The 67,890-nt window shown below is 45.3% G+C and overlaps 5 protein-coding genes and 1 pseudogene across 6 annotated transcripts; 2 read left to right on the top strand and 4 right to left on the bottom strand.

Moving 5' to 3' along the window:
• Window positions 1-5,935: 5,935 nt before the first annotated feature.
• On the bottom strand, window positions 5,936-6,286 carry LOC113199986 (cytochrome c oxidase subunit 6B1 pseudogene; annotated as a pseudogene).
• Window positions 6,287-15,642: 9,356 nt separating this feature from the next.
• On the top strand, window positions 15,643-18,995 carry Lamtor4 (late endosomal/lysosomal adaptor, MAPK and MTOR activator 4). Of its 2 annotated transcripts, none has more exons than XM_026413175.2 (4): window positions 15,643-15,843; window positions 16,311-16,391; window positions 18,222-18,339; window positions 18,653-18,995. In XM_026413175.2, exons 1-4 carry the CDS (start codon window positions 15,841-15,843, stop codon window positions 18,763-18,765), a joined length of 315 nt encoding a protein of 104 aa, XP_026268960.1. In that variant the 5' UTR covers window positions 15,643-15,840; the 3' UTR covers window positions 18,766-18,995. The 2 variants fall into 2 exon arrangements, with proteins under 2 accessions (XP_026268960.1, XP_026268961.1); XM_026413176.2 differs by having other exon boundaries at window positions 15,651-15,843; window positions 18,668-18,995.
• A 270-nt stretch (window positions 18,996-19,265) lies between these two features.
• On the bottom strand, window positions 19,266-23,950 carry Trappc14 (trafficking protein particle complex subunit 14). Its single transcript, XM_026413171.2, has 11 exons — window positions 23,367-23,950; window positions 23,069-23,164; window positions 22,838-22,967; window positions 22,581-22,667; window positions 22,166-22,286; window positions 21,915-22,062; window positions 21,707-21,789; window positions 21,456-21,619; window positions 20,433-20,587; window positions 20,055-20,248; window positions 19,266-19,955 (listed from the first exon to the last, which is right to left on the bottom strand). Exons 1-11 carry the CDS (start codon window positions 23,775-23,777, stop codon window positions 19,802-19,804), a joined length of 1,743 nt encoding a protein of 580 aa, XP_026268956.1. The 5' UTR covers window positions 23,778-23,950; the 3' UTR covers window positions 19,266-19,801.
• Window positions 23,951-24,202: 252 nt separating this feature from the next.
• Window positions 24,203-30,246, bottom strand: Gal3st4 (galactose-3-O-sulfotransferase 4). Its single transcript, XM_026413177.2, has 4 exons — window positions 30,172-30,246; window positions 28,702-29,014; window positions 28,213-28,516; window positions 24,203-25,565 (listed from the first exon to the last, which is right to left on the bottom strand). The coding sequence occupies exons 2-4, from the start codon at window positions 28,824-28,826 to the stop codon at window positions 24,525-24,527; spliced, it is 1,470 nt and encodes a 489-aa protein (XP_026268962.1). The 5' UTR covers window positions 28,827-29,014; window positions 30,172-30,246; the 3' UTR covers window positions 24,203-24,524.
• Window positions 30,247-31,549: 1,303 nt separating this feature from the next.
• Window positions 31,550-36,928, bottom strand: Gpc2 (glypican 2). Its single transcript, XM_026413212.2, has 10 exons — window positions 36,763-36,928; window positions 35,941-36,099; window positions 35,297-35,619; window positions 34,328-34,408; window positions 33,584-33,746; window positions 33,205-33,335; window positions 32,912-33,064; window positions 32,689-32,828; window positions 32,427-32,602; window positions 31,550-31,809 (listed from the first exon to the last, which is right to left on the bottom strand). The coding sequence occupies exons 1-10, from the start codon at window positions 36,926-36,928 to the stop codon at window positions 31,550-31,552; spliced, it is 1,752 nt and encodes a 583-aa protein (XP_026268997.1).
• Window positions 36,929-40,429: 3,501 nt separating this feature from the next.
• On the top strand, window positions 40,430-66,228 carry Stag3 (STAG3 cohesin complex component). The gene is made up of 31 exons (XM_077802895.1): window positions 40,430-40,531; window positions 44,145-44,241; window positions 45,399-45,475; window positions 45,736-45,940; window positions 46,694-46,845; window positions 50,246-50,319; window positions 51,414-51,537; window positions 52,018-52,116; window positions 52,327-52,406; window positions 53,080-53,187; window positions 53,435-53,549; window positions 53,690-53,795; window positions 53,965-54,068; window positions 54,331-54,423; window positions 54,533-54,622; window positions 54,827-55,027; window positions 55,147-55,217; window positions 55,316-55,403; window positions 55,851-55,931; window positions 56,008-56,100; window positions 56,227-56,395; window positions 56,505-56,641; window positions 57,484-57,585; window positions 58,089-58,237; window positions 58,454-58,582; window positions 58,676-58,833; window positions 63,728-63,908; window positions 64,148-64,249; window positions 64,529-64,610; window positions 65,984-66,055; window positions 66,220-66,228. Exons 1-31 carry the CDS (start codon window positions 40,445-40,447, stop codon window positions 66,226-66,228), a joined length of 3,435 nt encoding a protein of 1,144 aa, XP_077659021.1. The 5' UTR covers window positions 40,430-40,444.
• Window positions 66,229-67,890: the final 1,662 nt, after the last annotated feature.

Below are 67,890 nucleotides of genomic sequence, written 5' to 3'. Positions count from 1 at the left end.
AATGGGTTTTGGGGGTACATTATCTCATGTTTTAAAAACAAACAATTCCTATGTCACATTCACTGCTACACAGCACTAGAAAAGAGAATTATTTCCCAATTCATTTTATGAAACTAGCAAAAAGCTGGCCACCAACTCCTAGCCAAGTTAAACAACACAGAAAAAAACAAAATGTCAGTCTCATTTAAAAATCTTGATATAGGAGCTGGGTTGTGGCTTAGTGGCAGAGTGCCTGCCTAGCAGGTGTGAGGCACTGTGTTCAATTCTCAGCACCACATATAAATAAATAAACAAAATAAAGGTCCATTGACAACTAAAAATATATTTTTAAAAAATCTTAATGTAATAATAATAAATAAAATATAAGCAAATATGCCTAGCATGTGTGAGGCACTGAGTTCAATTCTCAACACCACATAAAAATAAATTTAAAAATAAGGGCACTGTGTCCATCTACAACTAAAAAAAATTTTTAATAAAAAAATATATAAGCAAAAATTCAATTTAAAGGATCACAATTATCCTGTAGTCAATTTGAATTTTTTGGAGGAGACCATAATTAGTGAAATATTAGGAAATCTATTAATCTAGCTTATTGGATAAATAGGAGTAAGGGTTATTCAAGTAGATGCAAAAGCAATATTTTGTGAAATGAAAACTTTTTTAAAAAATTAAAGCTCATACTTTATTCATATTTCCATAAATTTGTCTAATTTTTTCTTTTGCAGAATACATGTTTTATTCTATTTTATTGATTCTTGTTAAAATATGCTTGTTAAAAGTGAAATGAAAACTTTTAAAATATTTTTTAGTTGTTAATAGACCTTTATTTTTATTTATTTGTATGTGGTGCTGAGAACTGAATCCAGTGACTCACGCATGCTAGGCAAGCATGCTACCACTGAGCCACAACCCTAGAGCAAAATGAAAAAGGAACCTTCCTCCTGTTTTCCATAATGGAAATGCTAATTTACATTCCTACCAATAGTACACAGAGTTCCCCTTTCTTTACACCCTCATCAATGCTTAGCTTTTGTCTTTTCTGTAACCTCCCAAGCAGGTCTCAGGTGATATCTCATTGTGATTTTGATATGCATTTTCTTGATGATTAGTGATGTTAATTTGAGAGATGGTCGTTTCTGAGATCTTCTGGTGCCATCCCCAAAGTCTGACTTAGAGATCTGTTTTAAAATATGTTTGTTAAAATGCTTCTATGAGTTTGACTATTTTAGATTCCATATATAAGGGAAACCATACAGTCCTTGTCTAAAGGATTTCACTTAGCATAAAGCCTTCCCAGTCCACCCAGATTGGAAATGGCAGCATTTCCTACTTTAAAAGTAAATAAATATGGGCTGGGGTTGTGGCTCAGTTTTAGAGCACTTGCCTTGCATGTGTGAGGCACTGGGTTCAATCCTCAGCACCACATAAAGATAAATAAATAAAATAAAGGTATTGTGTGCATCTACAACTGAAAATATTAAATAAACAAATAAATGTTATTGGATATCCCCTGACTTTATGAAATACATGTAAGTAGTAAAATGGTTAATTTTACATTGACATAACCATCATCTCACCTCGTTACCCTTTTTGCTATTCTTTTGTTTTGGTGTGGTGCAGTGAAAATACTCACTTCACAGAATATTGCAAATCCATTGCCATTTAATTAACTGCAATCCTCAGGTTGAACATTGATCTCTAGACATGAACATCTTACATACAGGCTACTTTGTATTCTCTGACTTCTAACTTCCCATTTCCTTCCCTCATCCTGCCTCACTGATAAGCATTGTTACATTCTCCATAAACGTAAATTTGACTTTTACTTTTTAGATTCTACATATGAATGAGATCACACAGCATTTTACTTTCAGTGTCTGGCTTGTTTCATTAGTTTCACTAGCATAATGCCCTCCAGATTCATCCATGTTGTGGCAAATGGCAAGATCTCCCTTTTAAAGACCAAATAATAATCTACAAATATAATACATTTTTAATCCACTCATCTGTCAATGGATATTTATGTTGATTCTATGCCTTGACTATTATGAGTAATATTGCCATGAACATGGCAATGTAACAGTGGTTCATTTATAGACCTTGCTGCTCTGCCACTGTGACTTATTTTTAAAAGGACATGTTTCTTTTCTCCCTAATTTCCCCCTCCCTAATCCCAGGGGAAACAGGATTACCTTTCTTCTCTATCCTAGGTAGAATTATCTGTCCTTGAGCACACATCCACCACAGGAATGAAGTAATTCAGACTTTGGGGATGGCACCAGAAGATCTCAGAAATGACTGTCTCCCAAATTAACACGTGAATTGCAGCTCCAACAGAGAACATGTGGAATGTGGCCTTTGAATCACCTCTTTAAAAATCCCCTGTTCACTCTAATAGGGAGAATCACAGCCTCTGGGACAGGAGTCGCCTGTCATTCTCCTTTTCTAGCAAATCAATACAGCTTCTTTTTCCCTTTTGTCAAAACTGTGTCCTTATTATTAGATTGGCATCAGGACTAGGAATGAGCTTTTAGTAACAGCAAGGCGGATATTGCTTCAATATATTGATTTTGTTTCCTTCTGTTATGTACCCAGTAGTGGGATTGCTGGATCACAGGGGAGTTCTATTTTTAGTTTTTCAAGGAACCTTCCTCCTGTTTTCCATAATGGCAGTGCTAATTTACATTCCTACCAACAGTACACAAGGGTTCCCCTTTCTTCACACCCTCATCAACCTTAGCTCTTGTCTTTTCTGTAACAGCAGGTTACAGGTGATATCTCATTGTGGTTTTGATATGCATTTTCTTGATGATTAGTAATGTTGAGTTCCTGTGCCTGTTAACCATCTGTATATCCACTTTGGAAAAATAATGTCTATTCAGATCTTTTGCCCACTCATTAATTGGATTACTTGGGTTTTGTGAGCTATTGAGTTGTATGAGAGCCTGATATATTTGGGACCTTAATTCTTTAACTGATACATGGTTTCCAAATATTTTCTGCAATTCTACATATCACCCTTTCATTTTGTTGCTTGTCTCCTTTGCAGTGCAGAACTTTTTTCATTTTAGGTAGTTCCACTTGTTTATTTTTTACTTTGTTGCTTTTGTTTTTGGTGTTTTATCTAAAAATCATTGCCAAGACCAAAGTTGAGATTTCCCCCTGCCTTTTCTTCTAGTAGTATTAGTTTCAGGTCTTCCATATAAAATCATTCTTGTCTCCTTGTTTATTCTCACATCCTACATTCAATCCTTAATCAAGCAATTCTGATGGTTTTACCTTCAAAATATACTCATAATCCAATTCCTTGTCATTACCTGCACTGTTACTCCCCTGGTCTAAGCCACCTCAATATCTCTCTCTCTCTCTCTCTCTCTCTCTCTCTCTCTCTCTCTCTCTCTCTCTCCAGTACTGGGGATAGATCCCAGGGGCATTTTACTCCTGAGCTACCTCCTCAGTTCTTTTTCTTTTTGAGACAGGGTCTCACTAATTTGCCAGACTGGCCTCAAACATGCAATCCTCCTGCCTCAGTCTCCTGAGTCACTTAGATGACATGTGTGCACACTATCTCCAGCTGTCACCACAGTCTCTTACCTAATTCTTCATCTTGCTGCCACTTCTGCATACTCTTTCCTCAACAGTACAGCCAGAATGGTACTTTTAAAAGTGAGATCATAAAAATAAAAGTGAAAAATAGAAGTGAGAGTGGCTGGGGTATAGCTCAGTGGTCGAGCACCTTCCTTGCACGTGTGAGGCACTGGGTTCGATCCTCAGCACCACATTAAACAAATAAATAAAGATCTTTTTTAAAAATTATTTCCTTTAAAAAAAATAGAAGTGAGAGTGTGCCATTCCTCTGTCCAAACTTTCCAGTGACTCACTGTTTCATTCAACATGCATTCTCCATGGAAGCAATGTCACCTTCCAGGGGGATGAAAATTGTTGCTGGGGAGAAGGAGGCTGTGAAAAAAAAAATCTCAAATATGACAATGGTCTGTGGTCCCCCAAAAGGCCACAGCATATAAACAAATATTTATCTGTGGTATTAAATTTTTATGGGAAAGACTGCAATTAGGAAAATAAAGTTGTCTACAAAGGATTCTAAGGGGCATAATAATGAAAAAAAGTGGAAACTTTTTAAAGCTCAGAATAAAAACCAAATTTCTACACAAGTCTACAGAACCTGGTCGCATTAGCCACCCTGAGCTCATCTCCTGATCCAACCCCCATCCTTCAGCTTCATTACACTGGCCTCTTTGCAGTCCCTCAAGTCCATCAGGCACACTGTGCATGTGAGCACACACACACACGCATGTGCATGCACACACGTGTGCACAAACACTTGGTCTTTGTCTTTACTGTTCTTTCTGTCTTGAATATTCACTCCCAGATTTTGTCTCGGCTGAACCCCTCATTTTCTTCCATTCTTTTTCTTGACTCATCTCCAGGGACCTCCCAGGGGTCACTTTATATACCACACCGTAGCACAACCTCCCTGTCTCCACAATTTGGAACCTATTCATCCAGATCCACTTTGTGTGTGTATGTGTATGTGTGTGTGTGTGTGTGTATGTGTATGCATGCACCAGGGACTGAACCCAGGGCTTTGTGCATCTAAGCATGCTCTCTACCACCAAGTTGTACCCCCAGATCCACCCACATCTACTTCTACTTTTTCCCCCATAGCACTTATGATCTTCAAGCATACAATTTTTTTCATGTCTAATGCTTCTTCTCTGTCTTCATCCATTAGAATATATGATCCACAAGGGTAGAGATTTTTGTTCTAACAGTCTTTTAAGACAGTTCCTGACTCAGAGTTGCTCTCAGTAATGATTGAACAAATTCTTTCCAGCCCCAGGGAAATAACTTGGGTCCTACAAGGAACTAAAAATTCAGTTGAGTTTGAATCTGTAACTGGAAATATTAGAGTAAGTTCTGGTATTCAACAGCACAGAGGGGTGACTGTAGTTCACAATCACTTACTATAATTTCTTTTCTTTTCTTTTTTGTTTTCTTCTATCCAGTATATAACCTACTTCAGTGCCAACAACTTAAGACCACAGAAGCCATACAGTGGTTCAGGGCCTGTTAGGGAGCACTTTTCATTCATACAATCAAAATATCCAACAAGAACAACTCAGAGGTAGAGAAGTTTAATTGGAGTTCACAGTTTCAGAGATCTCATTGCTCTGGCCCAAGGTGAGGCAGCACCTCATGGGGGAAGGGCCCAGTGAAGAAAAGCTGCTTAGCTCATTGTGGGGTCAGGAAGCAGTCAGAGACAGAGACAGAGAGACAGAGACAGAGAAGGGGAAAGGGCCACAGGGAAGATGCACCCTTTTGGGGCAGGCCCTCAGTAACCCACCTCCTCCATCCATCCCCACCTGCCTATAGTTTCCATAGTCAGTCCAATCAAGCTAAGATGGTCTTATTAGGTTACAGCTCTCATAATCTAATCATTTCACCTCTGAACATTCCTGTACTAACAGGAAATCATAACATTCTGCCCCTGGTCCCCAAAAGCTCATGTCTATCTCACAATGCAAAATGCATTTAGTTTATCTCCAAGATTCCCATAATTTTAACAGTTATGGCATGGCCCAAGTCCAAAGTCTCCTTTGAGCCAAAGGCAAACTCTTGGCTGTAAGCCCTTGTAAAAATCAAAAACAAAAAGGGGGCTGGGGTTGTGGCTCAGCAGTAGAGCACTCACCTACCACATGCAAGGACCTGGGTTCAATCCTCAGCACCACATTAAAATAAAGGTATTGTGTCCAACTAAACTAAAAAATAAATATCTTTTATTTTATTTTATTTTTTAATTTTCCAGTGAATTTTTATTAGTTAAGTCATGATTCAGGGTCCCAGGGTAGGAAGAACCAAGCACCCAGGTCCCCCTTTACCACCCTGGGAGAAGGACAGAAGACAGGAGAGGCAGGGTAGAACCAGTTCAGATCTTCCCGGGAAATGTTCCTTCTGCCCGGCGGTCATCCCAAGTTGAGACTCAGGATATGGGGCAGAGGGACTTGTACACATGCCGTTACCACTCACATACAGAAACATCGCCCTCTTTTGTGGTCATTGCCTTCTGGAAGCGGTGGAAGTCCACGTAGTTCTGCCAGCAGTTCTTGGTCTGGTTCCGGTTGGGGAAGCGGCTGTCAAAAGGGGCAGTCTTATAGTTCTTGATTTTGGTCTTGATGTCTTCAGCCATGATGCTGACTCCTAAAGACGTCCCTGCAGCAGCTCGCAGCTCAATGTGACCCTTAGCAAAAACGCCAATGTCAGACAGGAAATATCTTTTAAAAAAATCAAAAACAAGGTGTGTGTGTGTGTGTGTGTGTGTGTGTGTTTGTATATTTTTTTTCCAACATATAGTGGCATAGAGTAAATATTCCCATTCCAAAGGGGAGGAATAGGGACACAGAAAGAAGATGGAGCCAAAATAAGACCAAAACCCAGCAGGAAAACAGGCCTGGTAACTCCATGTACAGCATCTAGGACACATGGACACTTGATGAACTCTCCAAAGGGCTTGGGCATTGCCCCATTGGCCTTGCTAGTCGCAGTGCACCTGGGCTCTCTCTCAGCCTGGCTCTCTCCACAGCCTGAAGTTTTTCTCAGCAGAGACTCCATATTACTAGCATCTCTTAATTCCTGGAATCACCATTCCAGTTTTGGCTTCATCTTCACAACTTCACATATCACCCCTTCAGGGGGATCTTTCAGGGACTTTGATCCTCTACACTTTGCTTGGTCTCCCATGCCTTACTTTAAAGTCTTGGTGGAAGTCTCCATGACCCCTTAACTCTGGAATTCTGCATTTCTGAATAACCAGTATCATATGAGTGACACCAAGGATTGCTGGAAGTTCCCACAATACCTGGGGCCCTGGAATTTCAGCTGAGTTTCTGAGCATGGTGCAACAACTTCCTACACCCCCTGTGTGAGCAGGGAGCTCTTGTGATCTCTTCTTAAAGAAATTTTCCCTTATGTATTCTGTAGTGAATGTGCTTGTGCAAATCCCTGAGACACCTTCAAAGCATTGTTCTTATTGTCTTTGTGAAAAGTACTTAGCATCTCTTTAGGGGCTATAATCTCTGTGACAAGCACAATTTCCATGACCCCAGCTTTACATGCACTTTTCTGGCCAAATTGCAAGTTTTTAAAATTATTTATATATATATATATATATATATATATATAAATGGATGTTGATGGGCCTTTATTTTATTTATTTATATGTGGTGCTGAGGATCAAACTCAGGGCCTCATACATGCTAGGCAAGTGCTATACCACTGAGTCACAACCCCAGCCCACTTTTAAAATCTTTTAGCTCTGCTTTCTGCTCCCATTTCTCAAAGAAATGGGACTAAAGGCTGTCTGCAATATCCATAACATTAACTGAATACTCTGCTGCCTTGAAATTTCCTCCCCCAGAATAATTAGTCCATAACTTTTAAATGCAGCCTCACAGAAAGTCTTAGGATATGAGAAAAATGTAGAGAAATTCTTTGCCAGATATAACATGAGTGGCCTCTAGTCCAATTCCCAGTATAGTCATTATTTCCTCTGAAACCTCATAAGCACAGTCATATTCTCATTGGAATTTTGGTCTTCTAAGCTCCCACCAGAACCACCAATTAAGTTCCACTTACAATATTCTAAAGCTTTTCCATCTTGCATCTCTAAACTTTTCAAAATTCTTCCCGCAAACCAGTTGTCAAAACTTCTGAACTACATGGTCAGGTTAGTCATAGTAATAACCCCACTTCTCAGTACCAATTTTTATATTAGTTAGGGTTCTCTAGAGGAACAAATCCAGCAGAGTAGATTGGCTTACAGGATCAGAAACTGGATAGTCCCATAATGGCTGTCTGCAGACTAGAGAACTTGAGGAGCAAGTAGCTGCTCAGTTCAAGAACTTGGAGCCTCAGAAAAAGGATCAGTGATGCAATCCCAGTCCCTGACTGGAAGCCTGGGAACTCTCTGGAGAGTCAATGATCCAAGTCCATTTTGAAAGAGTGAAGGAGCCAGAGTTTGATGTACTCAAGCAAAGGCAGCAGCAATCAAAGCACCACCCAAGAGAGGAAAAAAAATGGCACCTGCATCCACATTGGCTTCCTCCTTTCTCCACTCTCCTTCCATCCAGGACCCCAGCCCATTGGGTTGCACCACCTATATTCAGGGTGGGTCTATCCCTCTCAGTTTGCTGTGCCACATGTCAATAATCTCTGGAAACATCCTCATAGACACATACAAAAAGTCTCTTAAGGGCTGGGACTGTAGCTCAGTGGCAGAGCACCTGCCTTGCATCCTCAGCACCACATAAAAATAAACAAAATATTGTGTCCATCTACAACTAAAAAAGATATTTTTTAAAAAGTCTTAATAAATTCAAATTGATGATCCATATTAACTGTTACAGAAAGGGACTGAAGGGTTATAGAAAGTACAAGACTTGCCCCAGGAAAAACAGAGGGGCAGTGTGGCTCAGGAGGAGGGAGAAAATTAGCCAAATATTAAGTACATCCTTTTCCAGTAATAATGAACCCTGAGGGACAAAGCAAACATGTGCCCCTTCCCAACTCTAATGGGTCCTGAAGGAAGGAGGCAAATACTGAAATGCTGGGCCCTGGACTTTTCCCCTTTCCCAGATGAGTCCTGGAAGAAAAAAAGCAAATAGTGAAGCTGTAGGTGGCAAAGAGTCCCAGAGGAAGGAGGATAAGCAGTGAACACAGAGTTGTGAGCTTTTTGCAGTGACAAAGAGTTTTAACCTTTTTACAACTACCTTCCTCAGTTAAAATTTTCACCTGCACAACTAGGTCGCTGACTGTCCAAACTGCACACCCACAGTCTCCAATGATTAATTCACCCTCATTGTAAACTATAAAACCTAGACTCTGTAACCGTTGGGCCATTCCCTCTACCCAGAAAATAAGCCCTCCCGTGCCTGATGGATTGACTTCGCTGCAGGATAAAGGAAAGTTTGCTGATCCGAGGTCTGCTTCCCATCATTTGTGGGCCATACGCTTATAAGGACTCTCAATACCCCCCACGGATCAACTTTATAAAACCTATAACTATTGAATGACTATCAAAATCATTTTGCTTTATAATGTCACTCTGTTAAAAGAATCCATTTTTTAAATGTGACTTTTCTCATTATGCCACAGTTTAGGAACCATGATTCTGCTCTCTTTATTTTCTCATATCTTGCTAAATTGGAGAAGAAGAAGTGAACCTGGTTTTTGAGGGAACCTGCATACATCAGATAGACTTTGTTTCCTCTTGGGTACTGAGACCCACAGACGTAGATTCTACAATATTACACAGGCTCTAGGGGCTCACAGGGCCTAACAAGGTCCAGATTTCCAAATGTCCCTTCCCCCTTTGGTTCACTAATGCTTTTTCCACGATGCACACCTCACAAAGCACATTTCTTCCTTTTTGTTCAATTGTCTCATAATGCTCCTGGATGGGAGAGATAAGATGAAAGAAAGAGAACCATTGGAAGGTGTTGTTGTCCTGGAGTGCAGACCCAGGCATTAATGCCACTACAGAAACCAACACATTCAAAGGGCTCCCACCCTCTTTGGGGTTTGTGGCTATGACAAATAAGTTTATGGGTCAACTTGTCTAGGATCTAGTACCCAGTTGTTTGGTCAAATATTAGTCTAGCAGTTGCTATAACGTTATTTTTTTTTAAAGATGTGAATACCCCTTAAGACAACAGACTTTGAATAAAACAGAATAACCTTCTGCTATGGTTTGATTATGGACAGTGTTGCCCAAATTTCTGTATGCTAAAGGTGTGTTCCCCATGGTGGCAGTATTAGGAGGTGCTGTGGACCTTTAAGAAATTGGACATAGTGGAAAGTCTAAACCATTGAGAGTGTATTCTCTAAGGGACTGTATGGCCCTAGTCTCTCAGGGGGTTTGCTACCTGGCTCATGATGTGAGTGGTTTGCTCTGCCTTGTTCTCCCTGCCATTGCCTTCCTGTGCTCTGAGCAGAGGCCCAAATCAATGGGGCCTCTGGACAGGAACTTTCAGAACCATGATCTAAATAGATATTTTCCCTTTATAAGTTAATTGCCTCAGATATTTCACCATAGTAGCAGAAAGCTGAAAAATATACCATTATAATATGAATGGGCCTCATCCAATCAGTTGAAGGTCAAAAAGGTAAAGACACAGGTTTCCTGAAGAAACAGACATTATTCTCAGGATTATAACATATAAACCCTGACTAAGTTTCCAGCCTGAAGCCCTACAGAATTCAGATTCAAGACTACATTATCAACTTTTACTTAAATTTCCAGTCTGACCGCCTATCCTACAGATTTTGGACTTGCCGACTACACAATTGCATGAGCTAATTCCTTGTAATAAATCAATAAATCATGAAAATAAAAAGGAGACAAGTAGAGTAAGGGAAGCAGAGGGAGGGAGGGGAAGGAGGAAGAAAAGACCCAGGGCAAATGAAATGAACCAACTTATGTGCATGTAGGAATATGTCACAAAGAATCCCACTATTATGTATGATTATGATGCACTTATAAAAAATTTAAGACAAAAAGGCAAAATGACAAAATAAAACTAAAAATTAAATGAATGCTTCAATAGTCTAAAAGGATGGATAGATAAATGGATGAGTAGACATATTGGTCCTATTTCTCTGGAGAACACTAGTTAACTTATACAGCAGTTAACTTATGTGGCTTGTTTCTGTTGGGTTTGTGTATTTGGTCTTTGATGGCTCCTTTAGCATTCTTCTTTTCACTCTAGATTATTTTTGTTTGATTGTGGCTATTGCTTTGAAACTAGTCCTCCTTGCCTCTCACACATCATTTCTTTCTCTCATTTTCCTAGTACCAATTACTACCTCATCAACATCCATCAACAGATTTCTTTTTTTTTTAGAGAGAGAGAGAGAAAGAGAGAGAGAGAGAGAGAATTTTTAATATTTATTTTTTAGTTTTCGGCAGACACAACATCTTTGTTTGTGTGTGGTGCTGAGGATCGAACCCGAGCCACATGCATGCCAGGCGAGTGCGCTACCACTTGAGCCACATCCCCAGCCCCATCAACAGATTTCTTAACTCCGATCCTACTTCTCTGGTTCTCTGAACTCTGTCATGTCCATTCAGTCGGCACTTATTGGAGACTATGGTGTTCATAGTAATGTACTTTGGGAATAAAATGTTGATGGTATCACAGGCCCCCACCCACACGCTGCTCAGCTTCTAAGTGAGATAGGCAAGCAAAGACCAGTTCGGAGGTGTAGTGAATGCCACACTAGAGATGTAAGCCCCTTCGATCGAGTTTGGTGGAGCAAAAACTGTGTGTGTATGGAGAATGAAGAAGGGGCAAATAATGAATGTGCAGTTTCCAGCACATTCTCACATTGGCTGAGAGAAGGTATTAGAACCTTTGGAAATTGCTTGGTCAGGAAGAAGGAGGACAGCTTTACTGCTTAAGCGAATACAAACATGTTGTTTCACATTCTAAGATTTATTTTCTCCTTTTCAAAAGAAGAAAGCATGGTGGAAGGGTAAAAGGAGAGATTTTAAAAACCAGGAGGACAAAGAAGTCTCCTAAAATTAGAAGAATACTCCTGGGAGTGACTGAGAGTTCAAAATAGAAAAAAAAGTACACATCCAATTTGTAGGTTAACAACAGGCTATTTTCCATTGTATGCTAGATAGTGGAATTCCAAAGGCAAGCCAGGTCCATCAGGGAACTCACAGTCTAAAATAAAATAAGCATTCATGTGGGAAGCCATTCTAACACGTGATTGGGTGGCTCCCATTAAGGGTCTGAGGTGCTTTGGCTGTGTCGAAGCTTTCCCGGCCCTTTCCTGATGAGAGAGCCCATCCAGTGGGGGTGTGCCTGACCACTGACCCCGGGGACCCAATCACTGACCCTGACCTTGGAGTGCAGCCCCCCCCCAACCTTCATTGGATGGAATTCTCCCCTGAATCTCTTGTTCCCCAATAAAAGGCTACTCCCAGGTGTGTTCAAACTCTCTCTCTCCTGCTAGCCTTGAGTAATCCTTGCTGCCCTGCTGGGCAGTTAGAGGTGGGAACCAGAGAGGTGAGCCGTCTCGGACCTAGCAATAGAAATAAGGTAACTGAGTCTGTGTGTTTTATTTCGATCTCTTCTAACTAACTTTATGCTTAGAACCTCATTAATGAAACCATTGTGCAGGCCGCATGGTGGACATTCAGCAAGGGCTCACTAGAATATTCCCTCAGGTAGATAGAAATCTGCACAACTTGTCTCCTAATGTCTCTCTGCTCAGTTGTCACCTCATCAGAAAGGTCACTTCTGCTCACCTGATAGAAAATAGCACACCCACCTTGTGTATATTCTCTTACTTGATTTAAAAAAAAAAAAACTTATTCAAATATAATATGTAATCAGAAAGTTATCATACATAAGTGTGTGACTCATTCAATTTTCACAATCTGAACACACACACGACACCAACTTCCAGATAAAGAAACAGAGCATTACAAGACCCCCAAAGTGCCCCTCTTGTTCAGCCTCAATGTTCCCCTGTGAATGCCCATCCTGATTTCTAACAGCACAGATTAATTTTGCCTATTTTTGTACTTTATGTAAAGGGAATCAGGAAGAATGACCTCTTTTGTGATGGACTTCTTTCATTCAATAGGTTTGTGAGGTTCACACATGTCATTTGTGTCATTTTGGTCCATTCATTCTCATGGGCTATGACGTCCCATGGTGTAAATATGGTACAATTTTTTCATTCAACCGTTGGTGGGCATTTGGGTGGTCTCCAATTTTGCAATATTAGGAATAAAGTTTCTATGAACATTCTAATAATTGTCTTTAGGTAAACATATGTACACATTTCCATAGTGTTAAATTGCTTTATCGCAAGACCTGCTTTATTCTTCTAAGATTTTAAAAAATATTTAATCCTTCATGTATTAAAAACATTTAAAACACACACAAAGCTGGGCATGGTGGCACACACCTATAACCCCAGCGGCTCGGAGGCTAAGGCAGGATGATGGTGAGTTCAAAGCCAGTCCTCAGAAACTTAAATGAGGCACTTAGCAACTCAGCAAGACCCTGAATAAAATATTAAAAGGGGCTGGAGATGTGGCTCAGTGGATAAACACATCTGGACTCAACCCCCAGTACCAAGACTCAGAACCTCATAGAGTACTACCAATTCTTTGAAATCCTTTGAATCTCTCCCTGACTCATCCATCATCTATTCCAGAAGTAATCATTATTCCAAATTTTATGTTTATCATTCCCTTTATAATTTTAACCATAAATACATTATGTATGCAATACACTATTTTGTTTTGCATGTTGTTGAATTTGATATACATGGAATTCTGCTCTATTCTTCTTCATAGAATTTTTCACCACTTAACACATTTATTTTGCTGATTGTTGTGTGCTAACCTCTCCCTCCCAAAACATTTTTAAGACTTGTTTTAATTTAATTGCTATACCCCCAATTCCAAGAAGATTGTCTGTACCTAGAAGATGCTCAATAAATACTTGCTGAATTGAATGAACAGCAGCTTTGCTTTGTCCAGTAGTTTGGGAAAGGAAACAGTTTTAAGTATGAATGATGAGCATGGTCCTGTGAATAGTCCTCTGTATCAGTAAAAACAAGAGCAGGAAGTTCTGAGGTAAAATCAAATGTAGCTTCTAAAAATTAAGCACAGTTAGCTTATAAAACAATGGGGAAAACATCAGCCTCAGTGTCAGAAAACTGAGACAAGTGTATGGCTCTGTCACTTGTTAGCTGTGTGCTTGAATTCTCTGCACTTTCTAATCTGCAAAATGGGATTGTTATTATTATAGGGTTAATAGTTACTATTATTATTGTTGTTAGTATTGCAGGTTAATGAGGTTACTACTATAGGGTGGTTAGTGGGGATAGTATTACTGGGTTGTTAATAACAGCATTAGGGGAACATATGGATGAAAATGCTTTGATTAGTAGGTGCAAACAAAATGGTCCTACTAAGTGACATCAATATGTAAGGCCAGGCAAGGCTTTGCAAATTAAGCATCTCCACTAAACTCTCTTTATATGTCCTCCTGAAATTTAAACTTTATATTATAAATATATCTTTTTTTCAGATGCTGGGAATTGAACCCACATATGTTAAGCACACCCTCTACTACTGAGCTACATCCCTAAATATACCTCATTTGTAAGGAGGAACCCACCTTCTCTAATTGGATCCTCAAGCAACAGAATTTTGTGGGTTTTTTTAATTGAAATTAAAATTCTTCATTCCAAATTGTACAATTTGGTGGTTTTTAGCACATTTTTTTAAAGTTTATTTTTTTGGTTGTAGTTGAACACACATCTTTATTTTATTTATCTATTTTTATATGGTGCTGAGGATCGAACCCAGGGCCTCGCACATTCGAGGTGAGCATTCTACTGCTGAGCCATAACCCCAGCCCCAGTTTTTAGTACATTTGCATGGTTGTGAAACCATCACCACTGTAATTCTTGAACATTCTCATCATCCCACAAAATACGCCTATTAGCAGTCACTCTCCATTTCCTCATCCCCCCACCCCCAATCCCCTGGCAACCCCTAATCTGCTTTTTATTTTTATGCATGTGCCTATTCTGGACATTTCACATAAAGGAACCACACAACATGTGGCCTTGTGTGTCTGGCCTCTTTTCATTCAGCATTGTTTTCATGATTCATCCAGGTTATAGCATGTGTTCGTACTCTATGCTGAATAATAATCCATTGTATGGATATACCAATTATATTGATCCACTTATCAGTGGATAGATATTTGGATTGCTTCACTTTTTTCGATATTATAAATACTGCAATGAACATTCATATACAAGTCTTTCTGTGGAATGTTTTCAGTTCGTTTGGGTACATGCCTAGGAGTGGAATTACTAGGTTATATGTTAACTCTAATGTTGAACTTATTGAAGAATTGTTTCCAAAACTGCACTATTTTACAGTCCCACCAGCAATGCATAAGGGTCTAATTTTCCACATCCTCACCAAGAAGTAGTAGTAGTAGTAGTTGTTGTTATTATTATTATTATTAAATCATTAGATTATTCTAATAACCATTAGATTATTCTAGAATCATTCTTTATTTTTACCTCATCAATACTGCATTAGCCACATTAGTATCACAACAGGTATAGAAATTATCTAAATTAAAACAAAAATTTCCTAGATTTTGTGATGTTTGTAAGAACACTAAAAGTGACACAAAGTACTCTAAGTTTTCCTAGCAGGGAATAGTCAATTCTCCATCATACGTTCCTCATTAAATCTAGGAACAAAAATCACTTTGGGAACAAATTCCTATTTTAAACACAGAGCAGCCTGGGTTAGGCATATGAATAGACTTTAAATAGCTTCCTACACGCATTTTACATTATTTCACTTCAGGCTCTCTCTTTTAAGGTGAAGAAGTCAAACCCAGGAAACGACCTGGTCACTAGTGGGCGATCTAACTCAGTTGAAGCCCTGGGCAGGACTGCTGGAGCAGGCGCACACCCACAGCCCCGCCCACAGGGGCCCGCCCCCTCCTACGACACCCACGCCCTCCGACGTCGAGGGGCGGGAATAATCGACCAATTCGGCGAGTCTCCGGGATGCAACGCTCTGTACTGGCTGGTTAAATTTAATGTTTTAGCAACGCTCCAATCCACAGGGTAGAGGCGTGGCTAAAGCCCGGTGGCGTTGGGCTGAGGGAGGAGACCGCCGGCTGGGAACACGTGACCTGGGCCTGGCGCCGGAAGCTACCTATCTAGTGGGGAGCTCCTCCAGCACCTAGGGCTGCGATGGTGAGTGAGGACGCATGCGCGGGAGTACGTGCTGCGGGTTCTGCGCCCACAGTCTTTGGTTGCCCCCTCCTGGGCCGGCGTTCCACCCTTACCTCCCGTCGGTCCCGGGATGGAGAGGGAATGAAGATGGGAGGAGCGGCGACGGAGCGGGCTAAAGAGGAACCTGTGGGAGGGTGTGCGGGGGCTGGGAGCAGTCTGCGGGTTAGGGGCGGGACACCTGCGACTGGAAAGAGGGGCAGCGCGGAGGGGCGTGTGGGGCAGTGAAGGCCGTCCGGGGCAGCCAAGAGGGGGAATGGAAGGCCCAGGAGATTCCGGGGCAGAGAGGGCAGATGGAAACTCAGGAAGATCAGCATAGGAGGACACAGAAGGGGGAAGGGGGTCCGGAAGGGGCCATCGTCAAGAGAAAGACTGCAGGTGAAGAGGTCCATTGCCACTTGCTCCTCACTGCTCGCATCTTTACCCACTAGACTTCTGCACTGACCCAGGGACTGGAGCGAATCCCAGACCAGCTCGGCTACCTGGTGCTGAGTGAAGGTGCAGTGCTGGCGGTGCGTTCTGGGAAAGGGAAGTGACATGACTGGGTAACCCTTTTTAATTGTGCCCAGTTTCACCTAATTTGCCTTCATTTTCGTCCTTTTACCTGGTAATCCCCCTGGCATACAGTAAGCTTTTGGTAATTAATCTCTGGAATCTTAGTCTTCTAACTGTTCCAAGGTAAAAGAGGTCTACCAATGTTACAAAGTCATACAACTCATTTCAGGTTGGTTGATAAGAATCAACAATGCCCAGATGTTTTCTCCAGTACATCTTTATTCGGTATTTCTTGAAGACATCTTTGTATTTTGTTCTGTAATATTATATAGTGTAGCTCTGTAGAAATATTTGCTCTTTCTGGAGAGACAAGGCTTAAAGTTCAAGGTTGAAAACAGTGCAAGTGTTTTGGATTGCTGAAGGAGTCCAAAAATGAAAGATTCAGCCCTTGGCGTTATAACTTGTGTTATGGGAAGACTTTCTTGGATGCAGAAGTTCAGCTCAACTTAAAAGATGAATGATTGTAAATGGATGGGGGAAAAAGGAAAGTAGTCAGGGCTAGGAACTGGACATATTTACAGGATTGTGACACTGCCTATCTGAATTGATTGTGGGTTGATATTGCAAAGGTTTGTGGGGAAAGGATCTGATTGAAGAGGCCTTGGATTTAATCTTTAGTGTCACAGAAGTTTTGAAAGTTTATACTACAGAAACAGGACCCAGTGATATGGTTGAGCAAGATTGTTGGTTGTATGGAGATGGGCTGGAAGGGAATCTAGGTATAAGACTAGGCTGAAGGCCGTATAGTGCAAGAAGAAATTTTTAGAGAAATCAATATATCCTCGTAATGACTTGATATAGGTACTTTTGTGGGTACTTCTTTTGTAGGAGATACTTCTCCAATCACTAAGACTTTGCACTGAGAAGCCTAGAAGAATGACATGGTACCTAACAAAATCAAGAAAGGAAGTTGACTGGGGAGGGAGGTGGATATAATAGCAGTTAGTAAATATTGCTAGGGATTGTTCTAAGGATCTCCCAGTATTATACCTTGTAACCCTTCCAAGTCCACTAGATAGATATTATTGTCCCTAATGTACTGATGAAGAAACTGAGGTAAAAAACATCTGGGTCCAAAGAGAACTAAACTAAACCTACTTACAAGTCCATATCAGAGGTAAGAGAGGAAGTTGAGACAGTCAACAGAAAGAAGTCCAGGACTACTGTCATTATCACTTAACCAAGGAGTAAATAGAGGGAGTAATTCAAGAACAAAGAAGATGTTTACAATTCAGATTTTACAGACAAGTCAGCAAGTGGGAAGACAAAAAATGAAGTCACTATGGATAGGCACCAGTCTTGGAGAATGATTTTACCACTAGATAGGGACAAGGAAGGGCATTCAGTTTCAAGGGGTTAGAAGATAGGCTGTGGCGCATGCCTGTAATTCCAGTGGCTTGGGAGGTTGAGGCAAGAGGATTGCAAGTTCAAAACTAGCCTCAGAAACTTAGTGAGACCCTGTCTGAAAGTAAAATATAAAAAAGAACTGGGGGTGTGGCTCTGTGGTTAAGTATTCAATACCCCATAGAAGAGGGGGTAGGGGGGGAGTATCCAGTAGAGTTGGATGAGTTGCTTGCTGCTCAGTGGAGGAAGCTGGTATTATAAGGATGAGAAACAGAATGGCATAAGAAGGGAGACTACTATAAAGAGGTTTTAGGTCAGGTTTTCCAAAACTGGGTGACCCCCAGGTATTTGAAAGCACAGAGAGGCAGAGGGCCTATGCCTAGGATTCCTTCCCAATTCTGTAACCTCATTTTCTGCACCCTCCCCTCCCCATTTACTTGCAGTCATCTGGGGATCTTGAGAATGATGAGCAGGCAGCCAGCGCCATCTCTGAGCTCGTCAGTACAGCCTGTGGGTTCCGCCTGCATCATGGCATGAGTGTCCCCTTCAAGCGCCTGTCAGGTGAGCCCTAGCCCCAGCCCCCAGTGGTGGGAGTGGGAGATATTTCCAGATGTTTTAGGGAAAGAAACCTTTCTCCTTCTACCACATTCCACCAATTCCTGGGTCTGTGGTTCAGCCACTTCTCTCTCTGGGATTCCCTAGTGTCAGGACTGAGTAAGCAAGAGAAGGAAGATCTCGGAGCAGCCTCTCTTCCAATCTCTCCACCTTGAACTACAGAATTGCTTTGCCTTTCAATCCCAGCCAGTTTGTGACCCTGTAGAGGTTGTTGTACCCACTAACTCTGTGTTCCCTTCCCCCTCCTGGGTGGGGGAAGGTGTTTCCCCTCCAGTGGTCTTTGGAGAACACACACTGCTGGTGACTGTGTCAGGACAGAGAGTGTTTGTGGTGAAGAGGCAGAACCGAGGCCGGGAGCCCATTGATGTCTGAGTTTGCCAGAGAGCCAGGGATGGAGAAATGGACTGGATCCTTTGGCTTCTGTGATGAGACACATGTGTCCTCCACTTCTTGCTTAGCTTGCTGGAACTAGGGTCTTCTGCTTACCCCCCCTTTCCACCCACCACCTGAAGAACAGAGGTTTTCGTACTTTATGCTGTGTTAAGGAGAATTTGGGCAAGTGTTTTTTTCTTTTCCCTTCTAATAAACATGAGTCTGATGTTCCTAGACTCAGGATGTGTGTATGGGGGAGGGACTGCATCTGGGTGGTTTATACCTTGTGTCTTCCACCTCCTGGACAGTTGTGTACCTCAGCCCAGAGTAAGTGGGACAGGGCCACTACTGGGCATTCTAAAACTGGGGATTGAAAAAACAAGGACAGGAAGGGAGCTATTTGTGTGCATGCTGAAGGGAATCATCCCGAGCCCCACTGGTCTGCTCTTTCCACCAACACACAAACAACAATCATACAACAGTCATTCCTCTCCCTCCTGAATGGGCATTTAATAGTCTTATTTCAGTTGGAAGCTGTAGTTCAAGAATAAGTTACAGGAACAGACAAAAAAAGATACAACTTAAAGTGCTTCAGGCTGCCAACGTAAACATGAAGGGCAGAGGAGGCCACCTAGTATCTCCCCAACCCCTGAGACAGGAGGGTCATCGTCAGAATCCCTGTACCAACACCACCTTCTAATCTCAGCCCTGCGGGTGGGTGGGAGGGAATGCTGGAGGCAGAAAGGACACAATAGGAATGAGGAAAATACTCTGTAAACTTAGAACAAGGATGAAGGGCTGGGGTGGGGCCAGCCCCCCCACAGGAACTTGGGGAAACACTGTTGGCGGAGCACTGCAGCCACACCACCCACTTCACAACTTCTGCCCTCATCCATCAGCAGACACAGACAGGCGGCCCTGCTGGGCTTCTTCATCCACGGTGGGAGGTGTCCCAGGGGACGCACAGTCTGAGAGCGAGGAGCCCTCCAGGGGCTTTGGGTTTCTGTAGTATATGGGGGGGCAGAGCCGCATGGTGCTACTTGACGGGCTCCACCACCAGGACTTTGCACTCGCGCTTGGCAATCTTATCCAGAGAGAGCACAGCCTTGTCTGGGGGCAGGTAGAGAGGGCGGCCAACTGGGGAAGCCACAGGGGGTGTGATGGCCCTGCGCTCCATCACACTTCCTGACCTGGAAGAAGGCAGAGACTGTGGGCTCTGCTCAGCCTCCACCCTGCTCCCTAGTTCCAGCCTCTGCCCAGGCCAATGCCACATCTGCCCCACTTCCTACCTCATGAGGTGGCTTCGGGAAGGCTGTTGGTGGGAGAAGGACTGAGAGCGGCCCAGGCTCGCCTGGTGCCTCTCCACCAAGTCCCGGACAGCAGGGCTGCTGGGGCTGCTCTTGCGAGAAAGGGGCCGGGCCTCAGGAGGAGGGTGGGACACACTGGCAGTGAACTGCAGCTTCAGTTTCATGTGCTGGCTCAGCTAGGTGGGGAGAGACACCTCAGCATTCCAGCTGGCTTCTGGGCCCAGACCTTCCCACTCAACAGATCCAGGTCAGAGCTAGTTCCACTCTCCCTCTGCCCAGCCTTCTAGTGCCACCCATTATCCTCCACAGAAGCTAGGGGCTATGACTGTTCCACCCCAACATCCTGTAGCACTAGCCCACCTCAAAGAGCCCCGTCCTCAGAGCTTGGAAGGCCACACTGAAGGTGAGCGCACTGCCTTTCCGGGAAAAGCCAAGGTTGTTGAGGGGGGTGTGGCAGACAATGGAGTCCAGGGCTGCTTGCATGGCCCGGCGTTCCTCCTCACACAGCTGCTTTCCTGGAGGCAGAAACAGGCACCAGTGAACACTGGACAGTTCCTCAGTTCCCAGAGGCCGCCATCAGCATGGTCACATTTGATTTGCAAAGCATTCTATGGAACAAACTGAGGAAATGTTGTCTTTTGCCAAGGGTTAAGGGTAACAGCAGCTATACAGTGTGTGCCGGGTTTTGTTCCAATTAACTCATTGATCTTCATAACAACCCAAAATATTAGGACTGGGTGTGCGGTACACTATAATCCCAGTGACTTGGGAGGCTAAGGCAGGAAGATTACAAGTTCAAGGCCAGTCTCAACAATTTAGCAAGAATCTATCTCAAAACAAACAAGAAAAGGACAGGAGGGACTGGGGTTGTGGCTCAGCAGTAGAGCGCTTGCGTTGCATGTGTGAGGCATTAGATTCGATCTCAGCACCACATAAATAAGTAAATTATAAAGGTATTGTGTTATGTACAACTAAAAACAATTTTTAAAAAAGACAGGAGATATAGCTCAGTGGTAGAGCGCAGCTAGGTTCAATCCCTAGTACCAAAAAATAAAAATAAACATAAACTATTAGGAGTGAAGACCAATGTCCAAAGAGTAACATAACATACCCCAGGTCACACAGCTAGTCAATGCAAGGTAGAGCTCACACCACAGAATGTAGCCTTATTGTCCATACCCTTCAAGTCACTGTCCCAATGCCTCTCTAAACTCTATTTGTGATCCTGAGGAGACCACCAGGTACACAGCAAGAGCCATCCACTACAAGTCACCTAGGTGGGGCTGGCACCAGATCTAAGCTGTTCTCACTGGTCTACCTCTTTGAATTCTTCCTTTTCCCTCCCTTCCTATGGAACTAAGTCCAGCCGGGCAGCTGACCCACCAGCCTGTGCATGCTCCGGGGTCCACACAAGCCTCACAGCAAGGAAGTCTTGAAGATTGTTGAGCAGTGTGTAGGTGACAGTGAAGCGCTCATAAGTCCGAACAGGGGACTCACAAGAAGCAGTCATCACAAAGCACGGACGGTCCAGGCGGACACTGGGCAGGCTAGGAGCAGTGAGAGAGGGAAGCTAGATGTGGGTCAGGCAGCAGAGGTGAGCAGGATGGTGCCTGGTAGGGGCCCCACACACTGACCGGTAGTGGGTGTAGATGCTCTGGGTGAAGGGCAGCTTTGGGGTGGACCACTGAACCACAGCAATCAAGGGAACTTCTAGGCCCTGCAGGTGAGACACAAACATCAACATCACTTGCATCAGAATTCCCCTCCAGTCTAGTCAAGCCTTTGCCTTCCACTGCCATTTCTTATCCTTTTTCCTCTAACACACCAGCCCTTTATTCTTACCTCCTTGGCTCCTGGAGGGGGCTGCTCACCCGCTCTCAGCTGAAACAGGAAGTTGTGTTCCTCCAGGGCACTAAGAGGACAGGGGAAGCAGCCAGAGGTACCAGGGAGTCGGCAGAAGGAGCCCATGGAGACTTCCCCAGACTGGTGACTAGTTGAGAAGAGAGGACAAGAAGTGAACAACTCCCCATGTCAGAGCTCAGCTCCTGCTCCACCCCTGCCACTTCACAGCCCTGCCCTCCCCAGGACCTCACCAAACATTGTCCACCAGCAGCACAGAGCCATCAGGCATGACAGGTAGATAACTGGCATTGAAGTTGGGGAGGATTCGGATATCCCAGATGGAGATTTCCTCCTGGGAGGAACTGTTCAGCACTGTTGGAAGTAACCAGTCAGCCTCAGCATAGCCAGATACCTCAAGACCACTAGGTACACAGCAAGAGCCACCCTTTATAAATCACCTACTGTGGTGGGACTGGCACCAGATCTGAGCTGTTCTCACTGATCTACCTCCTTGAATTCTTCCTTTTCCCTCCCCTCCCATGGGGCTAAGTCCAGCCAGGCAGCTGACCCATCAGCCTGTGCATTCCCATCAGCCTGCCCCAAGTAACTATCATCTAATCAATTCTCTTGCTGATACCCAAGACTTGAGCCAGCAGATCTGCTCACCCTTGAGCACGGTCAAGTGTTTTCCAGCCACAGTGAACTGTCGACATTTCAGAACTGGAGGGGGCAGCAGCGTCAGCAGGGTGCTCACTGCAGAAGAGGGAGAGGCAAGAAATGAGGGGCTGGGCCCACACTTTCCCCCCAACTCACAGTAATCACTTTCCTCTTCTCCCCCATCAAGCACTTTCCAATATCACCCCTCCACTCTGTACCCCCAAATACCATACTCTGGTTTTTCCCCTCCTGCAGTCTCCTCCCACCTTGGGCCTTGAAAGCACTCTGCTCGCCCCGGAATGTCTCCCCAGGAGATCGGGTCTGCAGCAAGCGCAAGTAGCCTTGATCTCTGACCTCTGGTGCCTCAACCTCCCGTTTCCACACGGTCACTACAATCTGGGTACAGGAGACATTAGACACGGTCAAGAGGAGAGACATGGCAGGGCCTTGAAAGGGTGTCTGAATTAAGACATCAGCTCCACCCTGGCTCAACCTACCTTGGCCTTAGGTGTCCCTGGGGGCAGTCTATCCAGTGAAACAGTGAGTGGGAAGATGACCTCATCTGTGGACACGATGGGTTCCTCCACAGGCAGCTGGGATTGTGAAAGGGATGAAGAGGTCAGGAGTCAGAGGCAGCCTGCAAAGCTTCCTTTAATTTCCGCAGTAACGGTCCTTCATGCCCTCCCCTCTATCATCTGCCTCCTGCCTTAGGTACCCAGCGTCCATCTCCCAAACTGCATTTGGCACCCAGCAAACTGCTCTCAGCCCTGTGCCGTATCACCCCAAGTTCCTCACCGTGGTCGCTGCCCCTGAGGTAGCAGGGCCCGGGCCATGGGTGAGAAGAGGGCTGCAGCCCCGGAACACGCCTCCACCCCCAGGGTCCCCTCCCCCTGGAGGTTCTGGGTCCTGGTCGCTGGTGCCACTGCCCCCTGGTAGCACGCCTCCGGCGCTGACAGAAGCCAGGGCGGCCAGGGCAGTTGCGAGTTCTGCCCAGGCCCCTCGGGAGCTCAAGCCCGGGCCGCCCCCGGCACCAGACCCGGCGCCACCCCGGCAGCGTAGGACCAGCAGGAAGCGGACAGTCTCCCCGAGGTACAGATGGTTACGCCGGGGCAGCGCCCGGTACCGGCCCGGGTCCCCCGCCAGCTCCGCGCGCGGTGGCAGCGGCACGGCCGGGAAGTACATCGAGTAGTCGCACTGGGACTCCATGGGGCCGGCCGGGGGCCGAGGGGCCGGGACCCAGACCAGCCCCCGCGGGGCTGGGTCCGGTGGGTCCGACGCCTGAGTGGTGATGCGCGCAGCCGGCCGGCCCCAGACGCCAGCCCGGCCCGGAAACCCGGGCAACGAACCCCGGAACCCAGACCCCGCGGCGCCGGAATCGCGGTGGGGGCTGAATGACTGGTGAAAAACCGGAAGCGGAAAGGGAGGGGTGTGGCCTCCGAGGCCCCAAGAGCTGTGTGCGCCGCGATCTTGGAGAAGGGGGCGGGGGCGGGGTGCGTTAGGTTCTGCGAGACTGGTGGGAGACGGCAGACCGGCTTCTTGTGGGGGGGAAAAATACTAAAAATCCCTTCAGATCCCGCTTCTCACTGAACTATTCTCCATACCTCCCGTTTCCGTCCTACATATATCAAGTGGAAGTTTCATATCATTTATTCATTGAACAAACATTTCATAATGAAGTGAACATAACCCAATAACGTTTTCTAGAGAAATGGACATACCATTTCAACTCACCATGCCCTAAACTTTCTGTGGCTCTCTCCATCTTTTACTCCTCCCGGGGACTTTGGGGAGTGCTACGTGGACCTGCCTTGGGAAAGTGGAGAGGGGAGGGAGACACTGCTGGGTTTCCCAGTCATAGGTCAGAAAACTTGGGGTCTGCGTCAAGGTAAAGTTCCATCCTTTCCCAGGGATGCAGAGATTGCTTCTGGCGGCCCCACTGTCATCACATGTGTCCTAATCTGTAGCTTGATGCCTAGAGGAAAGTAGCCTTGAAGTCTTCAAGGATATTGAGACTGGAGAGGGAAACTGCTTAGCATCCAGCTTGTCCTTGTACTGTAGCTCAGGGGTAGCCAGGCGTTCACACTCCTCCCGGTCTTGAGGGCTCAAACTACTCCGAAGTGCATAGCCCAAAACTTTAGCTGACCCATACTGGAAGGGACGCAACTGACTGTTGGTGATATATTTGGGGTCTAAAGCCTTACCCCCCTGAAGGCAGTGTTTAGCCATAGCCTCTCTGCGAGCCCGAAGCTCAGCCACAGCATGCTTCAGTCGTCTCTGGCCATATTGTTCTATCCGTGCCCAGAGGCTGCGGTTGAAGTGAACATAGAGAGCCCAGTCCAGGTTGTTCCAGGCTCTGGCCCGAGCGGTCAGCTGTTGATCCTCAGCAGTTAGTCCACCAGTGCCAGCAGCCCTGAGGCCCTGCTCACCTCCAGCCTGAGCATTGTGCATGAAACCCACCACATCATCCAGACCCCAGCACAAGGCATCTGCCAGCAGAACCAGTGATTCATCAAAGTACTCAGCCACCATGACCAGGTCAAAAACAGAGTCCAGCCAGGCCAGGCCCCACTGAATGAAGGATGAGGACCCCAAATTGAAGGAGGTAGGGCTGACTGCCTGGCTGTGACCATCAGCAACAGTGGAAACAGGCTGCAAGAGAGCATTGGGATCTAGGATTTGGGCTCGAGGGCCAGTGCCAGAAGGCAAAACATGCCCCTGATGGGAGTCAGGGTCTTTGGGATTCCCTCTATTGATCCTCTTCTCTGGAGGGAAGGGCAGGCCAAAGTCAAACCATAGCAAATTTCGAGCATAGTAGTCCCCACGGCCTCCAGGCCGGTAGAAGGCTCGAGGGTTGGCCAGGAAGGCAGCCAAAGATGGTGCCTTGCGGAAGGCTGATGAGGTGGATTTATAGTAGGAGAAGGCAGAGCGGGCCAGAGCCGCTGGGTCACGAACAATGGAAAAGAAGAAACTATCAGAAGGCATTACCTGAAGTACCTGCAGAGGAGAGAAGACACACATAGAAAAAAAAAAAAAAACTGAGCCTGGGGGAAAGTAGGCACCAGCCAAAGCCCTACTGATCCCACAACATCCCCACAGCTCTGCTGGGGACCACCAGCTTCCCCCACTAGCTGCATGACCTTTACTTCACATCTCTAAGTCTCAGTTTGCTCATCTACAGAATGGGGATAATTATAGGTTCCCAGGTGATTATAGAGGATAAAGGATATAAAAGGAACGAAAAAACCTGGAGGCAGGCGAGCATCACACGCCTGTAATCCCAGCCACTTGGGAGGCTGAGGCAGGAGGGTCACAAGTTCAGGTCAACCTCAGCAACTTAGTGAAATCCTAAATAAATAAATAAATAAATAAAAGACCTGGGGAAGTAGCTCAGTAGTAAAGTACCCCAGGGTTCAACACTCAGTACCACCAAAAAATATATGTGTGTGTGTGTGTGTGTGTGTGTGTGTGTGTGTGTATATATATATATATATATATATATATATATATATGAAAGAAAAAGAACTGGAATATGCAAAGTTCATAGAGTATTAATTTCCTTGGGGCTTTCTGACTGCCCTGGCGGTAAAACCTCTAGGAAACAAACTTTGTGATCACTTCTTCAACAAAAATCTATTGAGTGCCTCCTCTGGGACTCTAGGTCTCAGTTCCAAGAAAGGGAGTGGTCTTAGGCCACCCGAGGAGGGAGGTGGAATGTGTCTGAGAGCAGAGAATAAAAAGGGGTGATAGAGATGATGCTGTAGGGCAGCCCAGGGTAGCAACACTTCAGAGTCTCCTAGACACCTTGGAGAGCAAAACACAGGCCTGGACTTGGACTCTGGGGAGCCTTGGCCCCTTGGTAAGGTGTTGCCCCAAGGGCTGGGACACATGATTCCACATCTGAACAAGGACAGTGGAAATCAGGCTGGATCATACCCTTACATAGCTCTTCAGGCTGATCCACATCAGAATCTAGCTCCTGGACCCTCTGTGGATTTCTGTCTCTGAAAAGGACTTTCATCGTTGAATCTGACCTCTCTGTGTCTTGATGTTCTCTGACCTGCTCCAGAGGCATGCCTGAAGGGCAGAGCCTTTGTCTCTTTGAACTGTCTCTTTGAAGGCAGAAGGGAACAGTGAAGAGAACACTCTGGCATCAGATGGACCTGGAATAAAATCCCAGTTCTGCCATTTACTAATTGTATGACTTTGGGGCAGATGAATAAGCTTCTCAACAGCCTTTATTTCTCTACCTATAAATCTGGGTTAAACAGCTACCTGGGAGAATGTGGACATGTCTGTAACATGGCAGGTATTGGATGAATGGTGGTGACAAGGAACCATCCTAACCACTAAAGAAACTTACCTCAAAATTCACTGCCATTGCCTCACACCCAACAGGAGCCCCTTGCTGCCTACCAGACCACCCTCACACTCCTCCAGCTTCAACAAAGGGACTTTGTAACCCCCACTGAAGTTTTGCCATTCACACACACTACACATACCTCTCTGGCACAGCTGTGTGCATGCTCACACGCACATCAACAGCCACATGTTTGTTGATCCTCTGCTCCAAGAGTGGTGGGTGCGCTCGCTACTGTCTCAAAGCCATGTCCACTCCATCCTTTAATCCTGCTTCTCTAACAAACCCCACTCCATTTGATAAATAGACTCCCTACAATTCCAAATACAAAAACACATCCAGGTCCTCAGAAGGAGCCTCTACCTCAGAGTAAAAAGACCTGAGTTCAAATTCTAGTTTTGCCAATTTCTGTTAATGGAGGTCACTTAGCCCACTGAGACTCAATCTCCATTTCTGTGTAATACTTTTGTACTTCCTTCACGGCAAGGCGATGGTAAGACCAATATCCAGCACTCAGTAAGTATTCTACGAAGGGGGGCTGGGGATGTGGCTCAAGTGGTAGCGCTTGCCTAGCATGCGTGAGGCACTGGGTTCAATTCTCAGCACCACATAAAAATAAAATAAAGATATCGTGTCCACCTAAAACTAAAATATAAATATTTTTTAAAAAGTACTCTATGAAGGGTAGTTCCTTCCCTATATGCTTTCATTTGCATGTTGATTGTCTTTCTACAAGAGTTCTTAGGTCCTTGTGTGTTTCCATTTGTCCCCCCCCATAAGGACTAAAGTCCCAAGGGTCAGCACTGAACTTCTGTCCAACTATTCTGCCATGCTCAGCCAAGAGCTTGACATAGAGCTGACATAAAAATCTCAAAGTGTGGCAGCTGGTGTGAGGGGAGCGAAAGAAAGATGAGTCAGAAGGTCCTAATGGCAGAGCAAGGTCCCTGGTAATAATAGTGAACACTGTGAAGGGCAAGGGACACCTGGAGGGAGTGCATCCAAGTGCATCCAAGTTAGCAGGACACTGACACCAGGGGAATAAGTTAGTCAAGGAAGGAGACTGAAGTAAACCCCCAGATGGGAGAGGGGAACACTCTGCACCCAGAAAATCCAGGGGAAAGAACACCTGCAGAAAAGAACAGGAAATCCCACCTTGTGGCCCCCATGTCCACTTGTGGGTAAGGTGATGCCTGGAGATCCCCAGACCCTCCCCTGGAGGTCTTGGCCGCAACCCTAAATCCATCTCTTTTTGGCCCCACCCCCTCACCCCCCTGAACCCCTCACCTCTTTCAGGTTGAATCTCATGTGATGACAGAGGATATGGAAGGGGGGCTGGGTGCCCCCACCCTGAGGATGGTAGCCTTTGACCTGAGAGGCCCGGAAAAGCCTTGGGTAGCCGAACTGGTAGCGGGTGGGGAGGGCGAAGCGCAACCCATGCCGGTCCCCGTAGCGATGAAGCAGGCTCAGCACAGAGCTGCTCCCGGATTTATGTGTCTTCAGGAACACAAGTCGCTGCCGGGGTAGGCAGGATGGAACAGCTGATCCCAGGGAGGTGGTCCAGGACTGTCTGAGCTGCAGCCTGGGTAACCTGGGAAGAGATGGGTAAGGAAGTATCCTATCCTTCACCAGCAAATGGAGCCACTGTCTTCTTGTGAAGAAAAAACAGAGGGCATAGAGGCTCCCCTAAGTCCCCAGGAGTCACAGCCCCAGGTTAGAGGAGGAAGAACAAGTGGGAAGGCATCTACTGGGAGATGGGACAAGATGAGGACTCACCTCCTCTGGAAGGCCCCCCCCAAGAGCTGGAGGCCAAATCCGATGGTCATGAAGACTCCCAGAGCCACCCCCAGGCTCCGAGGCCCCCAAAGTCGCATGGTCCTGGCAGGAGACGAAGGACCCATGTGGCACAGGGAAAGGGGACTCTAGACAGGGACAAAGCCAGGGCCAGGAGCACAAGCAGAGACAGCTTGAGATAGCCGTGCAGCCGCGGAAGGTGCCGTTTGGAGATCGGGGGGTCATTCCCCAGGCCTGCTCCCAGCCCTGGTTGAGTCTGCCCCCTGAGTTAGCAGATTTTTGCCTCTGTCAGCGTCTAGAAGGGAAATGAGGGGGAAGGAGGGGAGTCTAAGAAGATGGCTAGAAACTTCTCTCCTGCTGCTGCTGCTACTGAGACCTAGTTTAGGAAAGGGGAGCAGTAGGGGTGCTCTGTAAACCAGATCCTTGTAGGTGGTCCCTCAACTATTCCTTCTGCTGCCAGCCTGTTGCTTGTCTCCAGTCCCCGCAAATCCCATACTCAGTTTTCCCGGAGCCTCAGGGATTTCAAATGGAAGGAGAGAAAGGCAGAGCCCTTATTATGAATGAAGCAGCCAGTGAGAGAGATCAGACCAATCTGCTCATTATGACAGGTCAGGTCACTGCTGGGTCCCTGACTTCCTTCTGAGCCCCTCTGATGGTTAAAAATGGGGATCAAGAGCTCCCTTCTGTGGCTAGGAGGGGAATGGAGGAGGCAATCAGGAGGAGGGGAGGATGGACTTCCAGGAGTGACTTTGTAACTAGTATGGGCTGCTGTTTCCTAAACGCAAGCTGCTTGTCTCCCCACTGTCCCAGCACAAGACAGACCCCAGTGTACGTGTGGGGCTGGGGGAGATGTGGCGCTATGCATGAAACCCACAAGATCCCTGGGCACACATTCCCATCCCACTCTCTAACCACGATGGTGCACCAGGAGCAGGTACTGAGAGGACGGAGCCAGAGAGAGGCGGAAAGACACAGAGACAGAGACAGACATTGACCCTGGAAACCGAGATGGAGAAAGCCATATGGAGCTGCTGCCTGCCTTCCCAGGCCCAGTTTCCTAATTAACTGGGAGTCTGGTTCCACCCGCTTCAGATTACAACCAGTAATCTCGGCCCCTCTAACAAGCCTGGACAGCCCCCTTCCAGAGGGGATAGGGGTGACCCCAGCCAGAGAGAACCCACACTTGCTACCCAGAGAACTGCCCCCTCTGGCATCGCCCTCAAGATCCGGCTTTGACTCCTCTGTCACAGCTTTTCACTTCCATCCATCTTTATCTCTTCCCATTACCCTTGATCCCAGCCCTCTGTTCCCTCCAGCTTTTGGAGACTGCTCGGTCTGTCACCAGTCTTTTGTTGGTGTCCTCTGAGGTTGTCTCTGTGAACCCTAGGGTCCTCCCATAAATTCAAGGGGTCCCTCCACTGGCCCCAGCCTCGGTTTCACTCGTCCACTCACCAAGGCCCGAAGGGGAGCTGCGGGAAAACTGGGTCCGGCCCTCCCGGCCCTCCCGCCTGCCTCAGCCACCGCCTGGCTTCTCACTCAGCTCAACTTTCCTTGCAAACTTTCTCAGTGCCCAGGCTCCTCCCCTCCCCTCCCTTTGTCCCGCCAGTCCAAGCAGCTGCTCCAGCTTTGATCGCTAATGCTGTCTCTGGCCTTTTCCCTCCCTGCACATTTCCCTCTGGTTAGGGCACCCAGACTGCCCGTGGAAGAAACTTTCACCCTCCTTTCACTTATATCAATTATATCTTTATCTCTCAGCTTTCTACAGAACAAAAGATTCATTCAGGTGAAAGAAAGAAAAGAAGGATGAAAGAAAGAAAGGGAGGAGAGTTGAAAGCAAACACTGTCAGGGAGGTGACGAGGTAGAGGTTGACACCCAGACAACGAGGGCCCCCACCCTGAGAGCAGGGGCCAGTGGTGTGGTAATATTAATCATGCCTCGCCTTCAAAGAGAATTGCACAGGGCCAAGGTGTTTCCTCGCAGTTGTTTGGGCTCCATATTTCTCCCAGTTTTACAGATGAAGATGCTCAGACTTAGAAACCTGGAGACAGGGGGCCATTCCACAGACCTGCTCCCAGGAGACAGATTCCAAGAGAGGTAAGAAACAGGCAGAAACTGAGCCAGTCAAGATGCCCTGAAGCCTTTGTTTGGAGCTGGGGCTCAGGAGGAATGCTAAACACAGAGAAAGGCACACAAAGGGTCCAGTAAATTGTCATTTATTTGTAGATAAACAGTCAAACACTGAAACATGAAATGGGACCTTGTGAAGGATGTGGATGGTAGAGATCAAGCAATGAGCACCCCCCCCCCGTTTTGTATTTTACTTTTTAAAAAAATGACATTTAAAAAACTCAACAGAACTCAGGCCCATAGAGCCTCACAGCCTACTCACACACACCAACCCCCAGCCCTACATCCCATCAGCACCCAGCATTGTCCATTTCTAAGACCAGGTGCCCCCCACCCTCTTAGTTCCACCCCTCCCCACTTTCAACTTCTTCCAACTCCATCCCCCAATGGCAACTCTAAACGCCCCCCCTTTCACCCTTATCGCTCTTGTGGAGGGGGTGCTGATCACCAGCCCTAGCCTTAGAGGACAGCAATCACACTTCTTTCCTAAATAAATACCCCCATTACCAAATGAAAAAATAAATACTGTGAACACCCACCCACCCCCAGCCCACCAATGGGAATCTCCTGGATTCGGGGCCCCAGCCATTCACTTGCAAAGTCCCTTTTCTACTCTCTCAGTAGCCCCCTTCGACTCCTCCCCAGGCCCAGCTGAGGGGAAAGGGCCATGAACCCTTCTGATGCTAGGGCACCCCTCCCCTGTTATCGAGGTCCAAGCATGGCCAGGGCTGAGGGGAAGAGAATGAGGACCGGTGAGTTGTGAAGACCAACAGACATCCCCCCACTCCTGCTCCTGTCCTGGTTGAAGCGGGGACCACCTCTTCCTCTGCCCCCACTGCTGCTGTCCCTTCGAGGAGGGTGATGTGGCCTTGGAGGCCAGGCAGCAGGGGCCACAGGTGCAGTTCCAGCCTTCCAGTCATCTGCATAGTGGAATCCCCCTCCAGAGCCACTGGCATCCTCTTCTGCAGGGAGGATGAGGGACAGAGACAGATGGGGTGGGAAAGAGAGTTGGAGAGAGATCAAAAGAGGAGGAAGAGAAATCAAGATTAATACAGAGACAGAGACACGGGTAAAACACAGTGACAGGAAGGCAGCAGAAGAAAAAGCAAGATCAGCAGACGTGGGGATGAGAGAAGATGATGGAAGATGGGAAGAGACAATGCAACAGGGACAGAAAAAAGGGACAGATAGAGGATAAACAGGAAAGAGAAAAACAGAAGTACACAAAAGCAGGGAGCAGACGGGAAGAGAGGTGGGGAGGAGCCAGACAGGAGAGGGGGAAAAAATGAATGTGTCTTGCTTCCCCTTCTGGAAAATTCCAACTTGTGGTGCCCACCCACTGTCACCTCCACCCTTCTCCAGCAACTCTTTGCCCTTTATTAAAAACATCCCCCATTATTCTGCATTTCTGTGTCTCTCACTACACCATAAACTCAAGGATGATGACCCACTTATTGGTCTTTTACCCCTCTCTATCTGTGATGTAAGAGCCCAATAAAGAAATGAATGAGAACTAAGAGACGCGAGGTGGGACCGCAGACAGTGGGCGGAGCTCGCGGACAGAGGTGGCGGGTCTCACCAGCGTCTTGCATGTCCAGGTCTTGTCCAAGCGCCGCCGCCCGCATCCTGGCGGTGGCAGAGCGGAGCAGCAGCCGGCGACGCCGCGTCGGGACGTCGGGCCCCGAGGTATCCAACCCCAACTCCGGGTTGTGGGTCTGATCGGTCCGGGGACCCACCACCACCGGCAACTGGTACCTGTGAGTACAGAAGCCGCGAAAACTCCCGCGAGAGCCCACGTGCAGCCCCCGCCACCGCTGCCACCGCCGCCACCCAGTTCTCACCGGCCTCGCCCAGTCCCGGTCCAGCAGGGCGCTGTCTCCTGCGAGATATCTGCCGCCATGCGTGAGTCCCCACACACAGTCAGGGGCAACCCGACCCAGAAGCCCCGCAGCCGGTTCAGACGCTCTCGGAGCTCCCACACCTGCGCAAGCAAGAGGCCACATGCCGAGTGGCAGCGCTCCCGGGAGGGTGCCCCCTCCGCCCCGCCCCGCCGAGGTCACTCACCAGCCGGTGCAGATTGGTGCCCGCTGCCGTCGTGGGCCGCTCCTCCTCTGGTGCTACCCTCCACGGCCATGGTCGACCTGCCTCTTCCAGGGGCGCGGGCGCTCGGCGGTTGCGGGCTGAAATCAGGTGGGGGGTCCCGCATTCCTGAAACACCTGCGCACAAGAGAGCTCTACACAGTCATCCCCCTGTGAACCCAAACTGTCCCCGTTCGCACCTAAAGCCTCCCAGATGCCCATAATCTATTATCACTCTCCCCAGCCAAGGCCTCATTTCCACTCTTTCCTCCTCATACCTTGGCTGACACCCTCATACTGTTTTCCTGCAGATACATCAAACCCTCTGAGATCTTCACCCCAATGGACTCGGCAGCCAGCTCAAAGGAAAAAGGCCCCTGGAGCTTATCAGCCAGGAACAGGAGACCATCTTGAAGGAGGGGAGAAAGAGAAAAGGGGTGCAAGGGGGTGTACAGTGAACTAGGATGTTCCCACAATCCTTACGGGGGCTTCAGAGGGAAGCAGAAAAGAGTCGGGGCATTCACATGAAAAGGCACCGTCTTTCCCTTCCTCAGTAGGGCTTTAGACCCCCTCCCCAGTTCCTCCCACCCACCCTTACACAGTCTCCAGCCCTCCTCCAGGTCCTCCTCTTTCCCAGGCTTTTTTGAATCCCCTCACCCAAATAGTTGCCCCAGTCTGGCTCTAGTCCTCTGTTGCTCAGACAGCCACTGGCCACGTTGAGGCAGAAGCCCCGGCAGGGCATAAGTGAGGGGACTCCCCGGCAAAGGGGGCAGCCGATTAGACGCATCAGAGCTTTCTTGCAGTCTTCAGATACCTGCACCTTGGGGCAGAGAACCAGACTCTGTCATCCACAAACACCTTGGCTGCTCTCAGACAAATCTGACACTGAGCACAAAGAAGTCAATACTTGGTCCCATCTCCCTAAGTTACAGAACAATAAGTTGCTGCATATGAGGTACAGGGCTGTTGACCCCATGTTATAAAAGGTGAGACCAAAGGATTGCCAAGCTGGGGAGGGAGATTCCTAGGGGCCAATTCACAGATCCTCCTCCATGGGAGGTGTATTACTATTGTGGGGGTAGGTCTGAGGAAAGACCCAAGGACTAGAGTGAGTCCATGATGATTCGAGAGGGAAGAGGCAGGAGGTAAGGTTGGGAGGTTAGAAGAGGATAGGTAGTGGAGAGAGGGCTTCAGCAGGGAAAGGGGAGTCAGTCATGGAGATCCAGTACTCCAATCTTTGACTCCCTCCTTCCTGATTTACCCAAGGATGCCAGAGCCTAAAGGCTGATAGGGGAAGGCCTCAGGCCTCTACTACCAGTTGATGCCTGTCTTCCTCAAGGGCTCTCTCCCACTTCTGCCTCCCCCTCCCTGGTCCCTGCCCACACTCAAGCCCCTTCTAACCTTAAGTGATTCATCAACCACGTTTTTTCCAGTCTCCAGGCCCTGGACAAAGGCCCGAGCAGCCACCAGGGCCCGAGTTATCTGAGGGAAGGGAAACAAGGTGAGAAAACTCCACAAAGTTGTCATAGGTCAGTTGAGACTGGGGCCAAGGAATGAGCAGTGGGGTTATCTTGGGGTGGGTAGTGTGTTGGGTGGTACAGAGAGGCAGGTTCAAGAGATCCAAAGGAATTAAAGTCTAGAGGGATCAAGGGAACTGGATCAAGTGTTCCACAGGCTGTGTATCAGAACACTGAATTTGAAGCTAGAAGATCAGGCTGTGAGACACAGCTCCACCATACTACTACTGGATGTGAGACCTGAACCTTGGTTTTCTCATTTGTAAAACAGGGATACTATTATTTATATCAAAGAATTAAGACAATTGAATAAAACAACATATGTCAAAAGGCTTCTTGATTATTGCATGCCTTGTACATGTTCAGTTGAACCAGAGGAAATCAAGATGTTAGGATTTGGGGAAACTTGGCAGAAAGGTGGCTGGGGCTGAGAGCAGGTTAGTGTTTATAATAAAACCAGGGTAAAGAATGGGAGTGGGGGGACTGGGATTGTGGCTCAGCGGTAGAGCGCTCGCCTAGCACAGGCAGGATCCAGATTCAATCCTCATCACCACATAAAAATAAAGACATTGTGTTGTGTCCATCTACACCTAAAAAATAAATATTAAAAAAAAAGAATGGGGGTGGGGATCCAATTAAAGGAGACTAATGAGCACTGGATTAAGCACCTCAGGTGACTGAAGCTTGAGATAGGGACTACCAGGTCAGAGTTGGCTGAGACACAAAATGGGGAAATCATGAGATCAGGGGTAACCTCCTTTTTGAGAGGGTCATTTGTTTGGATCTGAGTGGCACACAGTTCAGAGGTCACTAGGTTAGCGGTGGCTGAAGCTCAGGCCTCCAGACCCCTCACCTGTAGGCGGAGGCGGCGGGGCGAGTCCCCAAAGGGCTGCAGAGAGTTATCAGAGGTCGAGGCGAGGTGTGTGAGGCAGAGCAGGAAGTCAGGGGGGAAGCTGTACTGCGGGTGCATCAGGGGGAATGCTCTCTCCAGAAGCTGTGCCCAGAAATCCACCAAGGTGTCCTCTAACCCCTCACCAGACTTCTCATAGTAGTCCCACAGGCGAGAGAACAGGCTGTTGAAGATGAGGGCGTGCTGGGAATACAGGCGGCCATAGGAGTGCGAGAAGAACTGGGCCAAGGATTGGTGGGATACAGAGAGCATCTCCCGAAAAAACTCTAGCAAAGGCAGGGAGCAAGGGCAGAGGGTGGTGAGGACAGAGAAGGGAAGAGCAGTGAAAGGGCAGAGGTAGGACAGGATGGGGATGGGGAGAGAAGAGAAAAGTGAATTAGAAACTGAGTAATTCTCGGAGACCTGGGCAGACTGGGAATGAGGGAAAGCAGGTCCTGGCAAGAGTTTGGGATGGGGACTGGGGATAAGCAGGGCTGGGCTGGGGTGGAATATCTTAGGTTAAAGTAGAGAAAGGGGACAGGAAGCTTGCTAGGGTCACAAGCATAGAGGAGAGGTGTGAAGTGCATTTGGGGACCCCACATCCTCACCATTAAACTTTCTGTGCCGGGCAGCCAGTGTGTGAACAAGGAAAGAGCCACTATCTTCCACTAGGCTTTGGAAGGTGGCCTCAGTATCACTGATGAGTTTCTGTTCTGTCTCACTGGAACAGCAGGTGTACTCCTGGGGACAGATCTGGAGGTGCTCACCTGGGCAGAGGAAACCGGGAGAAATAATGGCAAGGGGTATTATGAAACTCCGTCCATCTCCCACCTATCTCTGGGGCTATTCTTTCTCTCTCACCTGTCTGGTCTCTATTGTTTGCCTCCTCATCCCCACCTGACCCCTCTTTATTGTCTCCTTACCCATCCCAAATCTATTCCCATTAGTCATGGGATCTCTTTGCTGACCCAGGACCCAATTAGTGACCAGTGTCCTTAGGTGACCCTCCCCAATAGGCACACCTGGACCTCAAGGAACTTGCAGGGTAGCTTCCATAGGATGTGCAAGGGTGGGTTGTGCAAGAATGGGATGTGCAAGGGTGTTGTTACTTGGTAAGCAAGGAAGTCTTATCACAGAAAGGTCTCTAGAAATAGTGAAGAGAACCTCACTGCGAAGAAAGACACTTGGGGAGGGGTGCTTAATTACCAGAGAGAGATTCCCGTGGTGGGGGTGGAGTAAGAGCTATTATGTGATCAGGGGGTTTATTGTGATCGTAGAAAAGAAGTTATAGGAGGAAGAGAGAGATTTTTATGGGATGAAAAGATTATCATAACGTTCACTTTGAAAAGGAAAAGAGTTATTGTGAGATGGGAAGGGTCTGCCACCGCCCCTCACCCCGCTATTCTCTAGTCATCCTGTTTTCTACTCACCTGAGATCATGGAGGGAGGGATTAGGTTTAAGCTATATCCCCGGGCCCCCAGCACCTGCCGGGTGTCTGCACAACTCCGGGCGACTTTTGCCTCGCTCCCGGGTCCCGGTCCGGGACCCGGACACAGAGGCAGCAGCAGAAGCAGGAGAGGTCGCAGCACGGACATAGTTGTAGCCTCCCTGGGACGTCTAAGAAGGAAAGAAGAGCCGCCCCAACTCCAGAATCTGGCTTTTGGCCGCAGGACCGCTCCACCAGCCAGAGAAAGAGCACGACCCCAGAAAATTGAAAACTGGGCACGATAGCTGGACCAAGCAGCATCTGCCGAGACAATGGGAGCCCGGAGCCGGACAGGGGCGGGGCCCTAGGCGGGGCCCCGCCAATGATAATAAGAAGCTGGCCTCGGGGGCGGGGTCAAGAGAGAAATTAAGCCAATGTACTGGGGAAGCTCGGCAGGAGGCGGGACGCGGCCACGCGAAGGCTGTTAGCGAGGTGGGGGCGTGGTCCCTCTTGGGGGCGTGGCGATTCGGTTCGGAAGGCGGGGCCTGGGTGGAATCCAGCGTTTTGCACTCCAGAAGCCTCATGGAAGGGGTGGCTTCATCCACCACATTCGGACTAGTAATATAGTCCGAAACTTGACCAATAGAGGGGGAAACTGGACGCAGAGGGGGCGGGCCCGGGGTGGAGCTCAGTTAAAGCAGAGGGCTAGAGCGCGGGAGTCCACAGGACAGAACGGCACGCCTGGCGGCTACACGAGGTCGCCTACCGCAGCGTGACTGAAGCGTGGCAAGCACGAGCTCCAAAACCCTCGCGACAATTCCTAGCCCTGGAGGCGGGGGCGGGGTGAGCGTTGGTCTCGCGCCTGCGCACAGTGTACCTCGTGCCTTCCCGCGTTTTTCTAGATTCTTCCGCTTTTGAGAGGGAAGCCGCGGTCTCCTGTGGTGAAGGTGGAGTGCCACACAGAGACCCAAAGGAGCCCAGGAGGTGACCTTTTTTCAACCGTACTCAGCCAGAAGTCACTTCCCGACTCAGTGAGGTTCCCCTTTGACCCAAGAATAGCCCGCACCAACCCTCCTACCCCTAGTAGACGAGCTCCTTCGCCCCGTCTGTATCTCAGTGGCCTCCGCCGCGGAGAATCCAATCTCCAACCCCCGAGAGGGTGGGCTCTGGTGAGGTTCGGAGGCTCTTCAGCCCGAAGGAGCCCAATTAACTAAGGGTGCGACGCAGGTTCCGCCTTCGGGAAAAGTAGAGCGCTCGGCTCCTCGAGCGTTTCCAATGGCGCCTCCACCCCGAGGCGGTGAGAGCTTCCCTTCCCGTCCCACGTGGAATCAGGAAACGGATCCCGGGAACCACAGCCCAGGGTGCTTTATTTATTCATTTATTGATTGATTCTGCCTTTCCCTTATTCGTTTCCGTTTTATTTTTAATTTACCACGTGAGCCTAATTCTGCACCAAGCGATTTACGTTTCCTCGGAAGTCCCCGGGAGGGTCGCGTTTGGAGTGAGTTGTGCCTCACCAGCGCTTGGGGAGCAACTCCAGTGCCTCTGGCCAGTTTCTGGGACGGTGGGACATTTTTTTTTCTTTTGGCTAGTGCTGGAATCCAGCAGACCCAGAGTCGCGCGTGCTAAACCAGCACTGAGCTACACTCCAGCCCCGTGGGGTGCTGCTGTCATTAATCCCTAATTATCCCTTGATATGGTTAAGTCATCTCTTGTCTTATTTTTGGCAGGTCCCGCGCCGACCCCGAGTCCCAGAGCAGTTCCTTGGAAAGAAAGGGACTGGGCAGGGCTGGGAATGGAGAAGTGGGGTAGGAGCCCTTTTCCTGTCTTTCTTCCCTCAGGCAGATCAACATGCCTACCCTGAGGTCCTCCTCTCGGCTTCAAAGCTCATCCTCCCCAAGCAGTGTGTCCTCCCCACTGCACAGAACTGTTGGAAGTACACTGAGGGCATTGTCGACTTCTAGTTCCTCCATCAATCTGCCCTATGATGACAGGGACTCGGACCCTTCAGAGGGGTGAGTGGTGTTGGTGAGAAGCTCTTGCGTTTTGCTGCTGCCTCCTGTATCTTCGGGAGCTTTCCTTACTATCATTTTACTGCACTGGTTGTAATAGGTGTGAAAATGTGTGAAAACCTCAGAAAAGCTGTACTGGTTCTGAACAGTGATCCGCTAGCTGTTTCTTGGCCACCCTAGACCGTGTAGATATCAAGAAGAGCACCTCTTTAATCTGTCACTCAACTTGCACTCTAGACATACCTTGAACACATTTCTGTGTTTAGCCAGTATAAATGCTGATGGTGGCTGGGGAGTAGAAAATATTACAAGTAAAGAGTGCTTTATTTGTTGTCTGACAAATTGTATGAATTTTTTAGTTGGTGTCCTGCAGTTCTTGTATTTGGGATTTTTTTTTAAACAGGTCCTTCCATTCTCTGTTATGGTTTATGAGTTTAAATTCTGTCATAGTCGTATATCTTGTTTTTTTTTATCTTTCTAGTGAAAAAAACTAAGAATTTACTTTATTCTCTGGTTATTTTAATTGATCTTCTCTTAATCATTTCTCTTTCTGTGAGTACTACTACTGGGGATCAGATTGTATCAATGTTTCAGACTTTAACTCCAGGCACACATTATTCTCTTACTTATATTTGAATGGTATGTAACTTCCTGAGCCATGCTGATTTTTCTCCACATAGAACAGTAGTTCCTCTGCCTACGAATATAATTTGATGCTTTTATTTGGAGAGACTGTTAAGAAGGGATTGTCTTTCACCCATCTCAGTACCTTATTCAGCTTCATTGCTTTCAAGTGAAAATTTTCCTTTAACTTCTAGTTCCTCCATCATTACTTGTGACAGTAAGCAATCTCTTATAATCTGTCTTTTACTCATGGAGGTAGAATACAGTTAGAGACAAAGAAAAATTTTAATTAGCCCTTTATGGTAGGGGAAAGGAGTGGTTTTATTTAAGGAGTACCATATTTCCTTATAGGGATAGTCACTCTCTATCAACTGATGAAGGCAGTGACTTTGAAGAAAGCCTGAGACGCAATGTGAGAAAGAGATCAGCAAAACGACCACTCAGAACACCACCAGTGAGTCTGTTTTGTTTTGGAACCTGATTTGGAAAGCAGCAAAAGAAAACCTAGAAGAGGCTCAGGTGATATAGTTAGTGAAAGGACCCAATTTGAAAGATTCTTAAGGGACAGAAATAGGAAGGAAAAAAAATTGAAGAGAAAAGAATAAAAGAGAGCATTAGGATTTGGAGGTACAGGAATAATGCTCACAGACTTTAAAAGGAGAAAAGGTTAGGAATAATAAACCACATGTGAAAAAATGAGTTCTTTTCAGATATGAGACAGTAATGCATATTCTGCTGTGAAATTGGCAGCTTAAGCCTACTTTGTTTTTTCCAATACTGGGGATTGAACCTAGGGGCACTTTACCACTGAGCTATACATCTCTAACCTGTTTTACTTTCTATTTCGAGATAGGGTTTCAATAAGTTGCCCAGACTGGTCTTGAACTTGGCAGTCATCATCTCTCAGCCTCTCAAGTAGCTGGGATTAAAGCACCTAGCTGGCTTAAATCTACTTAATGTGATAATGATGAGACTAAGTGCCAATACCACTCACTTTTTTATATTTCTGATCTTACTAGGTGGCAAAACATCCAAAGAAGGGGTCCCAAATGGTAGAAGGTAAAATCCAGAAAAAATCAGAACCACCAACCAGCGATCTCTTTGATTCTGTGAAAACCGCCAAAAGTGACATGCAGGTAAAGTAAAGAGTCTCATCTCTATTTTTTGATCCTCCCTCAGTCTTTGTAAGGTGGGAAGATAAGAACAGGTGTCTTCAAATTTGATTTGATATGGACATTTTAGTGAGTATGCATGTATCAAAAAAGATAATACCAGTCAGGCGTGGTGCACTCGCCTATAATCCCAGCAGCTCGGGAGGCTGAGGCTAGAAGATCTCAAGTTCAAAGCCAGCCTAAGCAACTCAGTGAGACCCTGTCTCTCAATAAAATACAAAAATAGGGCTGGGGATGTGGCTCAGTGGTCGAGTCCTCCTGAGTTCAATCCCTGGTACCAAAAAAAAAAAAAAAAAAAAAGACCATGAAGTTAGTTCTTGGAATGGTACATCCTTGAAGTGGTTTAAGAGAGATCTTGGATGACAAAGAATATTCTTTATGGAAAGGTATCACAGAACAAGAGGCAAAGAGAGCATTGGGTGAACTAGGAAGGAAGCCTGGATCTGGATATGGATGGCAGTTTATTCACACTTGTTAATTTTTTACCTCCACCTTGACAAATACATCTAATTACTTTTCACTCCCCACATCTTTTATCTGTTGCATATCTATTATCTAAAAGTGAATAAGGCATATATATGTAGATTTTAAAAAATGATCACCCTATCTCTAGCCCCCAGCTCAAAAAAATGAAACATTAATAGATCTGTAGAAGTCCATGGCATATCGTCTCTGCATCCTACTCTTCAGTTCCCTTACCACCCAGAGACAACCCCTATACTAAATTTTGTATTAATCTCCTATCTTTAATTATAGTATTACCACTAATGAATGTGTTCTTTAATTTATATAACTGAATCATTTTTTAGTCTTTGACATGTTTCAGTTCACATTTTTTAAAAATTTCATATCAATGTATAATATAGATTTTTTATCATTTCTAGAAAAGTATTTTAAATTTTCAAACATGGAGTTTTACTGGTTAGGTTTTGTTACTTGATTTCTAACTTTATTGCGTTGTTATCAGAAAATGCAGTCTTTGAAATTTATGGAGACTTAGCTTTGTGACCTAGCATTGTCAGCTCCCAAAACTGTTGGTACTTGAAAAGGATGAGTATTCTTCAGTTATTAAGTACTGTTCTCTTGAGTGAGATTGTATAAAATGTGTTAAATGTGATACTGTTTTGATATTTCTACTGTTGCCTTTTGGGTTTTGTTCTGTTCTGAATTTTTTGGGTCTCTGTGGTAAATCAGTTACAGAGAGAGATGCTTTAAAATCCATTAAGTTAACTTCTTCAGTTATCCCTTTTGTATTCATCCCTGTTTGCTTTAAATATTTTGACACTTTTTTATTTGGATATAGGTTTAGAATTGTTATAGCTTCCTAATAAATCAAACCTTTTGTTGTTATATACTGGCACTCTTTGGAAATATGTTTGGTCTGATATTAATATATCTTAACACTCCTTTAACTTTGGTTAGAATTTGCCTAGTATCTTTTTCTATCCTTTTAATTTTCCTATGTGTATTTGGGATCTGTCTTTTACATACATCATCCATTTGATTTTGTTCTTTGTTCATTTTGCTGATCTTTAAAGAATTTAGTCCATTAACGTTTATTGTTTTTGTTGACATTTAAATTAATTTCTACCAGTTTCTTGACCTTTACTGTATCTTTTCCATTTTTGTTTTCATTTTACTGGCTTTATTTTGATGTCTTTTACCAGGACTGTATACATTTTAAAACTAATTGTTCCTTCCAACTTATATGCAATTGTATATTCACAACAGTGTTGGGCTTTTCCAATATTGCCTCTTCCTCACTTTCTCACTTATTTTCTGGAATTCATTTTCTCACTTAATTTCTGGAATTCATCGTTAGAATTTCTCAGTCTCTTGCATCTCGTTTGCTATTTTGGGTGTTTTATTTAATTCAACTTTCAGTTCACACATCTCTTATTCTGCTGTGACCAATCCACTTTTTTTTTTTGGTGCTGGGGATTGAACCCAGGGCCTTGTGCATGCAAGGCATGCACTCTATCAACTGAGCTACATCCCCAGCCTGACAAATCCACTTTTTTTAATAAATATATTTATATTTTTTAGTTATAGTTGGACACAATACCTTTATTTATTTATTTTATGTGCTGAGGATTGAACCCAGGGCCTTGAACGAACTAGGCGAGCGCTCTACTGCTGAGCCACAACCCTTGTCCATCCACCCCCACCAATCCACTTTTAATCCATCCGTTGAAGATTTTTTTTTTTACATTATTAGAGTCGGAATCCAGGGCCTCAATGTGTCAGTGTGTGCTAGGCAAGCACTCTACCACTGAGCTACATCCCCAGCCCTTTTTATTTTATATTTTAGACAGGATCTCACTAACTTGATGAGACTGGTCTTGAACTTGCAATCCTCTTGCCTCAGCCCCCTAAGTATCTGGGATTATAGGAATGTCTGTTAAGTGTTAAATATTTTTCACTTATACCAAGTTTGTTTGGACCATTTTAAAATTCTGTCTTTCCTTCTGCTTTCAGGGTTCTCTTTTATTTTTATTTTATTTTATTTTTTTTATTTTTTTTTTTAAAAACGATACATTTGTTTATTTTTTTTAAGAGAGAGTGAGAGAGGAGAGAGAGAGAGAGAGAGAGAGAGAGAGAGAGAGATAATTTTTAATATTTATTTTTTAGTTCTCGGCGGACACAACATCTTTGTTGGTATGTGGTGCTGAGGATCGAACCCGGGCCGCACGCATGCCAGGCGAGCGCGCTACCGCTTGAGCCACATCCCCAGCCCTCTCTTTTATTTTTAAATCATAGTAATCATAATCTGTGATAACTTCAGTGTCTAAAGTCTTTGTGAATATAATCTGATGTCTGTTTTTTTCTAATTCTTTTTTTCAGTGTCCTGGGTTTTTTTTTTTAAATATGTTTTACTAGGTTTTGTGAAAATGATCCACTCATTTTTCCTGGAGCTCTATGTGTTGGAATTCTTTGGGGCATGGGTCAAAGGTGGGTTTTTAAGAGAAGAACCTGCATTTGCTTCTGGTAGTTGCCTTGAGGCACTCCATTATCACTTTCAATTAAGTTTTCTGATTAAGATTATTTTGATCATATAGGTTGAGTACATCTGGACATCAAATCCAGATATGAATTGTCAAATGACAGTTCATTTTTTTTTATCTCCACACCACACTAAGGTCATAACAAGCTAGTTTTCTTGGTGTCCCTGTCTGAACTATAGATTTATTTTCATTCTTGCTTTTGTGAGGCTGTGACTGCAGGACATAGCTTTATGTAGATACCTTCTCTCATACCACTCTTTGAAAGACATTAGACTCTGTCCCCTTTGCTGTGCACTCCAAACAGCCATCTGGACACAAAGTCAGGATCCCTAGGGTTTATTGAACCCCTCAGGGCAAAAGTCAACTTACTTGCCTCCTTGGATTGCTTACCTTCACCTCATTTGGAGCCTATATGGAATTCTACCTTTGGTTTTAGTTCAGCAATACATTTAAAAAGATGTCTGTATTATTTTTAATCAGAAATTTAGATGCTTTAGTTGGAAAGACCAAATAGGATTTCTGTTCTGTTATATTGCTATAAATAGAAATCATCCACTTTCCCCCCCCTCCAGTCTTTGGTGGATGAGTGGCTGGAGAGCTATAAGCAAGATGAGGAGGCAGGATTCCTGGAGCTTATTAACTTTTTCATCCGATCCTGTGGATGTAAAGGTGAGAAAACTCGTATTCCTTTCTCTTTCTGTTCCCACCCTTCTGCTCCTATGTTCTGAAACTCTTCATTTAAACAAGTAGGATTAGACATTTCCTAAATAAAGGAAGAAGCAAAACATATGGAGAGTTTCACTTATTTAACTATATTTTTGATAAGTATATAAGGAAAATGATTTAGTAGTGAACTGTGTTGGGTTTTTTTTCTTTTTTTTAAGATAGAGAGAAAGAGGAGAGAGAGAGAGAGAATTTTTTTTAATATTTATTTTTAGTTTTTGGCAGACACAACATCTTTGTTTGTATGTGGTGCTGAGGATCGAACCCGGGCCACACGCATGCCAGGTGAGCGCGCTACCGCTTGAGCCACATCCCCAGCCCAAACTGTGTTGGTTTTGAGGCAAGACCTTTTGGGGGAAAATAATCATCTTTATATGATAATAATGATGTTCACAAATTGAAAAGTAGACTATCAAATGCCTTTTAGTTGGGCTGGGGATGTGGCTCAAGCCAAAACACACTTGCCTGGCATGTGCGGGGCGCTGGGTTTGATCCTCAGCACCACATAAAAATAAAATAAAGATGTGTCCACTGAAATTGAAAAATAAATATTAAAATAATTCTCTCTCTTCTCTCTCTCTCAAAAAAATGCCTTCTAGTCTTTGTAGATAAGATAACCTCTTATTTTCTTACTTCTTCTCTCTTATTTTCTACTTCTTTCTTTCTTTTCTTACTTCTTCTTTCTTCCTTTTTTTTTAACTACTTCTTTTTTTCTGATTTTCTTACTTCTTAGTCATTCTAAGTAAGCCAGGTCTCCACATGCCATGGCTTAGTTATATTAGGGCAGATGGTATTGATCTGATTGTATTGTTAGAATCCATCATCTGGCCTAGTTTATTTCTTTGTTTTTTTTTTTTTTTTTTTTTTATTCATCTGGAGTCTTTTTTTAAACCATAGTTTTCCACTTGATTCCTTTGGGTTTTCTAGAGAGGTTTCCTCATAATGGATACACGGTTGAATGGTGTAAGTTTTAATTCTTCTAATTCCTTACCTGATTGAGCATATTTCAGTATGTTCCCTAGCTTATCTTCAGATGTTATCTGTAAATGATCACAGTGTCCTGTTATTTTCCTCTTAAGTACCTCATCTTTTCCATTCTTCAGGCACTGTGACCCCTGAGATGTTCAAGAAGATGTCCAATTCAGAGATCATCCGGCACCTAACAGAGCAGTTTAATGAGGTGGAGGAAGACAACCAGGATCCTCTTTCTCCTCTTATTTCAAAACACAATGCCTTTTACCCCCTTCTCTGATTCTGGGAAGTAGGGTAGCTTTTAGAAGGAAAGCTCAACTTCTTGAGACTCATATTATTTGATAAGCCTCTGGAGCTGGGAAGGATATCAGGAAATTAAGTATATTGGAGATTAGACTGTTATGCTATTGGCTTCATTATCCCCCTCCTAAAAAAAATTTTTCCATTCTTTTCATAATCCTTATCTAGGACTCAGGGGACTATCCCCTGGCAGCTCAAGGTCCATCCTGGAAGAAGTTCCAAGGAAGCTTCTGTGAATTTGTAAGAACATTGGTCTATCAGTGCCAGTACAGCCTCCTCTATGATGGCTTTCCCATGGACAACCTCATCTCCCTGCTCACGGGCCTCTCAGACTCCCAAGTTCGTGCCTTCCGCCACACTAGCACCCTGGCTGGTGAGCACTTCTTACTCTTGTGTATTCTTCTGGGGTTTGGTAGGACTGCTCCTCTCTTCTGTGGTTCTAAATCATCTTTCCCACCTGCATTTTAGTTTTTTGTTTGTTTGTTTTGTAGTATTGGGATTGAACCCAGGGGTGTTCTAACACTGAGCTGTATCCTCAGCCCTTTTTATTTCATTTTTTTGTTTTGAGACAGGGTCTCTCTGAGTTTCATAGCTCATCTCAAGTGCAGTCCTCTGGCTTCATCCTCCTGAGTTGCTGGGATTGCAGGAGTGTGCCACCACACGCTGCTTGTATCTTAGCTATACTTCAGTTGCATTGCAGCTTTTATGCCAAATCTCCATCCAGATTTTCACAAGTGGATACGTGAAAAGGGATAGATCACAGTAATAGTTTCCAACCTTAATATCTTTCTCTAAAGCTCACAATATGCTGAGGGTTAAAGTCCAAAAGAGGTAGCGAAAGTCCACTCTAGGGTAGGATAGGATGTCTTAGAACTTCGGGGTCACTCTGCTTCTCATTTTCTCTGACCGTTTTTTCTTCTCTTTATTTTTAAAAAATTTTTTTAGTTGTAGATGGATAGCATACCTTTCTTTTATTTATTTTTATGTGGCACTAAGGATTGAACCTAGTGTTAGGCAAGCACTCTGCCACTGAGCTACCGCCCCAGCCCCTTTTCCTTCTCTTTTAAATTTATATTCCCTCCTTTGACTTAAGTGATGATTTCTTTGTTGTTTTTCCTGACTCAAGCCATGAAGCTCATGACCTCCCTGGTAAGAGTTGCCCTCCAGTTGAGTCTACACAGAGACAACAACCAGCGACAGTATGAGGCTGAACGAAACAAGGGACCAGGGCAGAGAGCCCCTGAGCGGCTAGAGAGCCTGCTGGAGAAACGCAAAGAGGTGAGGAATGTCCCTGCTTCTTCCCTTCCTCTCTCCCAGCTTCCATCCGCTGCTGTTGCAGACTACTGTATCAGACCATGGCACTTCTGAAAGGCTGTTCAGCACAAACCCTAAGCAGCCTTTCAGATAGGGAATAACAGAGTCTGGCAACAGCTATACCACGCTCGTCCCATCAGAGATCATTGTGTGCTGTTCTTGTTTCTGAGTGTGGGCTCAAAAATCATGCCTAGTGAATTTAGAGTTCTCTATATTTCCATTTTTGTTCAGTTTCCATTTGTTTTCAGCATTGGAAATGTTTAAGTGCTCTATCTGCAAGGAGTTAAGTTGTGACTTTTATATTAAATGTAGAGGTCATAGTAGTACCTGTATAAGGACAAGGGAAGCCAAGTATTCAAGAAATGGAAATATAGCATTCCTTCTGTTCCAGTTAGGTACTAGCTTCATGGCCTTAATGTAACCTCTCAGTTTTCAGTTTTCTTTTCTTTAAAAAAGAGGATCATTCTGGGCTGGGATTGTAGCTCAGTGGTAGAGCACTTGCCTAGCATATGTGAGGCACTGTTCAATTCTCAGCACTGTATGTAAATAAATAAAGGAAAAAAATAAAGGTCCATGGACAACTAAAAAAATATGTAAAAAGGAATAATTCTACTTTTTTATGACTTTAAGTGAGATGAGAGTAAATTGACTAGCTTTATTTCCCTTTAAACTTAAGAAGATCACTGGAGAACATAAGCCCTAGTAATATCTTCTACACTGATTAAACTTCAAACATCTCTTTTTTCTGTGATGAAGTGAATACTGATTGTTTCCTCTCTACTCTCCATTAGTATCTAAGACTCCTCAACTTTGAGGTTAGCCAGACACATCATGTCTAACTGTACCGGTTGGCTTTCTCCAGCCCTCATAAAAGATGACTTCTGCAAAACTTTCTATTCCCTTATTCTCTTTTGCTGTTTTTCACTGTCGGGGTAGTCTTAAGGGCTTATGTATATTAATAGGTCTATCCAGAATCTTAAATTATGTATAGTAGTTTACCCTTATCTGCAGTTTTGCTTTCTGTTTTTTACCCACAGTCAACCAAGGTCCAAAAAAATATAAAGTATAATTATATATTTTGAGAGAGAAACCACATTCACATAAGTATCATTATAATTATTCTATTTTATTAATTGTTAATCTCTTACTCTGCCTAATATACAAGTTAAACTTTATCATAGCTGTGTGTATAGGACAACACAGTACAGGTTAAGCATCTCTAATCCAGAAATCCGAATTGTATAGTATTCATATTCCAAAACTTTTGCCAGTATGACACTCAAAAATTTTGCATTTTGGAATATTTCAGATTTTGGATTTTTGGATCATGTTTGCTCAACTAGTAAAGTCTATCCATACATTCCAAAATCTAGAAAACTTTAGAAACATTTTTGGTCCCAAGCACTTCAAATAGGGGATATTCAATCTGTGTATATAGGGTTTGGTGCTCTCTGCAGAGAGCACTGGGCATCCACTGGGCCTCTTGGAACATATCCCCTGTGGATAAGAGTAGACCACTGTACACTAGTGCAGATCTTTTTTTGTCTTTGGGTTCTTGCTTCATCAGTTATTATTCCTCCTTTTTGTCTTTAATTTTCCCCCCATATTGTTTTCTCATTTATAAATGTATATAGGCTCTTGAATCTGTCCTTTGAAGAACTCTGCTTCTCTGTGATTTATTTCTTTCCTCCTTTTTTAGGGTTGTATTTCCTTATTTTCTTCATGTCCACTTGACTGAATCCTTTTTGCTACTTAGTTCCTATCCCCATTTCTTTGAAAATTTTCTCTCCAAACCTCTGGTTTCCTGAATTGTATCACCAGTGCCTTTCCTCAATATCTCTCTCTCTCTCTTTTTTTTTTTTAAACAATTAGGAATGTGAAGAGAGAAGCTAGAGGATGGGAGAAAATCGTCCACTACTCTTTTTTTTTTTTTTAAAGAGAGAGTGAGAGAGGGGAGAGAGAGAGAGATAATTTTTAATATTTATTTTTTAGTTCTCGGCGGACACAACATCTTTGTTGGTATGTGGTGCTGAGGATCGAACCCGGGCCACACGCATGCCAGGGAGCGCGCTACGGCTTGAGCCACATCCCCAGCCCCTCCTCAATATCTCGTATCTAGACTTCTGTAGACTCTGGTACTCATTTATCATCTTTCTTTCAAGGACTTCCTTCCTTTTCCTTGAAATGTGAAAATTTTCAGACATTCAGAAAGATAAAGAGACACTGGCATACTGGATACCATATATGCATTATCTAGTTTAACAATATTTCACAGTATTTTATTCATTTGTTTGTGGGTTGTTGTTTTTTCTCATACAGTAAATTATAGACATTGATTCCTCAACCCTAAAGACTTAAGTATATTCTCTAAAAAGTAATGTATTATTGGGCTGGGGTTGTAGCTCAGCAGTAGAGCACTTGCCTGGAAAGTGCAAGGTGCTGGGTTATATCCTCAGCACCACATATGAATGAATGAATGAATGAAGGTATTGTGTCCGACTACAACTAAAAACTAAAAATAAAAAGTAATGTGTTATCACATAATCCAATACCATTTTCATATCCAAAAATTAATGATTCCCTAATATTTTTAATTCCAATTCATACTTAAATTTCCTACCCTTGTCCCCCCTAAATTCTTTTTACATCTGGTTAATTCAAGCCAGGGTCTTAAATGAGAAATTTGCATTGTATTTGGTGACTGGTGTTTCTTAGACCTTTTAAAATTTAATTTAACATTAGTCTTTCCCCATTTTCCCCCATATGTTGATTTATTGAAGAGGTGGGGGGTCAGTTGTCTCAAAGTTCCCTTTCTGCTTATAATTCTGCTTTTGATATCTGTCATTTACCTAATCCTAATTCAGTTGACGTTGGGGTGAGGGGCTGTCCTGGCATTGCAGGATGTTTAGCAGTATCTCTATCTTCTATCCCACCCCAGTTGTAACAAGTGAAATAATCTTAAAACACTGCTAAATGTCCTCTGGGAGACATAATTGCCCAGTTGAAAACCACATATCTAATCTGTTTTTTGCTAGTTCTTTTTCATTTATCAAACCATACCTAGTAAAGATACATTTTCTGAATTACTATTAATCAAAACATTCATAACTACCACTTAGAGCTTCTGAATAGCAAAAATAATCATATATAGAGGAGATAGTGTTTTATCAGACACAGAGAAACCTCTGAGGCATTAGTTGATTTTATTGCTTCCTCTAGAATTAAAAGATCTAAAAGGAAACTTAGGATACCAGGGGTTCACACTGTGTCCTGTGATAAATAGGAAATAGGTAGAAGTTATACTTTTGCAGCCTTAGGCTTTTGGGGTACAAGAAAGATTGATCTGTTCCTCCTTATCCTCCAGCTCCAAGAGCATCAAGAAGAGATTGAGGGGATGATGAATGCCATCTTCAGGGGTGTCTTTGTTCATCGGTACAGGTGAGCTAATGGGCTCCTCTCACTGAAGCAGCTGTTCCTTGGTTGTGGAGTCTGTAAGATTCCCAAAATATTTAGTTAGCCCCAGAAATAAGGCAGCTGGAATAAAAACTCTTTACAATGCATGTTTTAAATTAGTAAGATTCCGTTTATCCCACATACAAAGGATTTTGTAAGCTCTTCTGGGAGAGAAAATAAAAGGATAAGGCATTATTGAGTATTCTGGTCCAATGTTGCCCAAGGTCTGGCTCTGTCCCTGCCTGTTATCTTTTTGAGGTTGGAGACTTGGAAGGACAAGAGCAGAGAACCAGGGGCAACTTTTCTGAGGCATATGTGTGGCCCAGCAAGCCTTTTCCTAACTTACCCTATTGTTTGTACTGAGGGCAGGGAAGTTTTATACTGTTTAAAGACTGGTAGAATTAAATTAAACATTTGTAGTACTCTAAAAATTAATATTAAAGTATTTGTAGTACTTAAAAGTTTCTCACTTTATCTAGATTTCAGCTTCTGCTTCTCTAGAACCTTTCACCTGATTTAATCTTTTTATTTTTTAATTTTTTTTGTTGTAGTTGAACACAACATCTTTATTTTATTTATTTATGTTTATGTGGTGCTGAAGATCGAACCCAGGGCCTCACACGTTTGAGGCAAGCACTCTACTGCTGAGCCACAGACCCAGCTCCTGATTTAATCTTTTCTTGAAGTAGAATTAAAATATACACAGGTTAGCCAATAATTAAACGAAATTTCAAAATCAGTTTTAAAAGGGGATGTGGTGAGCAAGATGGTACATGCTGGTCAGTTATCTCATAGGTTAGTTACAGAAAGGAATTTACTTTTATATTTATTGTGTTTACGTTGGGAAGGAAATTGGAAAAACCATGGCACCTGGCATTCATCAAGAAAACAAATTCTTTATTCACACTGTATGCATATATGGAAATAGCCCATTGAATTCCATTAATATGTACAGTTAGTGTTAAGGAAAATAAAACAGTAAGACAAAAAAAATAGTTTGTGTGAGAGAGGGTTTTCTGATAGGATTGAAAGTGAGTTTGGAGAGAAGACTACAGAAGTCAGTTTATATCTCCATCTAGGGACATCCTTCCTGAGATCCGGGCTATCTGCATGGAGGAGATCGGGTGTTGGATGCAAAGCTACAGTACCTCTTTCCTCACTGACAGCTATTTAAAATACATTGGCTGGACCCTGCATGACAAGGTAGGAGTCACATCAGTCTCCATTTTCCTGTTCCCCTCATCATCTTCCCTGCCCAAGACACTTCAGCTTTTCTTGGTCCTGCCACTTAGACATTTCACCTGGTGAGCATTGATCAGCCCATCAAGGCACTGAACCTTGAAACTTCTCAGTACTAGGAAGCATAGGATAAGGTTGAAGAGAAAAAGACACATCCAGGTGTAGCAGGGAGAAAGACTCACTAAGAAAAAGCAAGAAAATTACTGATTGATTAGTAACTCACATGTGAGAGTGGTAGCTGTAGGATCCTTTTCATCACAATTGCTCAATTCTGAGATCCTTCTGTATTTTAAGAAGACAGCTGTTCATTTTCTCTTTCATCTCAGAATCCTCATCGTGAGGGCACCCAGGTCCAGAATGAGGACTCTGCAAGTCCTCATGTGGAGGTTCAGTAGGGGTGAGTGATCAGTCGTGTTTTCTTTCTCGTTTGTCTCTCCTCGACAGCACCGGGAAGTCCGTCTAAAGTGCCTGAAGGCTCTGAAAGGGCTGTACAGCAACCAAGAGCTGACATCACGCCTGGAGCTCTTCACTAGCCGCTTCAAGGTAAGATGGAGATACTGCTTCTGTGCTGGACTCTTTGCAGTGTATCCTGCTTTCCCACCTCATGTCTTTCTGTATCATTTGCTTTGATATTTTATTACCTATTCCAGCATCTGCTTCATCACCCTTTCTTTAGGAATCTCTCAAATTCTAGGAGATGTGATGTTTGGATTGGGTACAGTGAGATACTGAGCAATGTTCTTTTTCTGACAGGACCGGATGGTTTCCATGGTCATGGACAGAGAGTATGATGTGGCGGTGGAGGCTGTCAGGTTGCTAACCCTTATCCTGAAGTGAGTCGTGGGAATGTGTGAGGCAGCATGTCACAGACACCTTTGTAGCATCAGGCAGGCCCTTCCAGAGTCCTTGCCCCACCTGTCACAGGTTAACTCTTAGGTGCATGTTGAAAATAAGTCATTCTTGAGTTGGGATACCTTGAGAGGGGAAACTACCTGTCTTCTCTAATTTTCCATATTCCTCTATTTTCCACTTTTCATTTAAAAGTTCTTTGAGCCAGGCATGGTAGTGCATGCCTATAATCCCAGTGGTTTGGGAAACCAAGGTAGGAGGATTACAAGTTCAAAGCCAGCCTCAGCAACTTAGCAAGGACCTACGCAACTAGAGAGACCCTGTCAATAAATAAAAAGGGCTGGGGGTGTAGCTCAGTGGTAAAGCACTTCTGGGTTCAATCCCCGGACCAAAAAAATAAAAAGTATTCTGAGAGTCGTATTCTCATTGTTTTTGCTGGTTTTAGCCCTAAAATTGCCAGAGGACAACACCCAAATGCACTTTTCTCTTTTTTTTTTTTAAGAAAGAGAGAATTTTAATATTTATTTTTTAGTTTTCGGCAGACACAACATCTTTGTTTTGTATGTGGTCCTGAGAATCGAACCCGGGCCACATACATGCCAGGTGAGCGCACTACCACTTGAGCCACATCCCCAGCCCACACTTTTCTCTTGACAGGAACATGGAAGGAGTGCTGACCAGTGCAGACTGTGAGAGCATCTACCCAGTTGTATATGCCTCCAATCGTGCCCTGGCCTCTGCCGCAGGGGAATTTCTATACTGGAAGTGAGTGGGTCTCCTTGTGCATTTCTTTCACACCATCCTGTCATTTTTCTCACCGGCTGCCTAAGGACTCTCCATACCTATACAGGTCTCTCTTGACACCCCTTTTCCTCTTAATCCCCTGGGCTTCCCTTAGCTCTGCTCCTCTTTTCCATGCATCCTTTCCTTGGGCTGTTTCTTTCTCCATGGTGATTGCCATGTGCCTCACCTCCTCCTGTGCTGTGCCCTTTCCTTGTGCCCTCCCCTCCAGACTCTTCTATCCTGAGTGTGGGACAAAAGCAGGTGTTGGAAGAGAGCGACGCCGAAGTCCAAGTGCTCAGAGAACTTTCTTCCATCTTTTGCTGTCCTTCTTCGTGGAGAGTGAGGTGACACATGAAGGGAGAGTCAGAGTGTTGTGCAGAAACCTGAGTAGAGGACAGGGTGGGAAGGAGGGTGATGTTTATCAACAAATGCTTCCTGGCGCAGTTTTCCATCACATTGGTAACACCCTGTGCCCTCTTCACAGCTCCATGACCATGCTGCTTACTTAGTAGACAGCCTCTGGGACTGTGCAGGAACTCAGCTGAAGGATTGGGAGAGTATGACAAGCCTGCTGCTGCAGAAGGACCAGAGTACGTGCTGCCTGGTAGCCGGGGACAGGGACCTTGCATCTCAAGTGAAACTGGAAGAGACTGCTTGCCTGCTTTATAAAAAGCAGCAGTGGGCATGAGGTGGGAGTGGAATTTTAGATGGTGATTGGCTCATATGTCAATTCTGTTTTTGATCCTCCCACCAACCCAGACCTGGGCAATGTGCAGGAAAACACACTGATAGAAATCCTTGTGTCCAGTGCCCGGCAAGCTGCGGAGGGTCACCCGCCTGTGGGGCGGGTCATTGGGAGGAAGGTATGGCATGGGCCAAGTTGGGTTGGTCAGCAGTATTGAAGTCAGATATGTATTCTCTCTCAGTATTCTTAAGTCCTCGTTTAGGGCACTCCATCTGCCCCCAAAGGATTTTTTTTTCCAGCAAAAAGAAATCTGAAGGGAGCTGCTGAATTCTTTTCTCCTTCCTGGGCAGAAAAGATCATGGGGAGGAGGGATGCACAGACATACCCACTGCACCTGGCATTTCTCCACGTCTTTCACCCCAGAATGACTCTCATTCCAGGGCCTAACTGCTAAAGAACGCAAACTCCAAGCTGATGACAAAGTGAAACTGACTGAGCACCTCATTCCCCTGTTGCCCCAGCTCCTGGCCAAGGTAGAGCAGCCCCCATTCCGCACCAGGCACAAGTGGGTAAAAGGAAACAGCCTAGAGGAGGGATGGGAGAAGAGTTGGCAGCCCACGTGCGCCCTCTTTATCACCACAGTTCTCAGCCGATGCAGAGAAGGTCGCTCCCCTGCTCCAGCTTCTCAACTACTTTGACCTCAGCATCTACTGCACTCGGCGCTTGGAAAAGGTGAGGAGGTGGGAAGATCTGTTTCCTACACCTCACTGCCCACCTGCTAGGGCTGGAGGGGTCTACTCTCAACATCTTTACAGGAACCTGGGTTCCAGAAAAATCCAATAAGCCCTTCCTTTCTCTGGCATCTTTTCCTTGGAGTTCATTGCTTTCAGCCCTGTTTCTCACCTTCCCACCCATCTCCTCCTTTCTCCCTTTCAGCATCTGGAGCTGCTTTTGCAGCAACTCCAGGAGGTGGTGGTGAAGCACGCAGAGCCAGCAGTGCTTGAGGCTGGAGCACATGCCCTGTATCTGCTCTGTAAGCCTGAGTTCACTTTCTTCAGCCGGGTGGACTTTGCCCGCAGCCAACTAGTGGATTTGCTGACTGACCGTTTCCAGCAAGAGCTTGATGAGCTGCTGCAGGTAGGAGCTGAGGCTGAATGGCGGGACACACCAAATGAGGGGGAGAGGGCCCCAAGACCGGGAGCATGGATGGATGAGTTCTTGGGAAAATCCTGCTGTGGACCTTCTCTCTCCCTCAGTCGTCGTTCTTGGATGAGGATGAGGTATACAGTCTAGCGGCCGCTCTGAAGCGGCTCTCTGCCTTCTACAAGTGAGTAGCTTCCCTCCTGCTCCCTCACATTTCTGTGTCTGTGGAATTCATTCCTTTGATTCTGCTCCAGCATAATGTTTCCATCTCTCTTCACAAAGTGCTCATGACCTGACTCGCTGGGAGCTCTACGAGCCATGCTATGGACTCCTCCGGAAGGCCGTAGACACTGGAGAGGTTCCTCACCAGGCAGGTAGACAGGCTGGAGATGTGGAAGCAGGAGAGGCATTCTTAAGGATTATTCTGGGTTGCCACCTCTCCCAGGCAGGCCCAGTCACAGAGTATAAAGTGGGCACACAGAGGAAGATCTGGTGGGGCTGCCCCCTCCATCCTCTTTTGAAAGGTGGACCAGGCTTCAGTTCCTGGAAACTGTCATTCTCTCCAGTTTTCTAGGAGTCAAGAAGACTGAGGGATTCTAGGAGACCGTGAGTGATATTTTTGCATAGAATAGCTGCCTTTGGAGTCTGTTTTAAATATCAGTTTATCTCCACCAGAAAAGGGTTTCCTTTTCTCTCTCCTCCACGCTGGGTCTGAGCCCATCAGCCTGCCCATCTCTCCCTCCTCGACTGCCTCCCCTTCACCATCGCTCTTCGTTCTCCTGCAAAAGCTCATTTGTCTGACATTTCATGGTTACAGGTGGTCCTTCCAGCCTTGACTCTTGTCTATTTTTCCATTCTCTGGACACTAACCCACATTTCAGGGCCAGATGCTTCCCAGGTGAGTGTGGGTCTGAGCAGGGACTAGGACGGAGGAGCCATGTTGTCTTGCTCCTTGTAAGCCATTATCTCTGCAGAAGCAGGTGCTGGATCTTAAGAGCAGAATGGTGGCCTTCTGTGAACTCTGCCAGAGCTGCCTCTCAGATGTGGATCCGGAGATCCAGGAGCAGGTGAGCATTTCCTCTAGAGGGAGGAGGAGGCGAGTGTTGGGGTCTGAGGAGTTAAGCTGGCTTTGTAATTCCAGTCTTACAACAATTCTGTTTTTTAATGATCCTCTTTTTTTTTTTTACCAACAGGCTTTTGTCTTATTAAGTGATATGCTTCTCATCTTCAGCCCTCAGATGATTTTAGGGGGGCGGGATTTCCTGAGACCCCTCATCTTTTTTCCAGAAGCTTCTCTCCAATCTGAGCTAGCAAGCTTCCTCATGGACCATGTCTTCCTCCAACCTGGAGACCTGGGCAGTGGTACAGGGACTCTGTGCTTGGGGCTCAGGAGGGTTTGGGGCTGGGCCTGGCTCAGTGATTCAGGGTGGGAGATGTAAGTGTGTGATTGCATTCTGCCTTTGATGGGCAGGACATTCCCAGGATGATCATGTACAGATAGAGCAGCTGCACCAGCGGCGCCGACTCTTGGCCGGGTTCTGCAAGCTGTTGCTCTATGGGGTTCTAGAGCTGGATGCAGCCTCAGATGTTTTCAAACACTACAATAAGGTATAGTGAGACCCCACAGCCACAAAGAACAGGAGACCATGTTGAACAAAGCCATGACTTGAGACACTATGACATCTCAGAAATAAAGAGGGATGGATTTGATGGGATCAGGCTTAAAAAGGGAAAGTAGGAGGGAATGGCAGAGGAGTTTAGAATAAAGAAAAAAAGTGGGGTCTGGGGTTGTGGCTCAACAGTACAGCGTACGCCACATAAAAACAAATAAACAAAGGTATTGTGTATAACTAAAAAATAAATATTTTTTTAAAAAAGAAACCAAAGTGACTCAATAGTAAATAATTATGGAGAAAAGGCTATTAAGACATTCAGTAGAGGGGAAATAGCTGCTTCTTCCCATCTAGAAATCTTTTTTCTCCAACCCACTCCTCTGAACGGGGTAATATAAAAAGGAAAAAAAAAAAGAATGGGGGAAGGATCAGTGCTCACTACATACCTAGATGTCTCAACCCACCATTGTATTAATTTCTGTTTACTGAGCACCTCCTATGTACCTGCCATTCCAGGCACTGAGGGCACAGCAGTGAACAAAAAAGACAAAAGTCCTGTTCCCTGGGGCTTCCTTTTTAGTGGGAATACATGTGGAGACTTCAGTGCTAAGCAAGAATGGGCACTGGCAGGCCTCTTCCTCCTCTTCACCAAGAATTGGGCTCCAACAGTTTATCCCTGATGTGTTTTTTTTCTTTTACCTAAACCCTGATTTCTTTTGGGCTCTGCACCTGTTGGTTAGAGATCAGGTCTAATTTGAGTTATTTTATGCTTAGATTCAACAAAACAGAGTGTTTTCCTGTGGTCAAACATAACGTTCTCCATTTCTTCTCATGCAGTTCTACAATGACTATGGTGACATCATCAAGGAAACATTAACTAGAGCAAGGCAGATTGATCGAAGTCATTGTTCCCGAATCCTACTGCTGAGCCTGAAGCAGGTGTTGCTTCTCTCCAGAGGACCTCACACCTCTGGCATGCCTTCCTGTAGTTCCCCACCTCTTTGTCTACCTTCAGAGAAAGCAAGACATTAAGAAAAGGCCCCTTCCTATTTTGAGTCTTTACACAACAGGCTCCTTCACACCTAGTAGATCCTTAGAAAATGTGCTTCTAACTAACCTGAAACTTTCCATCTCCAACCCATAGAAATCAACTATCAGCACCTAGAGCAGCAAAGATGAGGTGATAGGGAATCCCTAATTATTTTTTTCATTCTGTTCTCTTGCAGCCTTCTTCAGTTACTGTAGATGTCTTTGTTAGAAGGGCTAAAGCTCTGTCTGCTGTAGAGTGTCAGGGATCAGGGCAGTGTCCTGGGGGCAGAAAGAGTAAAATTAGGAGATGGCATCCCAAGCCCTTGGGAATTTCTGAGGAGAAAGGAATGTTGTGCTTTTCTAGTGCTGCCCTGTTTTTCCCTCTCCCAACACACCATGTCTCTTGGACACAGCTATACACAGAACTGCTACAGGAACAGGGGCCTCAGGGCCTGAGTGAGTTGCCAGCTTTCATTGAGATGAGGGATCTGGCCCGGAGATTTGCCTTGAGCTTTGGACCCCAGCAGCTGCACAATCGAGACCTGGTAGTCATGTTGCACAAGTGAGGAAGTGCTGGGTTAGAGGCTGGGTACAGAGAAGGCTGAGAATGTGGCCCTGGATGGGGAGGGTAGGCCATGAAGAAGCCGTAGTAAGGTTGTTGGTGGGCATGTTCTCAGAGATGAGTGGGGATGGGAAGGGCACACTTGGATGAGATATCTCAGCCCTGGGAGGGAAGTGGGAAGGGCCTGTCTTACTAAAACAGTTCTGCCCAATCAAGGGAAGGCATCAAGTTCTCCTTGTCTGAACTTCCTCCTCCTGGTTCCTCGAGTGAACCCCCAAATCTGGCATTCCTGGAGCTCCTTTCAGAATTCTCCCCCCGCCTCTTCCACCAGGATAAGCAGCTGCTGTAAGTTAGAGGGTGGGTGAGCAGAGATGTGGATGCAGAAAGGCTTGGGCAAGGGCAGCCCACCCCAGCCTTTCCACTCCACCCCTCCTTCAGACTGTCTTACCTGGAAAAGTGTCTGCAGCGTGTCTCCCAGGCACCTGGCCATCAGTGGGGTCCAGTCACTACCTACTGCCACTCCCTCAGCCCTGTAGAGAGTGCAGCAGAGGCCAGCCCTCAGGGTCATCCCCGCTCCAAGAAAAGGCGCATCGAAGGTACAGTGCTAAGGCTGGGCATCGGGTACTTAGCACTGCAGTTCTTTTTTTTTTTTTAATCTTTATTTTGTTTTATTTATTTTCATGTGGTGTTGAGGATCAAACCCAGTGCCTCACATGTGTGAGGCAAGCCCTCTGCCACTGAACCCCAGCCCAGCACTGCAGTTCTGGTTGCTGCTGCTTGGATAATCAGGAAATGGTCTTTGGTCTCCTTCAAACCTTTTTTGTCAAATATTTCATCAAGCATCTGGTCACAGCTTGACCTGCTAGTAGTGTGTTTTCTAGCATACATTTTAAAGTGTGACTTTTTAAATATTAACAGCTTTATTGAAATATAATTCACATACCATAAAATTTACCCTTTTAAATTGTACACGTCAATGGTTTTTAATATGTTCATCAAGTTGTGCAGCTATCACCACTATTTAATTTTAGGACATTTTCATTATTCTAGAAAAAATGGTGACCTATAGCAGTCACTCTTCTCCCCATCCTCCCAGTCTTACACAATATCACTAATCTTCTCCCTGTCTCTGAATTTGCCTGTTCTGGGCACCTTATCTAAATGGAATCATACTGTATGTAGCCTTAGGTATCTGCCTTCTTTCACTTAGCATGTTTTCAGGGTTCATCTGTGCTTTTTCATGTATCAGTACCTTCTTTTTTGTGACAGAACAAGAGTCCGTTGTATGGGTTCACTTTATTTATTTATCTGTTGATTGACATCTGAATATCTTTTTTTTTTTTACTGTTACATGTGATGCTGTTAAACATTGATGTACAGGTTTTTGGGTGGACATATTTTCTTAGTTCTCCTGAGATGTACCTGGGAGTGGAAATGCTGGGTTATATGGTAACTTGCATTTAAGTTTTTGATGAACTGCTGAACTGTTTTCCAAAGTACCTATGCCATTTTACAGTCCCATGAACAATATTTGGGATTTCAATTTCTTCACTTTTTCTCTGATACTGGTCTTTTTAAATTTTATTCATCTCCTAATGACTCTAAGGTTGTATCTCATAGTTTAAATTTGCATTTCTCTGACTACTGATATTGAGCTTCTTGTATGCACTTATTAACAATTGATCTTCTTTGGAAAAATGTCTGTTTAGATCCTTTGGGAGGCTCTTTGTTTGTTTTTTGAGGTGCTAGGAAGCAAACCCAGGGTCTTGTACATACAAGGCAGCCCTCTGTCATTGAGCCACATCTCCAACCCCTTTTGCTCATTCTTCAAGTGAGTTGTTTGTTTTGTTATTGTTGGGTTGTAGGAGTTTTTATATGTTCCAGATATAAGATCTTCTTTTGAAGTATAGGATTGTTGGGTTGTAGGAGTTTTTATATGTTCCAGAAATAAGATCTTCTTTTGAAGTATAGGATTGTTGGGTTGTAGGAGTTTTTATATGTTCCAGATATAAGATCTTCTTTTGAAGTATAGGATATGCAGTAATTTTCTTGAATTCCATGGGTGTTTTTTTCACATTATTAATAGTGTCCTAAGTTCAGAATTTTGATGAAATACACTTAATCTATTTTGCATTTGCATTTGGTATCATATCATAAGGAATCATTGCCTAATCAAAATATTATTTTTGTTTTTTCTTCCTTTTTCCTATTTACTTTTTGTTTTTCCTTTTAGCTCTTAATCTGTGCTCCATTTTTTAAAAATCATTTTTTAGTTATAGATGGACAGAATGCCTTTATTTTGTTTGTTAATTTTTATGTGGTGCTAAGGATGGAACCCAGTGCCTCACACGTGCTAGGTAAGCCCTCTGCCCCTGTCCTCCATTTTTTTAAAAATGTTTCTTTAATTGTCAGTGGACCTTTTATTTATTTATATGTGGTGCTGAGAATCGAACCTGTGCCTCATGCATGCTAGGCAAGCACTTCACCACTGAGCCACAACCTGAGCCCCTGTACTCCATTTTGAGTTAATTTTTGTATATTGTGTGAGATAGGGTGTGATTTCTTTTTATTATTTTTTTGCTTTGGGGGGCGGGGTAGGAGTTTTTGCAGTGGGATCTTGCTGTGTTATTCAGCCTGCCCCCTCACATCCCAAATGGCTGGGACTGTAAGTGTCCACCATTGCACCCCAGTTTTAATGTCTTCTGTATACCACCTGAAATTATATTTTACACCATTAGGAAACTCTACTTTTATCATTTAACTAATAAACATTAAGGGCCTACTATACTCAACACAGTGTCTTGTGTATAGTAGGCCCTTAACGTAACTTCCATCTAATCAGAAAGAGGAAATACATTTCAGAAAAAATCTGAATTATGAATACTCGCCAATGAATAACTGCCTGAGGGTTTGTACAAATGAATGCTATAGAATCCAGAGAAGGAAAGTATCCTTTTGTTTAGTTGGTCTATAAAAGGTTTACCAAGAGGGTAGAATTTAAGCTGGAGCTTTAAAAATGAGTAAGAATTATATAAGACAGAGGAAAAATGTGGTCATGAGGGGCTAGCGGAACAGCACGTACACAGACAACATAGAACGATGTATGTTGGCCAAAGCATAGATGTTTCAGTAGGTTTGTGTAAAGCAGAAGGTCTGCAAAGGTGAGACAAAATTGAAAAGACTGGTTCTGCTGTTCAGTGGGTGGATTCTGAGCACCGTGTGGTGAGAATACAGCAGTAAACACAGACAAATAGTGATAAAAATGCTGTGGCAAAAAAGCAGGAAGGTGAGGGAATGCCTGAGGAGGCACAGGAAGGAGAAGGCCTCCCAGAGAACATGAATGTTGAGCAAAAACCTGGAAGAGGTGCTACAAGATGCACTAGGGCACATTAATTTGTTAATTAATGTTGTAACAAACATTAGTTGTTTGAGCATTCAGCAGTGTATGAGGGGGGCAACACCAAGACAGGCATATCAGGAACTCCACTTACTAAGGTTCCCAAAGGTGTTTGCTGAAATAAGAGGAAGGAAAGTATGGGACTAGTTAAAGTAGAAAATCTAGTTAGAGGTTAGTGGGTGGTTTCTTACTGGTTAAGCTTAAGTTTTGATCTCCTAAATTATGCACATTTACTCTGAATTGGGTTCTGATTTGCCTATGTGGAAATCCAAGGCACTGGAACTGTCTCCATCTAATGGCCTCCCAATTCATTTTTTTTTTTTTTTTTAGCAGAAGTGAAGGAGGGTTCCTAAAGTATATCAAAATAATAGGGAGCAGCCAGTCCAAAGGCCATGAAAGGGAATGCTCCCGGTGTGTTCAAGGAATAGCAGAGAAGACCACTATGGCTAGAATGCAGAGTATATAGGATTTTCAACCAAAGAAGTCACAGGAGCCTAGGGGGGTATATGGCAGACTAAGGACTTTGGTATTTACTTTGAGTGCATCAGGAAACCACTGGAAGAACATATGGTCTGTGTCTACCAGGGACCCTTAACTGATGGTAGAGGGGCAAGCAAGAAGAAAGAAGGCTGTTGGAAAAGTTGCCCCACGTGAGGAGAGTGCCCAGACCAGGGGGTGGGGGAGGCGGCGAGGAGTGATGGGTTCTGGAAGTATTACTAAGGAATATCTGATAGAATTCCCTGACAAGTTAGATGTTGGATATAAAATAAAAAGGGGAGTTGGGAGTGACTCCAAGGACTGGGAAGGATGGAATTGATGTCCTCTGAGCAAGAGAACACTGTGAATGGAGCAGTTTGAGGGGAAACGTCAGGACTTTGGTGAGTCTAAGTGCAGATGTGTGGCAGACAGTTGGAGTTCAAGGGAGGGCTAACAGCTGGGGTCAGTTGGAAGTCGGCAGAGACTAGGTGATATTTATAGGCATGAACCTGAAGGACTAAGGAAACGAGTGAAATGGAGAAGAGTAGAAACCTTTATACCATAAGTAGGTTGGGGAGCTTAGGAGGATCTGCAGGAAGGCCCAAAGTTTCCTCTCTGAGTACAGGTTCATGGATGTGGCTCTATTTTCTACAGCCCTTCAAGTGAACCAGTGGCAGCTCACATTGAGTTGTTAAGTTTCAGTGTACAAAGTTGGCTGTGGAGGAGAGTAAGTGGGGGCGGGTGGACATTTATCATTGACATTGACATTAATGTCCATTGTCTGGAAATTTAAAAAAGCATCACCTGAGTTTTCTCAGGCAATGAAAACCTCTGGTAAGATCTGTCCGTCATCTGCAGTCTTCATGGGAGGGGTCCTCCACTCAGCCTTTCTGTCAGAACTACACTGATATTGTAGTCATATCTATTTCCATGTATGTGTTTGTGTCTGTCTGTCCATCTCCCCCCCATCCTCCTCCCGCCTGCTCGTCGCCACCCCCCTTTCTTCAGGCTTTCAGAAAATCTTTTTTTTTTTTAAGAGAGAAGAGAGGGGGAGAGAGAGAGAATTTTTTAATATTTATTTTTCAGTTTTCGGTGGACACAACATCTTTATTTTTATGTGGTGCTGAGGATCGAACCCAGCGCCCCGTGCATGCCAGGCGAGCGCACTACCACTTGAGCCACATCCCCAGCCCCAGAAAATCTTGTCTCCCATTTTCCTATTCCTCCCTGACCCTCACACATCCACTCTGGCCTCTGATCCCAAACTCTGTTGCCATTTTAAGCTCTTTCTGACCACAGAAATCTGGAACGAAAAGGATCTCAAATGATCTTTGTTGCTTAACTTGGGCCTCTCAATCTTGGCAGACCCAACCCTCTCCCACATTCATCTTGATGAGTTAACTGTTTATCTATGAAATGTACATTTATATCTTTCCATCTTGTTTTTCTAAGCTGTGTAGTAAGCTTTTCTTGGACAAAGCATAGATACAACCCTACAAGCTTTATACTTTCACACAAAGGACAGCGGGACTCTGTTCATTTTTGAGATGAAACAGAATGAATCATAATAGGTTTTCCATTCTCTTCCTAACTTTCCCTTATTAAATCCTGGGCAGGTCTTGAGAAAGTGAAACAGCCTCACAGAGAGGATGTCTCCTCATCCCAGGAAGAGAACCTGCAACTGCCTAGCCTCTTGCACACACCCATCCTCACCTCCACCACTGTGAAGAGCAGGCCTCTGCTGGAGGAGCTGGGAGAGATGGAAGAAGGCAGCTCAGCATCAGACTTCACCCACGAGTGAGCCAGGGGAGCATCAGGCTGGCTGCTTTTTAGAGTTTCTGTGTGTCCCCCCTCAGGTTGCCCTCCACTTGACACCTTGGGTGCTTCTCTAAGGCTTGTCCTTTTATTTTCTTTTTAACTTTAAAATGTATCCCCCTATACTCTTAAGCTTTTCTCCCCTTTGATGCCAGCCACCCAGCCTCCTTGTTTTACCCTTTACTTTTATCCTGTCACTGATCCTGCTTCATTCTTGACAGCCGGCCCCTCTCAGGCCCCCAAAGGTCAAGGTTCTTGGGTACACAGTATTTCCAGACTCCGCACAATCCTTCAGGCCTTGATCATGGCAACCAGCTAACTCGGTGAGCTTTCCTCATCCAATTCCGTCTTTGCTTCACATCTGTCACCCACTCTGAGGGGATTCTCATCTTGGCCAGTGTTTTTCTGCCAGTTCTTTTTGGACTTGCCTTAACCCCACAATACTTCCTTCCAGCATAGTGTGAAAGCCCAGAACTTAAAGAACTGCTTCCACCGAAGCAGGGATGAGAACCCGGAGCCTCACTTCTTGGGTGCCTTTGAGAAATTCTCAGGGGCCCTTAAAGAACAGTTTGAAAACCCCCTCTCTCTGTCACTGTTGTCAGACTCAGCCTTATGGAAGAGGATGAAGAAGAAGAGCTAGAAATTCTGGATGAATCAAGTGAAGAATGGCAGGATATTGACAAGGTGAGTGAACCCAGCCTTCCCCTCCTCCAGAACTGCAGGCCAGTCAGTGGGAGGAGCACAGGGATTCTCTTCTTGGTCCTGTGGATACCTTTGGCTCTGAATTTTGCTTAGGACTTTCTGAAAGAAACATTGAGAAAAGAAAGGAAAGATTATTACTGCAGACTGCTTCTATTAAAGAAATAAGGAGCCAGGCTTGGTGGTGCATGCCTGTAATAACGTCTGCTCTGGAGCCTGAGGCAGTAGGATTGCAAGTTCAAGGCCAGCCTCAGCAATTTAGCAAGACCCTGACTCAAAGTTTAAACAAAATGTATCCTAGTAGCAGAGTGGGTTAAAAATGGCAAAAAGGGTTGGAATAGCACTTCCCTTTCTGTCCCCAAATAAGTATTATTGCCTCTGAACCTTCTAAGAATTGGAAGGAGCCCTAGAGCCAGGGTGGAAGGTCATCAGGCTACCCTTGCAGCCCATTTGGTAATTCTCCCTGACACAGCCACACCCCTCCTCCCTCCTCTGCTAAGAGGTCTGTCCCATCCCTGTCCTTCCACAGTCCCTTCTCTGCCCTGGCCACTCAATTCCCCAGGAGAAGTGTTCCAGTCTAGTGTGAAAGATCTGGGAGCTCAAGGGACCTGAGCACCAGCCCTCAGTTCCATGGCAAGTTAGTTTGTTGCCCCCTCTCAGCCTCCATTTCCTCAGTTACACAAACTACAAAGTACAAGCACCTTGTAGAGAACAAAGGGCTGTGTCTTAGTTCAGGCTACCCTAACAGATCACCATAGACTGGTGGCTTCTAGACAGCATTTATTTCTCATAGCTCTGGAGGCTGGAAGTCAAAGCTCAGGTTAATGAGCACAGTGGTTTCTGGTGAAACTACTGGTGTCCTCACGTGGGAGAAGGAGCAAGCTAGCTTTCCAGCTGCTGCTTCTAATAAAGGCACTACGTGCATCACAAGGGCTCCCAAAGGCATTTACCTCCTCATACCTAGAACTGTGGGTTATAGATTTGAGGGGGACATCATCCCAGACTAAGCCATGTGTGTCTTCTGCTGTCATTCTCTTGCTCTCTCCTCTGGGGAAGGGAAAGAACAGAATAGTAGAGGAGAGCAGGGGAAAGGAGGCTGTTCATGCTCAGAGGAGAACCCAGGCAGTGACACTCCATACCAAAGACCAGCAAGCAAGGTCTCTTTCAGAGGCTTCCATTCTCTGGTTCCAAAGCTGAAGGCTCTTAAGGGGCTCAGTAGGCCAGGAGAGAAGGCACTTCTGTCATGCCTGGTGTGTGGTCCCTTGTGCTGTCCTTTTGAGGCTGAAAAAGGAGCTGGTTCCACATGATGGGTAGGAATGGGGAAAGTCCTTTCTGACTTTTGATCCCATTTCCTCTAGCAACCTGGGGACCACTCTTCCTCCAGTGAGCCCGGGCTGGACCTCTTAGACACTACAGAGCTGAACATTGAGGTAGGTATACCCAGAGCAGAGCTGGTATGCCCTCGAGCAGCACTTTGGCTGTCTCTGGAGCTTTAGGAGGGGAAGTTAGAATTTTTAGCTGAGGATGCAGCCTTCTGGTTGCACTTTGGTCTGTTGCTGTGACTTCACGTGTCCTTTTATCCTTCTCCTTACAGGATTTCTGACAGGACTCTGGGCCTCTCCCCATCTCCATCTTCCCCACCTGAAGCACATGACCACTTGGAAAAGGAGAAAGAAACAAAATAAAGCCTCTCAGGCCCCAGCCCTGGCCTTTGGAGAGTTGGCCTTGCCTTTCTCACCTACCTTTCCTGATGATGATGGGTAGAGAAGCCATGAGCCCCTGTCCTCCCTAATGCACCATGGCTCTGTCCCTCTGTCCATTTTCTATTTGGAGTGGGGTGGGAGGTGTCACCTCTGTAGTGGAGAGGTACTGCCTCCATGCATTTAACGAGTCCCTGGTTTTCCTGTTGGGACTCCTTCCCCAGACTCCTGAGCCTTGGTGATGAACTCAATAAATTTGTTTGAATCAGCAAGTTCCTAGGTGTGACCTGAGATTGTCACAATGATGGAGGGTCAGGTTTTTTGGATGCCTGGTGCCATGGCCTGTGTGCAGGTGTGTTACCCCTCCCCCCATGTGCTCGGTCTACAGGCTCTCAAGGATGTATTGCTCAGTTACTGAGAGACAGACAGTGGTGGGCAGAGCCATAGGGAGCGATTGAGCGGTTGAGCTGGTAGCAGCAGTTTCATCTAAGGTGAAAGAAGATGATGCTGATAAGCAGACAGGGTGGGGACCTTGTGAAACTGCCTGTCACTCCCCCTGAGGCCCAGCCCCAGCCCAGCTGCGTATGTTGGCAACCTTCACTCAGGGGTTCTTTACAGGATAATTTAATCTCCTCATCCCAGAGACACCTGCCATAATTTGGAATTTTGTAGAATCAGAGTAGCTAAGAGTGAGGAGGAAACTGAGAAGTCACTGTAAATGCCCAACCCCAAATGCAAGTCCTGGACACCACCTTCTTCCCTCACCTTCCCCAGCCAGTTCTTCTGACAGTCACATGTTCTCCAAATCGTACCTCTGGTCTGTTCTCACTGCCATCAGTATCTCTCACCTAGATTGCCACAAAATAGCCTCAGGAACTGCCTCCCTGGAACACAGACTTGCTGGTTCTTGTTCTGCCTCTCAATAGCACAGGACCTCTCTTCTCTTCCCTTTGACAGTCAATTGCATATATGATGATGTGGGTTGCTTTGGTTTTACGGCTGGCTTTTGTGGTTTGAGGAACCCTTCCACCTCTCCTTTTAGATACAATTTCCAGTCCTTCCTAATCTCAGAGGGCTCTTTAGTTACAGATTCTCCCTGTGGTCCTCCAAGCTGGACACAGCCAACCAGCCAGTTGTTGTACAGGGGAAAACAAAAAACCTGATTTCTGGTGATGGGGCCTCTCAGCCCGACCATTTTTGCATCCTTCCCCTTCCTCACTCCTTTTCCTGCCACACACTCCCAGGTAAAAGCTAGAACTTGGGTATGAGTCTTAGAAAGAGCCTGGCAGTGCCCTGGGGCAGCTAACCCACTGGAGAGCTAGGCCTCTGTCCAAGTGGAACAGTTTCAGGAGGAGGGGCCTTTCCTGGGATCTTGGTTTTCCTGGGAAGACATGGAGGTCAACCCAGAAGGGGAGATTCCTGAGGAATTTAAATACCAGCCAAGCTAAGGCACTTCAGAGGTCAAAAGAGAAACTTGGAGGCTTTGTAAAACGACATCCTTGTGCAGCCAGACAGCCCAAGGTGGTGGATTGAGCCCCAACCTCAGAATCTGCCCAAGTTTTATA

This window comes from Urocitellus parryii, chromosome 9 (assembly GCF_045843805.1).
Source record: "Urocitellus parryii isolate mUroPar1 chromosome 9, mUroPar1.hap1, whole genome shotgun sequence".
Taxonomy (NCBI): domain Eukaryota; kingdom Metazoa; phylum Chordata; class Mammalia; order Rodentia; family Sciuridae; genus Urocitellus; species Urocitellus parryii.
Note: the sequence above shows the minus strand (reverse complement) of the source record. Positions and strands in the feature narration are given on the sequence as shown.

Coding starts and splice junctions, on each gene's coding strand:
- Lamtor4 (XM_026413175.2), top strand. Junction 16,392..18,221: donor GTGAAGGTGCAGTGCTGGCG/GTGCGTTCTGGG, acceptor ATTTACTTGCAG/TCATCTGGGGATCTTGAGAA. Junction 18,340..18,652: donor CCCCTTCAAGCGCCTGTCAG/GTGAGCCCTAGC, acceptor GGGTGGGGGAAG/GTGTTTCCCCTCCAGTGGTC.
- Trappc14 (XM_026413171.2), bottom strand. CDS start 23,777: ATGGAGTCCCAGTGCGACTACTCGATGTACTTCCCGGCCGTGCCGCTG. Junction 22,287..22,580: donor ACACTTGACCGTGCTCAAGG/GTGAGCAGATCT, acceptor TACTTCCAACAG/TGCTGAACAGTTCCTCCCAG. Junction 21,620..21,706: donor AGCATCTACACCCACTACCG/GTCAGTGTGTGG, acceptor CACTGCTCCTAG/CCTGCCCAGTGTCCGCCTGG.
- Gal3st4 (XM_026413177.2), bottom strand. CDS start 28,826: ATGGGTCCTTCGTCTCCTGCCAGGACCATGCGACTTTGGGGGCCTCGG. Junction 28,517..28,701: donor GGGGGGGCCTTCCAGAGGAG/GTGAGTCCTCAT, acceptor ATCTCTTCCCAG/GTTACCCAGGCTGCAGCTCA. Junction 25,566..28,212: donor TGAGATTCAACCTGAAAGAG/GTGAGGGGTTCA, acceptor TCTCCTCTGCAG/GTACTTCAGGTAATGCCTTC.
- Gpc2 (XM_026413212.2), bottom strand. CDS start 36,928: ATGTCCGTGCTGCGACCTCTCCTGCTTCTGCTGCTGCCTCTGTGTCCG. Junction 32,829..32,911: donor GCACCAATCTGCACCGGCTG/GTGAGTGACCTC, acceptor TTGCTTGCGCAG/GTGTGGGAGCTCCGAGAGCG. Junction 32,603..32,688: donor ACCGGGACTGGGCGAGGCCG/GTGAGAACTGGG, acceptor CTGTACTCACAG/GTACCAGTTGCCGGTGGTGG.
- Stag3 (XM_077802895.1), top strand. CDS start 40,445: ATGGTAGAAGGTAAAATCCAGAAAAAATCAGAACCACCAACCAGCGAT. Junction 40,532..44,144: donor CCGCCAAAAGTGACATGCAG/GTAAAGTAAAGA, acceptor CCCCCCCTCCAG/TCTTTGGTGGATGAGTGGCT. Junction 45,941..46,693: donor CCACACTAGCACCCTGGCTG/GTGAGCACTTCT, acceptor TCCTGACTCAAG/CCATGAAGCTCATGACCTCC.